The following is a 71471-nucleotide window of genomic DNA, read 5'->3' as shown; positions in this document are numbered from 1 at the left end:
CTCACAGTCACAGAGGAGCATCAGTTCATGTTCAACAAGCAGCTATGCAGGGGGGGGGGGGGCTCCGTGTGGACCCCAGAGGAGTGTCACACACCGGGGTGGAGCAGAGAGCCATCTGGAACATGCTTTGAAACATTCTTTGAAAAATGGGAACCAGGATAATCTCTGAGGCCGCTCAGGTGCCTCTGGGTCTGAGGTGGGTCTGAGGTGGCTCTGAGGTGGGTCTGAGGTGGCTCTGAGGTGGGTCTGAGGTGGCTCTGAGGTGGGTCTGAGGTGGCTCTGAGGCGGCTCTGAGGTGGCTCTGAGGTGGCTCTGAGGTGGCTCTGAGGTGGCTCTGAGGTGGCTCTGAGGTGGCTCTGAGGTGGCTCTGAGGTGGCTCTGAGGTGGCTCTGAGGTGGCTCTGCATCCACATGTCAGGAGGATGTGGGATCAACTTTGGAAATATTGCGTTATCAGCTTGTTTCCATCAGCTGCTCTGGAGTGATTCCATGAGATCCATCCTTTTGCTTAGGGAGGCACCTGCATCTGGTTCAGTTTTGAATGAGGGTAGATTGAACTGGACTGCGTCTTTAAAGCCTCTGGAGATAATGTTGGAGCTGGATTGGCTCTACATAAATAAGCTGAATGAAGTGGTGTGTGTAGTCCGGTCAGCAGGTGGCGCTAAAGCCTGTAAAACCTGGAGCCTCGGTCCCATCAGAGGGAAACACGGGGACACGTCTTCAGGAACTCTTTAACCATCAGAGAATGTCGGCCATGTTTATTCAACCATGTGATCAGTCATGTGTTTTCAACAGAAGAACAGAAAGATGTTTCCAACCCCTTTAACAGGGTCACCTCAGATGTTCCCTCCAGATGTTCCCCTCAGATGTTCCCTCCAGATGTTCTCTCCAGATGTTCCCTCCAGATGTTCCCCTCAGATGTTCCCCTCAGATATTCCCTCCAGATGTTCCCCTCAGATATTCCCCTCAGATGTTCCCTCCAGATGTTCCCCTCAGATGTTCCCCTCAGATGTTCCCTCCAGATGTTCCCCTCAGATGTTCCCTCCAGATGTTCCCCTCAGATGTTCCCTCCAGATGTTCCCCTCAGATGTTCCCTCCAGATGTTCCCTCCAGATGTTCCCTCCAGATGTTCCCTCCAGATGTTACCTGCTTCCTGCTTCCTCTGAACGTCAGACCCCACCAGAGAAAGACCCCTGTCCGGCTGTCAGTGCTCCTTTCTTTGGTGAAAGAAATTAAGTTCTAGGCAGCTTGTGTTGGGGAGCGTTTTAACTGGACCTGCAGACCCGGCTGCTCTCTCCCAGCTGGTTCACCCACTGATCTGGGTCATAAGGGGGGTGCACCTGTGTGTTCAGAAGGATGAACAGGAGGGAGCCTCGGACAGAAGGGTGAACAGAGAGCCACACACAAGTGTTTCACACTTCAAAACTATGCAACGACCTGAGACTGGTGTGGGGGGAGGTGTGTGTGTGTGTGTGGGGGGGGCTGAGAGCAAAGAACAGGACTCACATGGAGAGAAATAGTGCAACAAAGTCAAGTAAAGCAAGAGACCTGGAGTGTGACAGCAGGGGGGGGGGCTTAAAAGACAAGAGGGGTTCAGGAGTGAAGCGGGGGGGGGTGGGGGGGCAGACAGCAAAAAAAAAGAGGAAGAATTGTGAAGAAGGGAGCAGTGATGCTTTCAGGAGTACTGCTGTGGAACTCCATATCCTGGTCTGTAGATGGGCCTCCCTGTGGGGGACTGAGAACTGGAATAGGGGGGCCTGGCAGGGTAGCTGTAGCCCCCATAACTGTAGGAGGCTGAGTAGGGTGCAGGGGCGCTCTGGGAGTGGCTGGGGGTGTACTGGCCAAATGCTGAGCCAGGGTGTGGGGCAGGGAAGGATGGCTGGGTGGGGTAAGGGCAGGTGACCGAGGCGGGCGGCCCAAAGGCCGGCCGGGGCCCAGGGAAGCTCCCTGCTGGGGGGAAGGGGGAGCCTGAGGGTGGGTAAGGGGGGAACTGTGAAGCTGGATTGTTTGGGACTGCTGCCGCTGCAGTGGGGGGGTTGGGAGCGGAGCCGGGGTACTGGCTGTAGGGCAGCACGGCGGCGCCCCCTGCAGTCGGAGAGGCATTCTGGTAGCTGCAGGACTGAGGTCTGGAGTCCGGCTGCTGCTGATTGGTTGTGGTTGCCGTTGTCTGATTCCAGGGGGAGGGCGTGCTGGCAGGGTTGTGGCTGGCGCCTGCTGATGATGTCATGATAGGAGGATCGCCCTCGGTCCTCTGTCGCATCATTTCCTGAAGTTTCTCCATTCGCACCCGTCTTTTAAGAGCCAGCGAGCGCAGGGAGAGGAAGCGCTCCAGGAAGGAGTCCAGCAGCAGGGAGCCTTCCAGAAACTCATCCGCCAGGGCCTACACACACACACACACACACACACACACACACACACACACACACACACACACACACACACACACACACACGTATCAAACTCTCTGTAAATCAGCTCAGTGTGAGCACAGGCAGCTGCTGGGACCATACGAGGCTGTGGAAACACGTCCTCACTGCTCTAATGCCCCTTTTCCACTGAACATTTTTGTACCGGTACGCCTCTACACGGTACGACTCTACCCTGATTGGGAGCTTTTCCACCGCGGGTTGAAGGTGGGACCCGTTACGATTTTTAGCACCGGCTAGTACCTACTTCAGAGGTGGGTCTAGTCGGTACTACCCGATACTAAAACGTCACGTGATCAGTGCTGTCCACTGATTGGTCAGGTGAAATTCCGTCATACACGCGAGAAGCTCGGGGAGCTTTAAAGGTGATAGAGAAAGGTTGAATGGGGCATTAATCCTTGTTCTGTGATGTGATATGTAGCCCAAAAAAAATTGGTTGGGTCTGTAATGGCTCAGAACCTCCCTAAAAGGCTCTCTGAAACAGCTGTTACTATGCTGGGTTTAGAATGCGTCTTTTTCCCTTATTGGCGTCGTTTCAGAGCTTATCTGGCAACCTCATTATGAAATGCAGGTAGGTGTTGGTGCTATTCGGTTACCGTTGCTTGATTGGCTGCCCTTGCTCTCACTGAAAACAGAGCTATAGAGTAATACACTGACTGAAAAGAAAGCTCATCAGAATCAGAATTTGTTTTATTGCCATTGTTAGTGAACAGTGTTCACTAACTAGGAATTTGCTGCGGCATAAGGTGCAAACATGTAACATAGGATATAATAATAAAAAATAAAGAATACAAATATATGAATATAAAATGTACAAGGTGTGTACAACAATACACAGTATCCAATATACAGAGCAACAACAGTGCAGCTTCATTAGTGCAATTTTAATGATGGTAAAGTGACTGGGGCAGGTTATGAGGTGATTATGAAGTGTTCATAAGTCCAACTGCGAGGGGAAAAAACTGTTTTTGTGACGGGAGGTTCTGGTCCGAATGGACCGAAGCCTCCTGCCCGAGAGGAGTGGTGCAAATAGAGAAGGGTCAGCTGTGATCCGACCTGCTCGCCCTATAGTCCTGGAGACGTGCAGCTGATCACCGGAGCGAGACACAGACTGCAGCGAGCGCACAGCTCGTTGTCCCTGTCGGAACTGACCATCTACTCTGCTGCTCGGAATCGTGCAAGCTTTGTGAAACTGTACTCCGTGAAATGCGCAGCGCAAAGGAAAAGTCGGCGGTTGGGGATGCTGTTAAAAATAAATAAAAGCCATTGATCGCGAACATTGCTTTCCGGGGGAACAATATGTAACGATCGTAGTCCGCTTTCACAGCCCTGGAAGGCACACCTGTTCCTGTTTCTCGACGAAGGGGGGTGTCTGAAACGGGGTGGCTGTGGATTTGGGTGTGGGGGGGGGGGCGATTGCTGAAAAAGTGACGTCACTTTTTCACAAAAACGGATTGGGGGATATTCTGGGGGCAATTTTAAAAAGGGGAGTACTTGAAACAGAGGTTCTGACACTTGCTGGCACTTCGTGTGTACTCCCCACAGCGGGGAGACTCAGAACTAACACCAAAAACGGGAAAAAGACGATTTTGATTCTCTATCCCCTTTAAATAATCACCCGCCATGTATGAAAACACACCTGCGAGAGCAACAGAACTACGAATATGGAAGACCAGAGAAGGAAAGCCAACCCATGGACAGTGAGCGTGGTGCAGACCTTTCTGTGTGTGGTGGCCGAGGACCGCATACAGAAGGAACTGGACGGAGCGACACGAAATGAGAAGGTGTTCCAGGATATAGCCAAGCTGATGGCTAACCATGGCTATCACCGGAATTCTCAGCAGTGCCGAGACAAGCTGAAGAGTGATTACCGGCAGGTAAAGGACCACAACAGCCAAAGTGGGTCAAACAGAAAAGACATGGAAGTGGTTCGACCAAATGGACGGCATTTACGGTCACCGCCCGGCGAACCGGGGCAAGGAAAGTGGCGTGGATACGGCGACGTCTTTGTTGGAGGCGATGGAAAATGGTAAGTGTTGTTCTTATCCCCTTGGTGCAACGCTTATATCTTAACAAATGCATGTTTTATATCGTAACAAATACATGTTCAGTCTTTAACTTGTGTAAAAAGTTACACAGGTGTCTCATGTAAATTGTTCTGAGTGAGCTAGCAAACAACGCTGTTTTGGAAGGCTAGCACAGTGTCTCACGTGTATGCGTTTCGTATGTTCACACTTTTTATTTTTTTTCCCCTCAAGACTCGGTTTGTGCAACCGATGAGTGTTCGGTTGCTGAGGCCAGCGAAGCTCCTCCAATCCCGCAGGCTTCAGAACCGACACTGGCATCGCAATCTGCAGCTGAGGCAACAGCTGCTATCTGCATTCCACCGGCACCAACACTGGCGTCACCGCCTGTATCTGAGACAACTCCTGCTGTTTACTTTTGTACTGTCTTTTTTAATAAAGAGCTTGGTTTAACTAAACAATATGAACTGTCAACTGCATTACACATTACACTCCATCGCTGTGTTTACTTTTGACTAACCGCGGCGTGACACTTTGTAATCGCCTGAAACCGACGTCACGTTAGTGGTGACCGGGCCGACTCCGCCCACTTCCAGATCACAGTTTGGGTGGAAAAGGAAATGGTACTGGTGCCGTGCCGTGCCGTGCCATGCCGTGTCGCGCTATATCGAACCGAGTAGAATAGGGCTAGCTTGGCAATGGACAAGGGGCATAAGAAGCAGGCGTCAGTGGGGCTCTAACTGGTGGAAATGAGCTCTAACTGGAGAAGTGTGTGGAAATGACCCTAAACCTCTTCTTCTCTGGCCAATCCTTTGCTGTTGTTCATTCTAAAATACACTGTCAGAAAATGAGAGCTTGAGATGATAAACTGTCCACACACGTGTAATATTTAGTGGAAACTTTTCAGATGGACTTCATCATTTAAATTTTTGCAGTTAAATTGATATTACACATGAATGTGGAATGGGCCACTGACCTCTGACTCGGCCTCAGTCTTGCTGCTCTCTGTCTGTAGTCTGGAGAACAAGGCTTCTGGGGACACCTGACCCACCATCCCATCTGAGGAGGAGAAAAAACAAAAAGGCACTGAGATCAAGAGAGCCACACGGCAGCAGGGCAGATAGAAAAACATCTGGATTACAACTGCTGTTCAGCAGAGTGGAGTCCAGATTCAGAGTGGGCAGACTGATCCAGCTGGCAGTTCCAATCTTTTTCAGTGGCCAGAGGGGGAATTGAACTGCCAACCTTCCGGTTATTGGACGACCGACTCTAACCACTGAGCCGCAGCCGCCTTCTTCTTCCCACTCTCACATAAAACCTTTGGATCTTCCAGTTTCTCTCTGTGAAAATGTCCTAACATTGTGTTTTTATTGTCAACTTGTGCTGCACTAGTAGAACGCGACTGTTCCTCTGCATGCTTCACTCAGGTTACTACTCCACCAGCAGGTCCTCCTACCTCTCAGGGAGCAGTGCTTTCTGTAGGTTTCTCCCACAGCCTCCAGCTGAGAATATCTGGCCACCAACACCTCCTTCTGGGACTCCAAACGAGGCTTCATGTCCAGGTTTTGCTCAGCCAGGCTGCGATTAGATGCCAGCGCCATCTCTCTCTCCAGCTGGATGTTCTGGATCTGCAGCAGACAAAGTGAGAACTATCTCTGTGAGATGATGTTACTTTTCAGCAAAGTACACATCATTCCTGGAGTGAAGCGATGCGTATCAACCAGTGCCGTGCGGTGAGGTTCATGGCTGGTGAGGCACTGACTCCATCACAATCAGATTTACAAATATGTGAATTCAGAGTAGATTATTCACCATTTGAGAGGGGAAATTTATTTTTTGATTTTATTTTATTTTATTTTTTTTAAAAATCACTGCAGAAACCAGGCTGGGCCAGAGGGGAAATTATTTTCTTATGATTTTAAAATCACTGCACTTGACTCGCTAATTGTAACCATGGACTCTAAGATTGTTGCTAGCTCGCTGTCACTTACTCTGCAGCTGCGGAGTAGCAGAAGAACTTCTGGGCTCATGAGTGCCCCCTACCTTGAGGCAAGAGAACTGCCTGCCTCACCTGGTGCCTCTTCACTGCTGTTGTAAGATGGCTGGGCACACGAAACAGGTTGCACACATACATTATACACATCAGCTAAAGTGTAGAAAGTCAGGGGGACATGTATTAAGAGTGACACATTTTATTGGCGACATACAGAGACAGTAACACGCTCTCGTCGCATGGCAGAGCTCAGTTTGGGAGGCTGAGCTTGCTGCTGCCTCACTGTGCGTCTCCTCCCCGTATTTAAACGGAAACGTGAAAATTCAGCGATTTTTGATAAAAAAAAAAACAATCAAAATTGTTGAAGTTAAATGGAACATCAGTTTATTGTTTAAACCATTTGATAAACATAACCATTTCATTTATTTGTTTATTCGATATTTTTCCATGATGGCCTCTCCTGACTGCACGTCACTGGTATCAACATATGTCATACATCTGATGTCTGCCAGAGTTCATAGATTAATTGACCACGCCCACATGCACTCAATGAATGTTACTTCAGATTTTGGTTTATACTCCCCCTGTGCACTAAATCTGGTCACGTTTCTGGTTCAGTTAGTTTTACTTTGGGGGTTTTATTTACAGGGTTTGCCTAGTTTGATTTTCTCTTTTTCTTTTATTAAGCCAAACCAGTATTTAAAGGGACACTGTGTAATTTATTCCCCCATCTAGTGGTGCAATTTTATTTTGCAAAGTCGAATGAATTTGCTCTCTAGTGCCTCGCGTTTTCAAATGTGCGTTGCAACTTGTTGAACTACGGCAGGCAGTATGTGTCAAGATTCTCTTTTTTGCTTTTTTGGCGACGAGGATCCCTTCTCCTGTGGCGTGGCATAACTATGGTCTTCCATTGCCAACAAAAGTGCAGGCCGTTCAGGCTGGTTTATACCAGAGAATGTCTAATGGCGTAGACTGGCTCTGTTTATACCTGCGTGCAAACGTGACGTCAAAATGACGTAATTTCCGCTTGCAGGCCTGGCGTTGGGGAAAATGCGATTCGAAGTGCTTTATGTCCCTCTCGGCACTTCGTCGTTTTTCATAGACCGGAAGGACATGGCAGCCTCCATAGAGCTTGCCCGCTCTATGTAGATACAGACAAGTAATTTTTCACTCAGGAGGATAATTGAGATTGTTGACAGAGATAATTTTACACCAATGAGGACTAATTTATGAATAAATATTTTGATTTGAGCTAATAAATGACTTAATATATTACACAGTGTCCCTTTAAGTTACCCATCATGTGCTGCTGTGTTAGTTCAATGTAAGTTCAGCCATTTAGTTTTTTCAATTAACAATTTGTGAAGTTATCATTATCTAAATATAGTAATATTTAGCTGGACTATTAAATAGACCTGATATTAATGCGGTCTCATTTCTTAACTCTCTCACCCCCATCCTAAAGCAACTTCACTGGCTCCCAGTCAAAGCATGCATCACCTATAAAATCCTTCTCTTGACCTACAAATCTCTCCACTCACTTGCACCTAAGCACAGCTCTGATCTCCACCTCTACTCCCAGTCACGGCTTCTGAGCTCCTCAGACGAGGACCTACTTTCCGTTCCTCGTACCAGACTGAAAACATATGGAGATAGGGCCTTCTGTTCAGCTGCCCCTACCCTATGGAACAATCTGCCACTTCACATCTGTTCTGCCCCCTCTCTAATACAGTTCAAAAAGAATCTAAAAACACATCTCTTAAAGGGGTGGTCTCCAGGATTTATGTGGATATTCAGAAGGTGGCGTCCCCGTCTCTTGATTACATGAAGAGGAAATGGGAGGAAGAGTTAGGGCTGGACATATCAGAGGTTAACTGGGGACGTTCAGTCGAACTAATACACTCGTCTTCTGTATGTGTAAGACACGGTTTGATACAGTTCAAGGTGTTACACAGACTTCATTTTTCAAGGGAGAAACTGGCGAGAATTTATCAGGGGGCTGATCCGACTTGCCCTAGATGTAAACAGGTGCCAGCTAACATATGCCATATGTTCTGGACCTGTCCCAGACTGAAGGACTTCTGGATTGAAATTTTCAGAACTTACTCATCCATTTATGAGAAAAATGTAGAGCCTGACCCTCTGGCAGCCATCTTTGGTGTGGCACCAGGAGAAGCACAACTAACGATCACTCAAGGGAAAGCAGTTGCATTCTCTTCATTGTTGGCCAGGAGATTGATCTTATTTAATTGGATAAAGGCAACACCACCATCCCACAAACACTGGATGGAGGAGGTGATGGCACACCTTAAATTAGAACACCTTAGATATACGCTGCAGGGCAATACAAACAGATTCTCTAAGATCTGGCAGCCTTTTATTTCTCATTTTGAACAGGAGCTCACCTCTGCTCCAACATAATTTGTTTTAAAATTCATGTTTTTATTTTTTATTATTATTGTTGTTATTTTCTATTTGTTTATTTATTTTAGAGTGTCTGGGCCACATGGGTGGTGGTATGTTTGATGTTTTGTATGGGGTGATTTGTCTTGTTGTTGTCTGTCTGTAGTTGCAACAGATATTTGTGTGTTTATGTTGGGTCCTGTTGTTGATGTCTTGTTGTTTGAATGGAAAAATCAATAAAAACACTTTGATTATTATTAAAAACACATCTCTTCTCAATGTCCTACTGTTCTTAAACCCACCCCCCGGCCCTACCCTTCCCTTCCCCCCTTCTTTTCTTTTGTTAAGCGACCTTGGGTACCTTGAAAGTCAAAGTTATTATTATTATTAACTTCACTGGCAGCTTTTCATAAAGCAGCCAACATTTCTTACCTCAGCTGGCTCTGAAGTTGTTCCATCTCTGATGGAAAGGCTGTGATTGGCTGGAAGCTCAAACAACACCTGTGTGTCTGTTCTCTGATAAAGAAACACACACACAGGTGTGGAGGGCTCCACTGCCCACTGCCACACATCACAGCGAACCTAAGGGAAGCCAACACTGAGCTGTTAGCGTCCTTCCAATGACCTGACCTAAACGCTTTCAAATATATGAGGACAGTGCTGAATAGCCAGCAACTTAAAATGCTTGAATAAGTCAACAGGAATATGGCAGAAGCTTGACAAAGGACATTTAACTGACATAAAGGAAAACATGCGCACCTGTGTACCATGTGTATGTGGTCCCATGACAGTCATGTGACAGTCATGTTAGTGATGGATGGATGTAAACACCTGACTTTGTCAAGGAACATCCAAATTCTAGCAGTACAGCTTAGATAAGCAAGCTGGAATATAAATGTCTGCATTAAGGTTGATATAGTCCAGTTAAATAAATGCCTGAGATGAGATGAGCTGTTTAAAGCACAGCTTCCCTTATCTCCAGTGAGAAAAGACAGGTGACATCTCATTTCTAAAGACATTCCCTACCACACCCCTGTGAAAACAAAGCACCAATTTAAAAATTCTATACCGCTGTTTTATAAGATCAGCGAGTCTAAAGAGGAGAGACACAGCTGCCCGGTGAAAACTGAACTCAAGTGGATGAGTCTATATCTTATAACAAAGGGAAATGACTTTGTTGTGGGATTATATTGACCAAAGAAAAAAAATGACAAAGAATAAAAAATAAGAACAGGTCATTGCAGTGGGAGGTAATGACGTCCTGTAACTGTCCTTATGGTTACAGAGCTGAAGAAGCCTCTGACTGAACACACTCTGCTCATGTTCACCTCATTTCTGTCCTCAGTTTCATTTCAGTTCAGTCAATCTCTGCTGCTTCCATTTAACAAGAAATATGAAGAAACAGGTCAAATACTATCAGTGCTGAGCAGTCAGATTACCAGTGCCAAACTGTGAAAACTGACTGAACCCAGGAGGATGCAAGGAGTGGACTTTTTCTTTAGGGAGCAGAGTGAGTTCAGGGTAGTGTTACTTAGAGTACATCATCTTAGGAAGAAACAGAAGGAGAAAGGTCTGAACACTAAAGAGCTACAATCTGAGTTGTTCATCAGGACTCCGTAGTCTGAACAAAAGCAAAAGAGAAAGCATGGTTTTGACACTGACACTCTCAGTATGTCCAGTAGGACGACAGTTTGGAGGGTTCGAGTTATTTTATTATGCCGTCGCCAAGAGTGCTCAGCACACCAACCCTGAGCTTTTAGAACTTTGACTTATACAACCCTATCTCATCAGAAACTCTTGCTTGACCCAAAACCCGTCTCAAAGCAGGAACTACTCCTTTTTACCTCGTCAGATTCCAAAGCCATAGACTCCACCCTCTCCGGGTTGTCCAGGAGCTCCTGAAGCTCTGATTGGCTCAGGTCCTGGAGCTTCTCCATTTGATTTGCCAAGATAGCTGTCCATCATAATAGAACCAGGAAATAAGAGTTAAAATCTGTGCTTGGAAACAGAAAGTGGACACTCACGTCTGTAATTAATATAAATAATGTTGAAGAGTTCATTATAAGTCAGTAACCTCTGTTGACAACTTAAATCACGCTATGTCCCCAAAAGCTATCGACCAGATTCGGTCATTGAGATGTGTCATGAAAAATGTGAACATTTGTTACAAAATTCAAGTAAAGAACATTTCAAATGTGTTTTCCACCATTGCCCAGCAGCTAGCTAATATGTTTACGTCACACCAGTCTCTGAGTGGAAATATGATATGAACGTAAGTAAATGCAGGCCATGAAACAGGCTGTTAGGACGGACAGAGAAGAAGTGGACCGGTACTTACACGATAACAGCAAACCACATTCAGTGTGACACCGACTGCTGCTGACATCTAACACCTCCTATTTCTGTCCACTGACAAATGACGGGGCACGTCTCCGACTTGCCCTAACGGGATCCAGCTGAGCAAAACCGAGCCCAGCCGGGCCCTTTCCGATCGGTAAAATAGCTAGCTAGCTACCCGACCAACGTCGATTCCGCGACGAGCGAGCTGGTGTCAACAGCGGCTGTAATCTCGATGGCCGTAAACCAACGTCAACTTAAAAGGAAGCCCTGCGAGGCTCCGACAAAAACCGTGTCCAGAGTCACGCTGCTGGGTCCGGAAGGAGGTGGTCCACAGTGTCTGGGCTCCGTTACCACCCAGTCTCACAAACAGACCGACTCAATCTGCAGAACACGAGAAACAGTTGAAAAAAACAGAAGGAAAACGATAAAGTTTCACTCCACTCTGGTAGGAACCGCCGCCATTTTGGAATCTTCCACGGCACGCGGGTGGTGTTCAGACACAACACAATTATTAGAAAACAACACTAGTGAGTTTTGAAAACCACGGAATGTCATTTAAATGAACATTTTAAAATGTGTTATTTTGGGCCACATACAGGAGGCTGAATTTGAAATCCATCGGCCGCTTCTGTCTGAGGTCCCCCGCTTCCCGGGGTAATGGTAGGTGCCGTGCTCAGCTGATCCGGAGGAAACCCCTGTGAGACATCATGGTCCATCCGCTGCTTCCCCACCGACTGCAGCGGGGAGACCCCAAACTGTCCGGACACTTTCCAGGCACAGTAGCGCCCCACTCCCAATCTGATCAATTACTTTCAAAACTATCTCAGTTTCAACTGCACAGACAAGCATTTTTATTAAAGTTATGTACAGGTGAGCTACGATCTGTGTGTTCATAACTCATCAGTTCCACTAAACCCCCCTCAGTCTGTATACAGATCAGATGAGCATACAGATGGAACAGTACAGATATACAGGACACTACTTTCACATCAGACTGTGGGGCTTTGCGTCTGTTTTAAAGGCCTTCCTCTCTGTGACAAACAATCCAATCTCTACAATAGGAGATAGCTTTAAAGTGGATGCTATATGCAGTGATTTAGATCTGTAATTTGATCATTTTTTTCTGACTAAACAACCACTCACCTCACAGCCTTCAAGAGCAGAAGAGTCCCATCAATAAGTCTGCGATTCAACCAAAGTGAAGCTTAAGCTTCTATTAAACTCCACGCTGTTAGCTTGTTAACTAACCAGTAAGCTGTTAGATCAGATGACAGCAGGCATGTCCCATTATTCTTCCAGTCTGTGCAGATGTGTGTGATTGCACACCAAACTCTACAGTCCCCAGCCCACAAATGCTTCTGCTGCCTATGACAGCCGGAGGTCCCATTTCCATGCCCACAGCAGTAAGAGCAGATTTTTTTGTAACTCAAAAGATATTTATGGAATATTAGACAGGTGGGTTTAATGTTGCAGCTGCCTTCAGGGTGTACTGAAAACTGACGAGTAGGTGAAGAACAGCAGCAGTACACTGAAAACTGTGGCTGAGATCTCAGAGTTCATCCTGATGGAGAGAGGCTCGCTGTATTACACAGAGAGGTAGGGAGGCGGGTCCAACAACCTCAGTTCTTTGGGTCATAGATTACCCTGCTGCTGGCTGACGGGACTGTGCATCATCACAGTGACAGCACACTCCTGCTGCAGAGCTCCAGTGTTCTCTGGACTCAGGGTGTCAGCCTGCCATCCTCAGCCTCAGCAGCACTGAATGTTGGAGAGGCTGAGCTCAGCCGCCAGCTGGCAGGAGGGACACCAGATGTTTTCTGGAGTTTGCTCTGACATCTCTCATCAATGGGGCCTTTCTTCCTCAGTGAGCCTGCAGGATCACAACTCAGTGAGCCTGCAGGATCACAGCTCCTGCAGGATCACAGCTCAGTGAGTCTGCAGGATCACAGCTCAGTGAGCCTGCAGGATGAGCTGTCTGCAGGATCACAGCTCAGTGAGCCTGCAGGATGAGCTGTCTGCAGATCACAGCTCAGTGAGTCTGGAGGATCACAGCTCAGTGAGCCTGCAGGATGAGCTGTCTGCAGATCACAGCTCAGTGAGTCTGCAGGATCACAGCTCAGTGAGTCTGCAGGATCACAGCTCCTGCAGGATCACAGCTCAGTGAGCCTGCAGGATCACAGCTCCTGCAGGATCACAGCTCAGTGAGTCTGCAGGATCACAGCTCAGTGAGCCTGCAGGATGAGCTGTCTGCAGGATCACAGCTCAGTGAGTCTGCAGGATCACAGCTCAGTGAGCCTGCAGGATGAGCTGTCTGCAGGATCACAGCTCAGTGAGTCTGGAGGATCACAGCTCAGTGAGCCTGCAGGATCACAGCTCAGTGAGTCTGGAGGATCACAGCTCAGTGAGCCTGCAGGATGAGCTGTCTGTAGATCACAGCTCAGTGAGTCTGCAGGATCACAGCTCAGTGAGTCTGGAGGATCACAGCTCAGTGAGTCTGCAGGATCACAGCTCAGTGAGTCTGCAGGATCACAGCTCAGTGAGCCTGCAGGATGAGCTGTCTGCAGGATCACAACTCAGTGAGCCTGCAGGATCACAGCTCCTGCAGGATCACAGCTCAGTGAGTCTGCAGGATCACAGCTCAGTGAGCCTGCAGGATCACAACTCAGTGAGCCTGCAGGATCACAGCTCCTGCAGGATCACAGCTCAGTGAGTCTGCAGGATCACAGCTCAGTGAGCCTGCAGGATGAGCTGTCTGCAGGATCACAGCTCAGTGAGCCTGCAGGATGAGCTGTCTGCAGATCACAGCTCAGTGAGTCTGCAGGATCACACCTCAGTGAGCCTGCAGGGTCACACCTCAGTGAGCCTGCACTGCTGCCACAGGACTGATGGACAGCTTACTGCCTGAATAAGCAGCTTAACAGGTGTTCTTATCAGCATCAGTAAGTGAACATAATTATAACTCACTATGGGACTATTTCAGAATTTATTTTCTGTTGGTATTCTTCATGATGTGAGGACACATTTGTCCTAGAAATCTCCAGCTCATATGAATATCAGTCATTACAGTCATGGCATCTGCTAAAAGCAAAATCTGCAGGAATTCTATCTTTACAAAGGTTTGCATGGATACAGAGGTTATGCATTATATATGTGTGTGTGTGTGTGTGTGTGTGTGTGTGTGTGTGTGTGTGTGTGTGTGTGTGTGTGTGTGTGTGTGTGCGTGTGTGTGTGTGTGCATTAGTCTGTTTTAAGTGTTTTGATGGCAGAGACTGACAGGAGGCAGTGCATGATCACAGCTCCAATGTCATAGAGCAGCAGCAGCAGAACGATACTCCAGTAATAAGCCTGCAACAGACAAGAGAACACACACTGTGGTGATCACACTGTGGGCCACATTACTCATTATTTACTTATGCTGACAGGGAGAAGTGTACACACATTTTTTTTATTAGGACAGGAAAGGGAAGAAGACATTTTATGACACTGACCGTCAGATTCTCCAGGGGACAGGAGTAATTTGAACGGTGGTAGTAGAAATCCTCTGGAGGAGACGGACACAGCACTTCATTGTGTTGGGTGCTGAGAGCGTAGCAGTACAGGCAGAGGGCGAGCAGCGCCCCCAGCAGACCGAGCAGGTTACTGCAGGCACAACCACAGAGCTGTGGACAGTCCACATCCACAGGTCACACACTCTTCTGATTCAGAAACATCTCATGTCTCAGTGGTCTGCTGTTCTCATGCTTTACCCTGACTACAGTTACAGCCCGTGATATTTTCAGATTGTACAGTGGCTTGCAAAATGATTCATTTTCCCATTTCTTTGCGCCAGAACCTGTCATTTAAATGGATTTTATTTGTTGGGGATTTTATGTGAAGAAAATCTTCAAAATAGTATATAAGTTCTATAAAAAAAAAAAAAAGAAGAAAAAACGTAAATTGGTGTGCACATATGTATTCATCCAATTTGCTATGAAGCCTCTATATAATATATTGTGCTGCCAATTACATTCAGAAGTCAAAGTAAAGTAAGGTATTTAGTATATACCATATGCAGAGCTGTTCTGAAAGGCCCCACAGTCTGCAACAGCACTAATCAAGAGGCACCATGAAGACCGCAGAGCTCTCCAAACAGCTCGGGGACAAAGTCCAATTCAGGGTTGGGTTGTAAAAAACAAAAATATCAGAAACTATGAAAATGCCACAGAGCTCCATTTAATCCATCATCACAACATGGAAAGAATTTGGTACAACGAGAAACCTGCCCAGAGAGGACTGTCCCCCCAAAAGTCACAGACCGGGTAAAGAGGGCATTAATCAGGGAGGCAGCCAGAGTTATTACAAATTAGTTATATTTTCAATTGCAATGAAAAAAATAATAATAATCCAAGGTGGGGTGCATACCATTGCGGGCCACTGTAACTATGACTCTTTTCATTTACATGGAATTATGTCTGACCTTCAGAAAAAGACATTCAACGCTGAAAAGTCTTTCACACTACATGTTTGCTGTTCAGAAAATAATGACCTGATGGGTCCACTTTGTTTCAGCTCTCACAGATTCACTTTTCTAACTCACCAGCAGACTGTTTGGATTCCTCTCATTGGCCATTGTAAAGGATCCTCCTGCAATAATCTGCAACAAATAAAAATCATTTAACAATAACAACAAGTTATCATTGTCATTTACTTGGCATATCAGTGGTAAAAAAAATGAGCCTTTCCATCCTATTAACATGGATTTTCTAACCGTATGGATCATGGTAACTCTGTAGACATTCAGGAAAATAAGGAGGCATGATACATAATGCAAAAAGCATCTATCAGAGCTGCCTTGAATTACTTACAAAAATGTGCAGACACTATCAATCAGCTGAAAGTCTGATTTAAATCTGACTGAAAGTCCCATATGGAATTCTGATTCCCAAATGAAAAGAGAACCTCAATAGTTTTCATCATGCTCCTCAAACATATCCTGCCTTGCTCCTTCCTTAATTCTTTATTTAGACTAAAATCAACATTCAGCCATGTAAGCTAAACTGTCTTCCTTAACATCAGATGTGATCAAGATCACTACTGACAAATCTATGAGAAGATTCCGGCTAATACCATTTCCCTCAAACCAGACAGTGCTGTACATAGTCTTCTCTGCCAGTTTTTGTAGTCTCAGATCACACAGCGTAATGCGAAAGAAAGCCTACTGTCATAAAGCCAGTCAGCTAGCAATGCAAATCAACCAGTCAGAGCAGCAGAGAGAAAGCATCAGTCCAGTAAACCATCCCAAAAAGTCCAAAAATCAAAGGTTCAGAACACAATCACAAACAGCAATCAAAATCTAGACTGAATGAAATACAAACTGCTTGAAACATAAAACACCAAGGAGTGAAAACACTGAGGTGAGTGATGATTACCTGAAAACAGCTGTGAGCTAATTAATGAAACACAAATCAAGTGTGAAGCAAACACAAAAAGCACAACTCGCTGAAATGTGTAAGAAGAGCATCTGCTTCCCGTCACCACTGAGGGGCGCTCTATTACAAAAAGCTTCCGCTGGCTGATGAAGAGACAGAGCAACACACACAACTCTCCACATTTCACTTCTCTTATTGGTGTGTTTGGGCTCTGTTTTACCCACACACAGTGTCATGTGTATGAAACCAGCAATCGGACTCCGTAGTTTTCTCTGGACCCCTGCCAAATCTGACCAGTGATGACATGTTTAGCCGCATGTCGTCCTTCAATCGCTGGTTGTCTAGATGGTGTCCAGCAAACAACGTGGGCTACATAGATAATTGGCAATCTTTCTGGAGAAAACCTGGTCTGATGAGGAGAGACGGCATCCATCCCACTTTGGAAGGAGCAGCTCTCATTTCTAGAAATATGGATGAATTTATTTGCCACCCTAAAACATGACAACCCAGGGCTCAGAGCAGGATGCAGAGTTGTAGTCTTACACACTTCTCTGCAGCTTCCCACCTGCTGCTACCCACCCAATCGATTAACACAAAAGGAGCAAATCCTCTTGTGCAAAAAGAAATTATTAAAACAAAAACTTTAACTGAACAAAAACATCAAACTATTAAATGTGGTTTGCTGAATATCAGATCTCTCCCTTCGAAGTCTCTGTAAGTGAATGAGTTGATTTGTGATCATCATATTGATATATTTTGTCTTACAGAATCCTGGCTGCAGCAGGAGGATCATGTTAGCATCATGTTAGCATTAATGAAGCAACTCCCTCTGACTGTTTAAATGTTCACGTTCCTGGAACCACAGGCAGAGGAGGAGGAGTGGCAGCTATCTTCAGATCAGGGTTACTAATCAGTCCCAGACCCAAGATTAGTTTGAGCTCTTTTGAATCTCTGATTCTCAGTTTTTCTCTCGCAAAGTGGAAATCCCAGAAACCTCTTGTGTTTGTTGTTGTGTATCGTCCACCTGGCCCTTATTCTGAGTTTCTGTCTGAATTCTCAGTTTTTATTCCAGTTAGTGCCGCCACATAAGATGTGTCGTGGTGAAGGAGGACCCAGATGCAGATAATTAAAAAATAAAACCTGATTTATTTAAACAATCCAAACAAAAGCGCAGCTGAGCCGGAATACAAAAAAACCCAAAAACAAACATGGACAGAGATTACTGTGACAAGGCATCAATGACACTGACGTAGCATGAGGGACAGTGAGGATCTGGCAATGTGCATGAGAAAACCTGGCAACTAAATACTGAGGAGGGTGATTGGTGATAGAGTGAAAGTTCCCAATGATCTCCTCTTAGCCTCTGATAGCGGACTTGTGTCTGTGCTTGTCCTGTTGGATCTCAGTGCTGCATTTGATACGGTCGATCACAGTATCTTATTACACAGACTTGAACATGTTATTGGGATTAAAGGAACTGCATTAGGCTGGTTTAAGTCATATTTATCTGACAGATTTCAGTTTGTTCTTGTAAATGAAGAATCTTCCTCACACACCAGAGTAAGTCATGGAGTTCCTCAGGGTTCTGTGCTTGGACCGATTATTTTCACTTTATACATGCTTCCATTAGGTAATATCACAGTTGTTATCTTCGGACCTGAGCACTTCAGGGAGAAATTGTCTCGCTACATGGTTCATTTAGATGGTATTTCCTTGGCTTCTAGTTCTACAGTGAGGAACCTTGGAGTTTTTTGACCAGAATTTATCATTTGACCAGGAGAAACTCATCCATGCATTCATCTCCAGCAGACTCCATTACTGTAATGCTCTTTTAACTGGACTTCCCAAAAAGAGCATTAAACATCTGCAGCTCATCCAGAACGCTGCTGCTGGAGTTTTAACCCGGACTAAGAGATCTGAACACATCACAGCAGCTTTAAAATCTTTACTCTGGCTTCCAGTCAGTCACAGAATAGATTTTAAAAGCCTGCTGATGGTTTACAAATCCCAGAACGGTTTAGGCCCAAAATACATCTGTGATATGTTCAGAGAATATAAAGCCAGCAGAGCTCTTAGATCCAAGGACTCAGGTCAGCTGGTCCAGTCCAGAGTCCAGACTAAACATGGAGAAGCAGCATTTAGCTGTTATGCTGCAAACAAGTGGAACAAACTGCCAGTGGAGATTAAACTCTCACCAAATGGAGACATTTTTAAATCCAGGTTAAAAACATTTCTTTTCTCATGTGTCTATGCATGAAATCTGCACGATATCTTTTGACTGTTGCTTGTTTTTAAATTCATTTAAATGATTTTATTTGTTTCTCTTTATATTCTTTTATGTATTTTAATGCTTCTTCCACTCCCTGCTGCAATGCTTTTATTTTATGTAAAGCACTTTGAACTGTTTGTACATGAAATGTGCTATATAAATAAATTTGATTTGATTTGATTTGATTTAATTTGACTCGCATATAAAACAGGTTTCTAGGACTGCCTTCTTTCATCTTCGTAATATTGTTAAAATCAGGAACATCTTGTCTCAGAGTGATGCAGAAAAACTAGTCCATGCATTTGTTCCTTCAGGATTGGACTACTGTAATTCTTTATTATTGGGCTGTCCCACATATTCTCTGAAAAGCCTCCAGCTGATCCAAAATGCTGCAGCCAGAGTTCTGATGAGAACTAACAGCAGAGATCATATTTCTCCAGGTTTAGCTTCTCTTCATTGGCTCCCTGTTAAATTCAGAATAGAATTTAAGATTCTTCTCCTCACATATAAAGCTCTTAATGACCGAGCTCCATCATATCTTAAAGATCTCATTGTAAGATATTTTCCTAACAGAGCACTTCGTTCCCAAACTGCAGGTTTACTTGAGGTTCCCAGAGTTTCTAAAAGTAGAATGGGAGGCAGAGCCTTCAGTTATCAGGCCCCTCTCTGTAGAACCAGCTGCCAGTTTGGGAGGCAGAGCCTTCAGTTATCAGGCCCCTCTCTGTGGAACCAGCTGCCAGTTTGGCTTCAGGAAGCAGACACCCTCTCTACCTGAGAGGTCAGGTATGGCAGAACTGATCGAAGAAAGGTTTTCGTGCAATCTGTTGGTTTCCTTAGCTCGGGTACTTTTAAAGAATATATATTTTGTATGAATTTAACTAATTTGGAATTTATTGGATTATGATAACAGGGGTGTTTTTCGCATAGGGCCACATCAGCATTAAGTTTTCTCTCAAGGAGCAGGTTGTAAATGTAAGACTGTTAAATAACTCTGTATTTACTTATTATTAAAGTTCTAAGCAAATGCTCTGTTATAATGACATAAAAGATACCACATTATTATCGGGGGAGATTTTAATCTTGTACAAGACATTTGTTGTTGGCATTTCACACTATATAAATAAAACTAAATTGAATTGAATTGAATAGTGGCAGGAGTTTGCATGTTCTCCCCGTGTATGCTTGGGTTCTCTCCGGGTACTCCGGCTTCCTCCCACCGCCTAAAAACATGCCTGTTACGCTAACTGGTGACTCTAAATTGTCCTTAGGAGTGAGTGTGAGTGTGTGTGGTTGTTTGTCTCGTTTGTCTCTGTGTGGACCTGTGATGGACTGGTGACCTGTCCAGGGTGTACCCCGCCCTACCTTGCTCCAGCCCCCCCGCGACCCAAGATTAGATTAAGCGGGTATAGAAAATGGATGGATGGATGGATGGATGGATGGATGGATGGATGGATGGATGGATGAATAGTGGCATGAGAGCAGGCAGTCTGCTGGAGCTTGAGCTATTCCACTTTTGTCACCACAGACCCTTTTAAATATTTTTCTTCATAACTGTCACGCCCATGGACTTGTTTTTAGTTTCATGCTTTAGGTCACGTTTTTGAGTTTGAATCCATGTTTAGGTTTTCGGTTCATGTCTTAGTTTGTCCTGCACCCTGTTAATTAGTTCACTCACTGCACCTTTTTATTCCACTCCAGCTGCACCTTGTCCCCAATCACGCTCACTCCCTATTTAAGTTCTCAGTCCTTTTTGTTCCTGGTGAGATTCTTACCCTTACCCATGATACCCCTACCTGACCTGCCTGCCTGCCTGCCTGCCTGCCTGCCTGCCTGCCTGCCTGCCTGCCTGCCTGCCTGCCTGCCTGCCTGCCTGCCTGCCTGCCTGCCTGCCTGCCTGCCTTGCGTCCCATGTTCCACGTTTTTGCCAAGTTAAGTATTTATTTATTTATCTATCTATCCATGCCATGTTTAGTTCCTTATTTTGTCAGTTTGGTTTTTTGAATCCGGCCTTTTGTTGTTACTTTGTTTTTGGAAAATAAATCACCCTTTACCTTTGAAGTCCGCATCCGTGTCCTCCCTTCACCCTCAATCCCAAACCTGACAATAACTTACAAAAGTTTTCTCTCAGCTGTGCAAAGTAAAATAAAAAACGTTTTTTTTTAAAGTTGAATTTGCTGAAACTTGTGATAGAAACATTCTGATAAGGTACATACCAGAATTCCTAAGACCAGTGGCAGTATGAAGAATTTTGGCAGACTTTGTTCAGCATAAGCCAGCGAGGCTGACAGCAGTACCTGGAACAGTCCCAACAGGATGGTAACCACCTGCACAGAAACACAGATGCACCCACAGTCCCTTTATACTAATTCATGGGAGTTAACGGGTTAAATTCAGGTAAAGTTGACAGAATTCAGGCTGAGTGGTCCCCTGATCTTACCGCAGCACTTTCAGGATCAAACCAGGTGGAGAGACGATGTAACCTGGGCTCCACTGCTGCCCCCTCAGAAGCCATGTTCCTGCAAAACAGGAAACCAAAAGGAGATCCCATAGCATTCATTTGTGCACATTTTAGACAAAGACTGCAGCTCAAGGTAAACACAAAGACAGGTAAAATGAAAAACAGAGGCTGGGTTACACTGATAGGATACAAAATAGTACTGATGTGTTTTAGCAGCTGAGTTGGAATCAGCTTATTATTCATGGGTCAAATTTCAAGACAATAGATACCCAGCATCAGCTCAGTGTGTCAAATGATCTGCAGGAAGTCATGGACTGTATAGAAAGTTGGATGTTGTTGAAAGCTATTGAATGTGAAGCCAACATGAGCTGATTTGAATGAAACTTTATAAATCCCCAAAGGGAAAGGATATTGTTGCAGTATAAATGACATAACAATTACATTACTAAATAAAAAACAGTTGACAAACTGATGAATATGTTATTCTGACCAAAATTGTATGAAATGATACTGTGGCTAGGGATCGAATCACGTGTGACTGTAGTTTGCTGTTTCACATTCTGGAGATTTACTGATAGCTGTGATACACTGTAACTGCATACTTCCATGATGAAATTATGATGTTTTAGTGAAATTAAGAATGTTTAGAAAAGTAATGATTAGGGCGGTCTGTGGCGTAGTGGGTACAGCAGACGCCCCATTTACAGAGGCTACAGTCCTCACTGCAGCTGGCCCCGGTTCCAATCCCGCATCGGACGGCCCTTTGCTGCATGTTATTCCCCCTCTCTCTGCTTCCAGTCTCTCTTCACTGTCCTATATAATAAAGGCATAAAAAGCCCAAAAGAAAAGTAATGATGTAAGTCCAACTGATGAAGTCAGACATAATGTTATGGATTAGGTCATGGAAGCTCTTGTTTCTCTGCTCATATCCTCCCATGTGGTTCAAGCTCCAACAGGACCCAGAGGCAAAAAATAAAAACATCACTGTTTTGAACAAAAACGAAAATATTTCTATACTACCAGTCTTTATTGGAAAAGACTAAAATGATGTGTATTTGTATGACATTTTTTTCTATTTTCTGATATCTAATACAGTCAAACAGTGTTGTGACTTTGGGAAACCACACACTGGATGCTTTAGCAGGCAAAGATGATTTACTTCGCTGTCCACCAACTCTCAGGACACCACTTCCATCTGAGGGCAAAGTCTAAAAATATGACTGCAACCTTTCACACTTTTAACTTTTTCTAGTCTGGAAATTTCCTCCACAAACTTCTTTCTTTGGCAGAATCTTATTATGACCAGTTCAGCTTTATTCAGCTCCTCCAATGATAAACATCCATGTTCAAAGTGCCTCTTGAAAGTATTCATATTATCGCTCAGTGCTGATCTTTGATGTTTCATAGTTTTTTGTCGTCCCTCAGGACAACAGGACAAAAACCAAGCCTTATATCTTAAGATCCAGCGACAGACTTTCTCAGTCCAGTCCACGTGGAAAGATAATGAATCATACGATCCACATTCGTCTCTTCTCTGGTCTGTAAAACACTCACAGCAACAACCCCTTTGACCTCTGGATCGTTTGATAAAAGTCTATGAAAATCATCAGAATATTTAGGCCATTCACTCTCAGACTGAAGCAAAAAATGGGGCCCTGATAACCAAACAGCATTCTTAACAGCACCTTTAAACATCTGGAGGTTACATCAGCAGGATTATTTACCGTGTCAACATACCTCCATTGAGAGGGACGTGATGCTTTGAGAATGTCACAGACTTTCTGGCAACAAAGACTTTAAATCTGGAAGTTTCATTTCCTCTGAGAACAGAGGCACTATCAGTCCAAAACACTGAATCCTCAAGATTTAGATGCAGTTCTCTTCTCCACAAGATATCAATGCGACTTGCCATTGAGGCAGCAACAAGCTCCAATCGAGGAATAGTCACAGACTTCACAGCCACTCTCGCCTTTCCCAATATGAAGGCACTGTGTACTTGTGAATGTGCATTTCTCTACACCAGATAAGTTCCTATCCCATAGCCATCCTCACTTGCATCACAAAAATGACGCAACCATGCAGTGGTTACTTTCCAAAGTCCAATGGTTTGACACAGCTTGTGACACTAAAAATGATGAAGTTGTTCCAACCAAGTCATCCATTCCTTGGCAACAGATTCAGGAATGCTGTCATCTCAACCAAGGGCTCTCCTGCTGAGTTTCCCTTAAGATTTTCTTTGCAGATAACACAACAGGACTCAAGATTCCAACAGGATCATAGATGGAGCTTAAAGTTGAAAGAATTCCCCTTCTCGTGAGTGGTCTATTCTTAATGATGATCTTAAACTGAAAGCTGTCAGACTGAATACAACACTCAACACCAACCACTCTACCTGGAAATGATCCTTGTCCATATCCAACCTTTTTGTGTCTTTTGGTCTTATCAACATAGAAACAATGCAGAACAAACCAGGTGACTGGATAGTGCAGTGGAAAGATTGCTGCTCTTCATGTGGGTGACCGGAGTTTGAATCCTGACCTCACCCCCTGCATGAAAGTAAGGGTAGGGGTCCTTAGGCAAGACCCCCTTACGCTACATGCCTACCTGGGATATGACTGTAAGTCACTTTGGATAAAACCGTCTGCCAAATATTGCTTCCTGGCTGTACTGATCTTGACTGTCCTATGTATATTTCCAGATAATGCCACTGTCATTCTGAATTCTTTGAGATCTTCATTTAAATCCCTACCTGGCCACCAAAGAAACCTAAACAAATCTGCATCTTCAGCTGGCACTCTCACATTTTCAGCATGAGGCTTTTCAATAAGATCATTCATGAATGCGACACAATCTTTGTGCAAAGATGGGTTTTTCTGAAGCCATTTCTTCAGCTGTAAGGCACACTGCTCATTAATCTTTCTGTTATTTTGCATGCAAAGCTAATTTTCTCTCTTTGGCAAGCTAATTTGATAATGTCCATCCACTTGTTTTGCTGAGCTTTTGACCACTTGACATTCCCGGCAGTCCACCTTGTGTTGCTGCTGCCAAAGTTCATCCATATTCACAACTGATAGCCTATCGACTTTTAACTCTGGTTGCTCATCATCATCTGGGTTTCTACAGCCTCCTGCCAGTGGTCCATTCACACTCCAGTTGATCGTGCACAATCAACGCTGCTTATAACTTCCAATGGTTCTAAGGCCTGAGGAACATTTGTCCCTATTAACAAATCAATGCTGGCATCTATCTCTGGTAAATGAACACTTTTCAAATGAGGTCATGTCTGTAGATCCTGTTGTCTTGGGATATTGCCTTTATGGACAGGCATGTGCTGTTGTGTGTAAGTCTTGGGCAATCAGAAGAAGTTCTGTTCTTTCCAGCCAGTCACTTCTAAGCCTGATACAATATGGTTACGCACCACTTCCTCTTGCCCCATGGTTCTTCAGAGTATACAAGCTCTCCTCCCTTTAAGGCCATGTTTGTGCATTAAAGACTGATTTATGGTCGCCTATGGATAGCTCTCTCCTTGCGTGCGTCGGCCAAAATTCCTATCTATCTATTTCTACCTATCGAGGCGACGGAGACCGCAACGGTTGTGATTGGTCGGCTAACAACATCATTTCCAGAATCACTTTTCCGGTTTAGCTCCTTCCTCTCAGAACAACAACACCGCCATCTTTGAAAGAGTTTACTGTGTACCGGTCAACATTTGGTCAAAATTATTTGCATTTCAACATCAATAAGCTCCAACTCCAACAACAGTCTTTCTCTCTGGGTCGCCATCGTTCACTGTGAGGAGTGGAACGGAGCCGGAAGCTGAACCATCAACCACTTTCACGATAGACGTCGCCAGATTGGGTCGTCTAACGTAGCGCCGCCTACTGATCGGGAGGTGAACTGCCTTTCGTATCAGACAGCCTGATGGAGAACTTTCGAAAGGACGGAGAGCCTCTCCGTGACTACGGAGAAGCATACTGAGGCCTTAAGCCTTCTGTGCAAAATACTGCAGTAAATCCAAAAAGACATAAGTAGAAACAATCTTGTTACTTTTTCTTGCTTTAACTTGCAAAGGAACTGTAGGAAGATTGCAGTCATGATCTCCAGCCCCTGTTAGACCACTAGACACCAGAGTACTGTCAAATGTTATGTTTGATTTCTCCACTATTTGGCCTCCTTCCCTTTACTTGCATTTCAGGTTTTCTTTTCCACAGGGGATACAGCAGTTGCAATACTCGTTCCATTTAATCCAGAGTAACACTCAGTGGGGTTACATGGACGGATTAAGGGCTAAATTACAATAAGACTGAGTTATTAAGTTCATGTATACACCTTAATCTGACAAAAAATTGGGTCGAATCGAGTTACTCGCGGATTGAGACCCCGAGATAACTGGGTTGAAAGTCACACTAAACCTGCTTGTAGACGCTGAAGCACGTGGTGAATCAGACTTTGCGTTCTGTGTATGCTCCAGATGTTTTCCTGGGGTCGTGACCCGGAAGTCAAAGGAGATGATATTCCTGTTGTTGTTGCCGTCAGAAAGAAAGAAACAACGCGATGGAGAATGCTCCGTTGGGCATCGAGTTTGTGCAACAAGCAGCTCATCACAGACCAAATGTAGAGGGACGTAGCTTCATCTGGCTCTGCGTTCTCCATCTTTCTCCAATGCCTGAGTTTGTTGTTGTTGTTGGTGGTGAAGAGGTAAACAGGAAGTGGCTCTATTAGCAATAGTTGGAAATAGTTGAGGCCCATTGTTCAAACAGGTGAGACCTCGGCATGGAGGTACCTCATTTTGATCATGTTTTACACTGTAAAGTAAATATTAAGTGGCTATTTCACTGTGCAGTTATTTTATCCCCAACATAATGCTGTTTTCACACACATAAATGTCTTCTCATCTAGATCATGTTCTGTTAAATAATTAAGCCTATTTAAACCAACACAGACTTCTACTCAGCCAACAGAAAGAAGGCAGATGCCCGTAAAACGGGTGGTGCCCAGCACCGCCACCTCTGACGGAGGCAGAGGAGCTGGCCCTAAGCAGAATATTGGAGGGCAGTGGCTGAGGGAGTCCCTGGAGGGAGTCCACCCCCAACACACAAGTGCCTTTATAAAATATAATAGGCCTATATATATCTTTTTCAAGCCTATTCATACAAATATTTATTTGTCTTTTATGTCTTTTTTTCTGATGGTGCCGCTCAAAAAGATAATTATCTGTAAATGCTAAAACAACTATGCGCAGTCTCATAACCATCTCCTGATGAATATTTAATTCTCTGCGCAGTAATGCTGCTCCTTCATCCCCGGGATCGTTGTCTAAAGGACATGTTGGTGGAAACAGTCGCCTCCTGCTGTGCCTGATGGACTTCTAGAAGTAGAAGAACTCGCTCTGCTGACTGAATAAATGAGGAAATCAAATGGCTGAAAGAGGGCGGAGACAGAGAGAAACTCCAGGTTTCTCAAGTAAAACCTGGTCCCGACCAAGTTAGGTTCATAGAGTCTGTTACTATGGTAACTGACCGAGAGCTTAAAGGGACAGTTCGCCTCTTTTGACATGAAGCTGTGTAACATCCCATATCAGCAACATCATTTATGAACATCTTCTTACCCCCTGCTGCGTCCTGTGAGCAGAGTTCCAGCCTCGTTTTGGTGTTGATGAAGGTAGTCCGGCTAGTTGGCTGGGGACACAAAAATAAAGCGTTTTGTTTCTCAAAACAATATGCGTTCAAAAGGGTAATACATTTGCATCACAAAATCATTCTCCAGGAAAGAGTCAGACCTCCCAATCGCTTGGTGATGTGTTCATCATCTGGGCCCAGAGCTGTTTTGGATCCATTTATGATACTTATAACGGAGACGATCAGAGGCTTGTTAGAAAGATCTTAAACTGAAGTTTAACCAGCAAGAAACAGCAAGAAACTAACTTTAACCACCGACTATGATGCTGTGAAGACAGGATAGAAACTGGGGGCGCACATACTCAATGCACGTCACGGGGAATAATATTAGGACAATTACACAATAAAGTTACTCACCAAGAAGCCAGCCATCCCGCACAGTGCCACCTTGTAGTCTGTTCCCAACAATGCTGTTACTCAGAATGTATGAATCGTGCGTAGAACCAGGCCACCTCGCCACAACGTTGGTTAATTGCATTTGCGCATCACATATGATCTGTACACCGATCGAATGAAAATGTTTCCTGTTAACATACAAATTCATCATGTGATGGGGCTTTTATAACAATGTGTGATCAGTCGATAGCTCCGGTTACAAAACCGGCTCTCGCTTCAAATTGAGCTTTAATGTTGGCCTGTTCAACTGCATTGTGGGAATTTGATATATACGTGGCTGAGATGCGGATAATTCTGTCCCACACGGCTGGCATGGCTCGGCTCAGGGTAGACTGGCACAGTCCCAATCGGTTGGCCAGCTCCCTCTGGAATGCTCCGGTTGCTATAGGAACCCCAGTGTGCACATCACCTGTGAGCACAGGCAGCGCATGGCTCCTCGCTGTGTTGCGCTCCAACGCCGGCCGCAGCTCTGCGCACAGTTCCAGGAGGATTGTTGAGCCAGTCGCCATCATGTGCCAGCAAATCCTCTCTGTCTCTGAACACACGCTCTCTTCGAATTGCACCATTTGCAAAGTCTTCTAATACTGCTAAAGCAGCCATTTTTTTAATGGTATGCATTGCACCACTTTGCGCACGCTTTTATATCCACTGGTGTAACTGCAGACACATGGGTGTGTTAATTGTTTATCAGTATTAATTGTTCATGTATCTCAAATGTGCACATCACTGTCTGAGGACTAATTGTTTTCACATTTATTTATTATAACAGTTTCCCAACATCACCTTAGGTGTCGCCAAAGAATCAACAGCTGTAGAAACGTGCGTACGCCAGCCCTGAAGTTGGCGTGAGGCACCGCACATTTCCATGGTCTTTTTGCTCTTGATACATCTGATGGTTGACGTGAAAAGGTGTGTACGCCACTATTTTGTGCGTACGCACCCTTTGTACATGAGGCCCCCGGTGTTTAAATGAACCAATACAAACCCATGCCAATATCCACATGACCACCTTATTCCAAATATCCTCATAATCATAATACAGACAAAAAAATACATTCAACAACTAACATCCATTTATGGTGTGCGTGTCACACGATGAGTAGAATCTCAGTGTGGACACAAACAGAACCAGAACCTAACTTGAAGCTCTTGAGCAGTTCATATATCTAATTCAGTGCCTGGTTTACTCTGGTTTCTGTTTGTTTCTTTTACTCAAGAACAGTTTATTCGGTGCACTGCAAGGCAGGACTTCACGTGCACTAAGATGCACACGCATGCATTAACAGTGTTATTCCACCATAACATCTGTAGTAAAGCCTGATCAGTCAGAAAGGCAAGCAGACTGTGTAGGATCCAGAGAACAAAAGAGACAGGCCACATGATCATGTGATGCATAACTGGACATGGCAAAAGCAAGCGGGACGCCAGTAAAATGAAGTTGCGTGTGTGTAATGTTTTTGTGAAAGTGCAGTCATGCGCGTTTCTGCTTTCTGGAAATCTGTTTGAGCAGCAACACAGAAACTGAGGAACAGAGAACACAATGAGGTAGTGAAAGGGAGAGAAAAAAGGAACTGAGAGTGTGTTAGTTCATCAAAAGCACATGTCGCAATCCTCTTAGGAGAGACAGGAATGCTGCAGGATGAGAAGCAGATGTGGTGAGAGGGTGCAGAGAGAAGTAGGAGGGGGGCAGGGAGAAGAAGAAAACAGAGAGACATGCTGGTGATGGAGGAAGGCCCCACAGAGGAACAGGGGACATTTTGTTCTGTACTCATCTACAAACAGCCACCAATCTGTTGCTTTATCATTTTCTATTCACAGCTTTTATGTGGAAGGACATAACAAAAATCAGCTGTTCCTCAGCAGGTGTTAGAAAGAAAGAAATCCAGCCTCCTTTTACTCTGTCGTTATTTACCCAACAAACACTGAGACAAGACACAGAAGCAGTGAGTGAGAAACTAAGTGAACCCCTGATCCAGCAGCTGGTTTCCTGTGGGACATTCTCAGTCTCTCTCATGGTTGAGGAGGAATCTCGGCCCACTCTTCTCTCCAGCGCTGCTTCAGCTCACTGAGGTTTGCAGCTTTGGTTTCTGCACAGCTCTCTGAAGGTCCCACCACAGCATCTCAGTCAGGCTGAGGTCTAGGCTTTGACTGGACCATTGCAACACCTTGATTCTTTTCTTGGACTCAATGGCTGCAAGGTGCCCAGGTCCTGTGGCAGCAGAACCAGCCCAGATCATCAGCCCTCCACCACCGTGCTTGACAGCTGGTGTGAGGTGTTTGTGCTGATGTGCTGAGGTTTCCTCCAAACGTGCTGCTGTGCATTATGAGCAAACATCTCCACTTTGGTCTGCTCAGTCCAAAGGACATTGTTCCAGAAGTCTTGTGCTTTGTACAGATGCAGCTTTGCAAACCTAAGCTGTGCTGCCATGTTCTTTTTAGAGAGAAGAGGCTTTCTCCTGCAGCCCTTCCAAACAAGCCACACTTGTTCAGTCTGTTTCTGACTGTGCTGTCATGACCTTTAACCTTTAACATGCTAACTGAGGCCTGCAGAGTCTGAGATGTAGCTCTTGGGTTTCTGACCTTGGGCTGACCTTTAACCTTTAACATGCTAACTGAGGCCTGCAGAGTCTGAGATGTAGCTCTTGGGTTTCTGACCTTGGGGTGACCTTGCTGGGACGTCCACTCCTGGGCAGATTGACAGCTGTCCTGAATGTTTTCCACCTGTGAATAATCTTTCTCTCTGTAGAACGATGGACTCCAGTTTTGAAATGGCCTTCTAACCCTTCCCAGGTTGATGGGCAGCAGCAGCTGCTTCTCTGAGATCATTGCTGATGTCTTTCCTCCATGGCATGGTGTTAACACACACCTGAATGCTGCAGAGCAGCAAACTGACACAACTTCTGCTTTTATAGAGCTGCTCACACTGACTGATGATCAGTTACTCAGAGCATTAGCCGCTTTCAGACAGACCAGTTATAAGAACGCCGTTCTAAGAACGGTCCTCCTCGAATTCCGTTCTGATAACTGTCCTTCCCCAGGGGAACTGTTTCAGTCTGCATTCCCACATGAGTCGGGACCAGGTCGGGACTGATGCGGCGCAGCCGTCTGCGACAGTGACGTGTTACTTTAGCGCCACATTCAACAACAAAACAGAACAAAACAAAACCCGGTAAAAGTAAGGAGAGAAGAAAAAACACCACCAAGAAGCTAACATGGTGAGCGGGAAGGCCATCGTGTTCATGGTCTGCATGATAGTGATATTAATCATGGAGGATCACATGGGGCGTTTAACATGGAGGCTGGCAGAGCTCACAGAGAGAGTCAGGAGACGCAGGATGGAGCGCAGGCCATACTTCTTGGTTTCATGAATAGAATAGAATAGAAATAGAATAGAATAGAAAAATACTTTATTTATCCCCCAATGGGGGAAATTCAAATTCGTCAAGTAGCTCAACATTTTTTTTAAATATTTACAATGATTGAATTAATAACAATAAAACAACAATAATAATACTACTACTAACTAAATAATAATAAATGACAAAATGGCAAAATAAACAAATAAACAAATAAATAAAAATCAATCAATCAATTTGAGAAGAACTCAGCAGTCACTGTTATAAAGCCTTATGGCTGTGGGAACAAAGGACCTCCTGAAGCTCTCAGTCCTGCAGCGCAGAGAGATGAGCCTCTCACTGCAGCTGCTCCTCTGTCCTGCAGGATGCTGTGGAGAGGATGTTTATTATTCTCCATCACAGAATCTAACTTCCTCCTCATCCGTTTCTCCACCACAGCACCGAGAGGGTCCAGCCTTCTGCCTACAACAGAACCAGCCTTCTTCACCAGTTTGTCCAGGCGCCTACAGTTTGTGTCTGTAGAGCAACTCCCCCTGCAGACAGCAGCATAGAACAGTGCACTCTCAGTGATAGTGTGATAAAACATGCACATCATGTCACTGCAGACACTGAAGGACCTGAGCCATCTCAGGAAGAAGAGACGGCTCTGGCCCCTCCTGTACACTGCGTCTTTGTTGGCAGACCACTCCAGTTTATTATCCAGCACCACCCCCAGGTATCTGCAGGTCTGAACAGTCTCTATCTCCCCTCCATCGATGCAGACTGACTGGTATGGGGTTTTAGATCTCCTGAAGTCCACCACCAGCTCTTTGGTTTTGGTGGTGTTCAGGAGCAAACAGTTCTTTTTGCTCCAGTCAGTAAAGGCCTCCACAAGGTCCCTGTACTCCTTCTCCTGTCGACCGTGCACACATGCCACAACAGCCGTATCATCAGAATACTTCTGTATGTGGCAGGACTCTGAGTTGTACCTGAAGTCCGATGTGTACAGGGTGAAAAGAAAAGGAGCCAAAACAGTACCCTGCGGAGCCCCAGTACTGCAATCCAGTGTTCCAGAAACACATTTCCCCAAACTGACATACTGTGGTCTGGCAGACAAATAGTCTATAATCCATGATGTCAGGGAGGGGGCCACACCCATACCGAGCAGCTTGTCTTTCAGTATGGGAGGCCGTATGGTGTTGAAGGCACTGGAGAAGTCAAAGAACATGACTCTCACATATGAACCAGGCACATCCAGATAAGCATATGCCCGATGCAACATGTACAGAATCGCGTCTTCCACTCCTATGTGTTTCTGGTAGGCAAACTGGAGGGGGTCAAGAGCCTCAGCAACCTGCAATCTCATGCGACGAACAAGAAGTCTCTCCAAATTCTTCATGATATGAGATGTCAAAGCCACCGGTCTGTAGTCATTCAGCTCCACCGGTTGCCCTAATTTGGGCACCGGTATGAGACAAGAAGGTTTCCACAGTACCGGGACTTTTTCCATGTGAATGCTCATATTAAAGAGCCTCTGAAGAGGGACTGCTAGTTGACCAGCACAGTCCCTCAGAAGCCTTGGACAGACTCCATCTGGGCCTGCAGCCCTCCCTGACTTAAGTCTCCTGAGCTCAGCTCCAACCTCCTCTATAGTTAGACACAGAGGTTGTAGCGGAGGGATGGGGACAGGAGTGATGTTGCTATCAACCATAGAGATGACGGTGGGGGTGCAGCTGGACCGAGGAGGGCAGGCGGTGGAAGCTGCCGCAGAGGTGGAGGTACAGCTGGACAGAAGAAGCTTGTTGGTGACAGCAGAGGTAGAGGTGCATTCAGGCGGAGGAGGAGGCTTGGCGATGCGAGTTGCCATTGAGGTGGAAGTACAGCAGGGCAGTGGAAGCTGTATAGAGGAAGCAGCTGTAGTGGTGGGGGTTGAGGCAGCAGCAGCAGAGGAGGGAAAAGCCACACTGTCAAACCTGTTGTAATAATGGTTGAAAGTATTGGCTCTGTCCACATCACCTTCTACAGACTGAGAGTTCTTCAGTCTGTATCCAGTGATGGTCCTCATGCCCCTCCACACCTTCTTGGTGTTATTGTTCTCCAGCTGTCTCTCCACCTTTTTCTTGTACTCCACCTTAGCTCGACGTAATGTCTTTTTAAGCTCCTGCTGTACACTCCTCCGCCTTTCTCTATCCCCATTCTGGAACGCCCTCTTTTTCTGCTTCAGGAGGTCTTTGATGTCACTGGTGATCCATGGTTTGTTATTTGGATAGCACCTTACAGTCCTGACTGGAATCACAGTGTCCCTACAGAAGTTAATGTAGTCTGTGATGGTGCTGACCCTCCTGTCCATGTCAATGTCCATTTCATCTTCCTCCAGCAGTACAGCCCAGTCTGTGACATCAAAGCAGTCTCTCAATGCATCACTCGCCTCTGGTGACCACTTCCTGAAAGATCTGGTACTAACAGGAAGTCTTTGTACACACGGTCTGCATGTGGGTTGTAGATAGACCATGCTGTGATCAGATCTACCCAGCGGTGGAAGAGACACTGTCCTGTAAGCCTCCTTCACGTTAGCATAGAACAGATCTAATGTCCTTTCTCCACGTGTTGGACAGTCCACATGCTGTACAAAGCCAGTCAGGCAGGAGGATAGAGAGACGTGGTTGAAATCCCCTGTGATTGCAATGAATGCCTCAGGATGCTGGGTCTGTATCCTAGCAACGGCGTCATGGATGACGTCACACGCCGTTGTAGGTGCCGCCCTCGGTGGAATGTAAACAACGATGACGATTGTGTATGGGAACTCTCTTGGCGCATAGAATGCACGGAAACCAACTGACAGCAGTTCGATGTCTGGACAACAAACCCTCTCCTTAACGGTCACATTGCGGGGGTTTACCCATCTCTGATTAAAGAACAGTATAACACCCCTGCCTTTCCGCTTACCGCCGCTCGTACTCAGGTCTCGATCCGCTCGTACGGCTGTGAAGCCGGGTATGTCCACACATGAGTCTGGTGTGTTGTGGTTCAGCCAGGACTCAGACAGACAGATCAAACTGCTCTCCTTATACAGCCGTTGGTTCCGCCTCTAACTCATCACACTTGTTTGGCAGTGAGTTAGCGTTTCCCATGATCACCGAGGGCAGAAAAGGTTTGTACCTCCACCTCCTGTTGTGCCTCTTTGCCTTTAGTTTTGCTCCAGCTCTGCATCCACGGTACAGCTTTTTAAGCTCGGTCGGAATTGGATGTTTAATTCCGCGTCCAATCCTTGACAGTGCCAACAGTTCTTCTCTTGTGTTCACTGCTTTAGTAGTAGTGCACATTGTCAAAAAAAAATAATTAAAACAAAAAAGCAGATCAATAAAAATAACTAAAAATGTTTAGATAGAAACTAAAAAATTAAAAATTACAAATAATCATATAAACGATGAGAAAAATTGAGAGCTACACAGACTTGCTGCCAATAAGGTCGGCACATAGCAACGCAAAGAAGGAAGGAGAGCAGAGCGCCGCAGACAAAGGAGACCACGTGGAGGTTTAACTTATTAAACACGCCAAGGTTGTGTCCGTGTCATATGAGGAAACATTTCAGCCTTACAACATGACAAGGGGCGGAGCTACCGACCACCAAGGGGCGGAGCTACCGACCACCAAACACCTACATCAGATGTGTTCTATAGAACCCAGAACAGAGCCAGCTGAGGTGAAGGAGCTGAAATGGTTCCAGGAACTGAGGGCCGTGGTCCCGAGTTCCTGTATGTGCGAATGCGGGAAAAAACGGCCCCGTTCCTGAAAAGGTTATAGGAACTGCCAAAGGTTCCTACAGTGGGAAAGCGGCTATTGATCAGCAGCTCCTGGCTGCTACTGACCCTCTTCGTTCCTGTGGAAGCAGGAAGGGTTCACTTAGTTTTTCCACACACTTCTTCTGTGTTTCGTCTCAGTTTTTGTTCATTAAAGACTAACACAGTGTAATGTGTCATGTTGTTAATCTGAGGTCAAAATGACTTCATTTTAACTGTTAAAATCTTCTAAGATGTAAAACTTTGAAATTGAAAGAAGGAGGACTTTCAACCAGACTGAATGCTGGTTTACATTCATTTACTCACTGAATTGTGGTTGAGCTGAAACCACTAACATTATCAACAGTATCCTCTGAAGAGACAGTAAACACATACACATGAAGATTGGCTGATTTGTTCCGTGTCAAATCTGAGGATGTGTGATGATCATATTTTCTGTATGTGTCCTATCAAAATATGAATATAGCAACTGATCGCATTTTGGCGCTCAGTCAGGAACACCAACTTACATTTTTTTAAAGGACTGGCTTCCCCTTTGACATCATTATTCTACATGCAGTATGGTGATCTCAATCACAGCATGCAAAATTCAACAGAGGGAGGTAGTTCCACTGCTGAAATACATCCTTTTTACAATGTGACTGTCACCTTCAAGGATACCATTTTACACTTTACAAGTAGCCACTCTCATGACCACTAGGTTGGGTATTTATCATTTTAGTTAGCTTCTGGCCAAATAAACAAAAGACCCATGGGGTCGTATTTAGGAGTGAGACAGTCTCATAAAACACCATTAATCAAACAGAGAGTCCTTTAAGATAGAGGCTACAGAAGCTATGTACTGCCAATAAAAAGCTTCCAGGACAGCAAATGCTCACCTGAGCAGTTATTTACATCAGTGTAAAATAAGAAGTTTCCCTTACAGCTGTAACAGGCATCTACAAGTACATAGAAGTTAATTAAATCATCCAGAGGCAGGACATGCTCTCTGCACTTGCACTATCAACAATAATACTCTGCACTGCAGCACTGCAGCACTGCATCATCAATTAGCTAGTTGGCTGCAGGGGCTAATGTGGGTTAGAAACCTTAATACAAACAGACTGCAGTTGAGATATGTAATTTCTTCCTGTAAATCTGGGTAAAACCACACTGCAGTTACAAAATCAAGACAACAGCAGTGCAGAGTAGTGGGCTGAAAAATGGAGTGTGGCCTGGTTAACTTGTAAATTTCATTTTTTTATTTTGTTCCTGTTCTGTAGTCTGAAAAGAGAAGCTGACAAATAAAAATGAGGACAGAATTTGGGGAATTTGACTGGAATACAGTATATATCTATTCTTACACTTGAAAACCAGAAAAGGCAATGTCAGGACAATGAATCAGGATTTTCACTGCAATTTCCTGGTCAAAGATGTGTTTTACAGTAGGGTCCTACATTCTCAAACCCAAAAAAACATATTACAGTCCTTGAGCAGATAGTTTTATCCAAAGTGACAAATAAGTTTGACAATTTGATATTCAGTATTTTGGAACTAGGGACTGGAGAAGTTTAGGCTCTGACCGGCAACCTTTTAATTGTTTAAGGACAGCTGCTCTGCCCGAGCTTCAGTCGTGTCCTCTGAGAGCACATATGGACAAATGTGCACTATGGACAAAGTAAAGGCACGAGTGTAAATCAGCAACTGTTATCAGCCTATAATGTTTGAGCAATATATAATTACACAGTGTGTCCGGTTCATATGAATATTGTTTAAGGTTAGAATGAGCTTTGTTTTTACGATAATGGCGAAAGCCAGGCGCCTTAGAGAGATTGGGTTTGAGCCACGTACACATTATATGATACAGAGCAGTATAAAAGGCTGTCACAAACTGAGGTCAAAGGGAATTTCCGGGCATTCTGAAATGTACATGTCTCTGTGACAGTCCGATCAATAAATTCCCCATAAGAGGCTGACCACGGCGCTTCCGACTCCTTTTTCTCCACAACACACTGTGGGGATGCTGTTCTTGGGGGGATGAGAGGTGTTGGGTTTGCACCAGACATTGAGTTTTCTTTGATGGACAAAAAGTTCAGTTTTGGTCTCATCTGACCAGAGGACCATCTTCCATTTCTTTGGGGAGTCTACCACATGACCTTTGGTGAACTTTTCTAAAAGCCATGTGGCTTTTTTCTACCCACTCTTGCATAAAGCCCAGGGGCCTCATGTACAAAGCGCACCTTTTCACGTCAACGATCAGATGTATCAAGAACGAAAAGACCGTGGAAATGTGAGGTGCCTCACGGCAGCTTCAGGGCTGGCGTACGCACATTTCTGCAGCTGTTGATTTTTTGGCGACACCTAAACTGATGTTGGGAAACTGTTATAATAAATAAATGTGAAAACAATTAGTCCTCAGACAGTGATGTGCACATCTGAGACACATGAACAATTAATACTGATAAACAATTAACACACCCATGTGTCTCCATTTACACCAGTGGATATAAAAGCAGCGCAAAGTGGTGCAATGCATTAAAAACAATGGCTGCTTTAAAAGTATTAGAAGACTTTGCAAATGGTGCAATTCGAAGAGAGCGTGTGTTCACTACAACAGAGAGGATTAGCTGGCATATGATGGTGACTCATTAGCCGTTTTGAGGGAAATCCTCCTGGAACTGTGCGCAGAGCTGCGGCCGGCGTTGGAGCGCAACACAGCGAGGAGCCATGCGCTGCCTGTGCTCACAGGTGATGTGCACACTGGGGTTCCCATAGCAACCGGGGCATTCCAGAGGGAGCTGGCCAACCAATTGGGACTGTGCCAGTCTACCCTGAGCCGAGCCATGCCAGCCGCGTGGGACAGAATTATCTGCACAGGCCAACATTAAAGCTCAATTTGAAGTGAGAGCCGGTTTTGTAATCGGAGCTATCGACTGCGCACACATTGCTATAAAAGCGCCATCACATGATGAATTTGTATGTTAACAGGAAACATTTTCATTCGATCGGTGTACAGATCATATGTGATGCGTAAATGCAATTAACCAACATTGTGGCGAGGTGGCCTGGTTCAACACACGATTCATATATTCTGAGTAACAGCATCGCTGGGAACAGACTACAAGCTGGCACTGTGCGGGATGGCTGGCTTCTTGGTGAGTAACTTCATTCTTGTAATTGTCCTAATATTATTTTCCGTGACGCGCATTGAGTATGTGCGCCCCCAGTTTCTATCCCATCTTCACAGCATCATTATTATATCATATATATTAGTCGGTGGTTAAAGTTAGTTTCTTGCTGTTTTTTGCTGGTTAAACTTCAGCTTCAGATCTTTCTAACAAGCCCCTGGTCGTCTCTGTGGGCAAATGTTAATAACCCCGTGCCTAAAGTGTGAAATGTCTTAATAAACTGAGGTATATACTGAGGTATAAACTGAGGTATAAACTGAGGTATAAACTGAGGTATAAACTGAGGTATATACTGAGGTATAAACTGAGGTATAAACTGAGGTATAAACTGAGGTATATACTGAGGTATAAACTGAGGTATAAACTGAGGTATAAACTGAGGTATATACTGAGGTATATACTGAGGTATATACTGATGTATATACTGAGGTATAAACTGAGGTATAAACTGAGGTATATACTGAGGTATAAACTGAGGTTTAAACTGAGGTATATACTGAGGTATATACTGAGGTATATACTGATGTATATACTGAGGTATAAACTGAGGTATATACTGATGTATAAACTGAGGTATAAACTGAGGTATAAACTGAGGTATATACTGAGGTATATACTGAGGTATAAACTGAGGTATAAACTGAGGTATATACTGAGGTATATACTGAGGTATAAACTGAGGTATAAACTGAGGTATATACTGAGGTATATACTGAGGTATATACTGATGTATATACTGAGGTATAAACTGAGGTATAAACTGAGGTATAAACTGAGGTATATACTGAGGTATAAACTGAGGTATAAACTGAGGTATAAACTGAGGTATATACTGAGGTATAAACTGAGGTATAAACTGAGGTATAAACTGAGGTATATACTGATGTATAAACTGAGGTATAAACTGAGGTATGTACTGAGGTAGTGCTGGGCGGTATGACCAAAAATACATATCACGGTATTTTTTCACGGTATCACGGTTTCACGGTATATCACGATATTTTTTTCATGCATAATTAGGTGTTCACAGCATTTTCTACAGATTGAGAACAGAATTGAAAATAAAAATAAAAATTCTTCAAAATAATTCCTTCGTTAATAATTGGTCACACAGAACTTTATTGTATTAATCAGTGTTTCCCGCAGGAAATTGCTTAGTCAAGGTGGTGAGTCGTCGGCCGGGACCAGGGGTTTTGCGCAGATAGCGTTCCGTCGGGTGGCGGGGGGGTACTTAGAATGGGACGGGGGCTGTTAGAGCAATAACAAGCTGTTTAAGAGCTGTAACTTTATTTACATTATTAACTATTTACATTAACAACCAGTAGGTGTCGCAATTCAATGTTATCAATGCTGTCTTTTAATGTCTGAGCCTGGCAAAGCATTATTACTTCGGTTTACAAAAAAAAAAACAAAAAAAAAAAAAAACTTTTCTTTTTTTTTTGGGAACGTTGGCAAGGCGGCAGTGCGAGTTTGCTAAGGCGGGCGGCCGCCTTAACTATAATGCGCTGCGGGAAACACTGATTAATATTGACATGTTCATTGTAAACAAATGAATAACATAGCTAATTACACTGTTCAGCTGTTTCAGACTGATACCTCCGGTTCAGGCTGGTCCTCATCCTCAACACGTCTCTTTTCGCGGAAAATATTTTTCAATACTCATCTGGATTGAAGCAGCAAACATTCAGTGTAAGAGTTTAAAAAACCTACTTTATTTGATTCACAGCTGCTAGTGTTTAGACCTCGACAACCCAACTACATTATTATTATTTTTTTTTACGACAAACTTGCGACAAGTTAACTTTATAAAGAAGGCGTAATCGCTTGTTTGCTATGGGTCGGGACGGGACGGGACAACATTGTATTAAAAATATAAAATATTTTCATAGGACTTTTTAATGTGTGATTTTATAAAGTTGCACGTGATACCAACCTTTTGTGAATTTCGCCAGCCGTCTTCTTTCGGTTGAGCTAATCTAACGCGACGCTGAAGCTAGCAAGCTTCCACGCTTCCAGGGATGATCTCGCTGATGGAGACACACGCGGTGTGCACGGAGGGGAGGGGCTGTGTGTGAGTGAGTGTGTAGGCTATGTGAGAGAGACGCATGACTGACAGAGACGGAGGGAGAGCAGGGAAAGGAAAAACAGCTTAACGAATACGAGTATTTTTTAAATAGCATTAACAATAATAATAATAATAACGAAACGCAATATGTGGCGGCCGGTGTTGAATCTGTGGCACACCGCCACGAATTAGCCTATTGCCCCTTTTCCACCGAACATTTTCGTACCGGTACGGCTCTACACGGTACCACTCTATCCTGATTGGGAGCTTTTCCACCGCGGGATGAAGGTGGGACCCGTTACGATTTTTAGCACCGGCTAGTACCTGCTTCAGAGGTGGGTCTAGTCGGTACTTGTCGGTGCTAAAACGTCACGTGATCAGTGCTGTCCACTGATTGGTCAGTGCTGTCCACTGATTGGTCAGGTGAAATTCCGTCATACACGCGAGAAGCTCGGGGAGCTTTAAATAATCACCCGCCGTATGAAAACACACCTGCGAGAGCAACAGAGAATAAACAGAATTGCGAAGATGGAAGACCAGAGAAGGAAAGCCAACCCATGGACAGTGAGCGTGGTGCAGACCTTTCTGTGTGTGGTGGCCGAGGACCGCATACAGAAGGAACTGGACGGAGCGACACGAAATGAGAAGGTGTTCCAGGATATAGCCAAGCTGATGGCTAACCATGGCTATCACCGGAATTCTCAGCAGTGCCGAGACAAGCTGAAGAAGCTGAAGAGTGATTACCGGCAGGTAAAGGACCACAACAGCCAAAGTGGGTCAAACAGAAAAGACATGGAAGTGGTTCGACCAAATGGACGGCATTTACGGGCACCGCCCGGCGAACCGGGGCAAGGAAAGTGGCGTGGATACGGCGACGTCTTTGTTGGAGGCGATGGAAAATGGTAAGTGTTGTTCTTATCCCCTTGGTGCAACGCTTATATCTTAACAAATGCATGTTTTATATCGTAACAAATACATGTTCAGTCTTTAACTTGTGTAAAAAGTTACACAGGTGTCTCATGTAAGTTGTTCTGAGTGAGCTAGCAAACAACGCTGTTTTGGAAGGCTAGCACAGTGTCTCACGTGTATGCGTTTCGTATGTTCACTTTTAATTTTTTTCCCCCTCAAGACTCGGTTTGTGCAACTGATGAGTGTTCGGTTGCTGAGGCCAGCGAAGCTCCTCCAATCCCGCAGGCTTCAGAACCGACACTGGCATCGCAATCTGCAGCTGAGGCAACAGCTGCTATCTGCATTCCACCGGCACCAACACTGGCGTCACCGCCTGTATCTGAGACAACTCCTGCTGTTTACTTTTGTACTGTCTTTTTTAATAAAGAGCTTGGTTTAACTAAACAATATGAACTGTCAACTGCATTACACATTACACTCCATCGTTGTGTTTACTTTTGACTAACCGCGGCGTGACACTTTGTAATCGCCTGAAACCGACGTCACGTTAGTGGTGAACGGGCCGACTCCGCCCACTTCCAGGTCACAGTTTGGGTGGAAAAGGAAATGGTACTGGTGCCGTGTCGTGTAGTGTAGTGTCGGGCTATATCGAACCGAGTAGAGTAGGGCTAGCTTGGCGGTGGAAAAGGGGCATATGTGTGGGAAACACTGCTATCCACCTTCACCTTCACGTAACGTAAGTGCTTATTACCACCTCGCACCCATAGACAGTAAACATGCGTGTTTAGAAGCGCAACACTGAAAAGGGTCCCGTCTCAAACAATGTTGCGCGACGCAGCGTTCCCCCCGTTGTGTAATCAAATACACCCCCCCTTTCTGTCTTCTCAAACCCCAGCTGGTGGAGGCGGATGGCCACCCTTCCTGAGTCTGGTTCTGCCAGAGGTTTCTTCCTGTTAAAAGGGAGTCGTTTCTCTCCACAGTCGCCTCAGGCACGCTCAGGATGGGAGATTGGACCGAAAAACAAAAAGTTTTCAGTGCAATCTGTTGGTTTTCTTAGCTAGGAAATTGTTTTTGAATTGGCTCTATATGAACGAATTGGATTATTTTATGAATAAATATGATTACAATGAATTGAATTCCAATTGGCTTGAATTGGACTTTATTATCTAAGTGCCTTGAGATGACATTTGTTGTATTTGGCGCTATATAAATAAAAATTAATTGAATTGAATTGAATTATGTCTGTGATAAAGTCTCATAACTCATTTCATCATCAGACTGGATCCATATCAGATATTATCTGATCCGATCCGACTGAGACATGTACAGACTTGGACATGGTCTGGTTCTGACGTTTGCTGAATTATGCTGCAGCTGTCTTTATCTTTTCCTTTGAGAGTTCAGGAGAGGAAGGCTCCACACAGAAAAGAAGAGGGAGCCACATGCACTGTGCCAGGATGACGTGTAACTGATCTTTCATGGTGATATGTATCACGCTGCAGCCTCAGAGGCCCAGGTGGACACTGCTTGTTAGTTACTGTTGAGATGAAATGATGGACTGGTGAAGATTTGATAAAACCACATCATTAGACTGGAACTCTCCTGGATGGGTAGTAGCAGAGATAATTCCTCTAAGCTCATGCAGCTGTCAAAGAGGCCCTCTACAACATGACCCTCTTCTCTTCAGCCAATAGAATGTGTCCATTATTAAACCTTTTAATCTCAAGAAGCAGACTCATGTGGCATCATCTTTTCAGCATTTGTCCAGGATCACCCCATGAACAGTAATTACAACATTATTTAGTCTGGAGGATACTTTCTGCTTGCAGCCAGGAAGCTGCTGGAGGCTAAGCTTGACTAACACTGTGTATGACTTTCAGCTGACACAGTGCACGTGACTCTTTTCTCTGCTGCAGTGAGAGGCATCCCCGTCTTGAACCCTTAGAGTAAAAGAAAAGGTCAAGAAAGCTGCTGGGTCGTTCACATACCAGCTGAAGCACCAAGTTCAGTCTGGGGAATGTCACCTTACCCCATGTGCATACGCCTAACATTAGGTAAGTGGTAAGATTGCCATTGAGTGTAGGTGATCTGGGTTGAAATCCCCTGAATGAAAGGTACTATCTCTAGTAGGGGTCCTTAGCCAAGACCCCCTTACCCTACCTGTAAGTCACAGAAGCATCTGCCAAAAGCATAAACACAAACATTATGAGACTAACATATCAGCAGCACACCGTTAAACTTTAAGTTCCTCATATTTAAATGATCATGTTGTGTAAAAGAAGTCAGGATCTGTAAGTTGTTCTTGGCTTTCCACTGACACCATATTCTTTGAGTTTAGCTACAGCAACTCAGTTAGCAGCATCATTTGTTCAGAGGCATCTCTGATGTGACAGGAAGCGTCACACAGTGAATAGTGTCTGTGTACTGTGGCTGTGATGATTACTTATCCAGTAACACATGGATGAGTACAACCTTCATGCAGCTCAACAGTCACAAAACAGATATCATGCAAATTGGCACCCCACACCAACTACACACATATCCCATAACCAGCATCACTTTCTCTGGACAGGACATTCCACTTTCACAAGTTGTCACAAACCTCGGAGTAAAAATGGACCCTCAGCTAAACTTCGAAGCCCACATCAACCACATTTACAAAACCTCCTTCTTCCACCTCAGAAATATCTCGAAACTCCGCCCCTCACTCACCATTGCTGACTCTGAAAAACTCGTCCACGCCTTTGTCTCCTCCAGGCTGGACTACTGCAACGCACTTCTCATCAGGATCCCTGGCAAGAGCCTCAAAAAGCTCCAATACATCCAAAACAGCGCCGCCAGGATCCTGATGAGAACACATCACACCCATACTCAAATCACTCCACTGGCTTCCCATCGTATCCCGGACCGAATACAAGATTTCCCTGCTAACCCATCAGTGCATCCATGGCAACGCCCCCTCCTGCCTCAAGGAACTAATCTCCCTTCAACCATCAACACGCAACCTCCGCTCTTCAAACACCAACCTCCTCAAACCTGTCAGGGCTAAGCTACGAACTGTGGGCGACCGGGCCTTTTGCTCGGTTGCCCCTGAGCTGTGGAATGCTCTTCCTGCACACCTCAGAGCACCACAGTCAATTGACACTTTTAAAAGAGGACTTAAGACCTACCTTTTTAGTAAAGCCTTTCCATGATTGCTTTGGTTTTACTTGTCCTCACGTTTTAATAATTTCTTGATTTCTATTTCCTTAGTTGATATTTGTTTTCTTGCTTTTTTTTTGTTTTTTTTTGTTTTTCATATTCTGTAGCACTTTGAGGTTCGGAAGAATGTAAAGTGCATGATAAATAAAATCCATTATTATTATTATTACATCTTTAATACTACTTTGTAGGAGTCATCCAGATTTAACACTGAGGAAATGAGCTGAAAAATAACAGAGAACTCATGAAGCTTCATTTTACCCCACCATTCCGACAAGGCTTTCCATATAAGGAAATGTGTGTTACTCACCAGGTGAGTCCCTTCTTTCTGTTCATGCATTTTACATGTTTTAAGACATGTGTACAGGTGTGATTCAGTCTTTAAAAGCGTAATTAAAGCCTCTCCTCTCTCTGCCTCTTATTCTTCAAAACTTGTGATGTTTGAATGATATTAAATTGATACTGAATGATGAATTAAGGGTGAAATCTACAGTCAGAGGGGAGGATCAGGTGGATGTGGGCTTATTTCAGATTGTAAAAATAAAAATAAAAGATGATGGCCCTCAGGATCCATCCATAAGGGCTGTGTTGTTACTATTCCCTATAAATCTGGTGTGTGTGTGTAACAGCTGCCATGTATGTGTGTCGGATACCGTCAGATCCTGATAATGTCATGAGTCCGTGGTCATTTTCAAAACGCACTCCAAAAGCAAATTAATGATATTCAAATAGTTTATTACACAAAAAGGAGCCACAAACACTGTTCACTTATTGATTTAAAACTAATAATAATAACAATAGGTTTTGGGTAGCCTAATATATGAAATTGGTTTTATTTGCAGCACCGGGGCGGCCGACACAGGTGAGCTGTCATTGCTGTCTGTAACTGTAATTATTAATGTTGCATATGATGCCAGCGTGCAGAAGACGCTCTGTGGAGAGCTGCTCCAGCTGGCTGCTGTGACAGGTCACTGACGCTGTGTTTCTGCTTCATCCAACAGGTTTCACACTCGCACCATTTACATTCATACATGTATTTTCATATGTGAAATTTCAGGGGATTTTGATAATAATTTATTGTAGTTGGTTTGCGAGGTAAGGCTTGAATAGGCTATTAAAGGAATTATCAGGATGTTGGGATGTTTATAAAAAATAAAACTTACCACCATAGGAGGTAAAAAGTGTCGGAATGACGGGACGTTCGATCAAAAATTAAGTGTCGCCATTCCGACACTTGGAGGTCCATGTCGGACTGGTGGGATGTAACCGTGGTCTTCAGTGCATACAGTTCCTGATTATTTCCTTATCAAGTCAATAACACGAAGCTGATTAAACTAAGAACAGCAGCAACAGGTCCTTTACCTTAAAGGGTGAGAGGTGTCAGGAAGGCTGGAGTCCCAGGAAGACGTCCTTCTGCCCAAAAGTTCCCGGTGAAAGATCCCCACACCGGATTGATGCGAGGAATGCTCCAAACCAGCAGAGGAAGTGAAGGAGGAGCTCCGCTGGATTTCCTCCAGAGATCCCAAACTCTGTGATAAACACGTCCCCTCGCGCAGCCGCCAGGACAGCAGGGAGGCCCGGGACGCTCCAAGCACTCTTATTTTCATCCAGACCAAAGGTAAGAACGAGACATTTTGTACAATGTTGCTCCATGTGTGCCTAACTGGATGATTGCTGCCGCAGACTGCCTGGACAAACCTGCGCAATGGGCCCTGATCACTTTGGACGTAACGACTGCGTAATCGATCATGCAGACAGATCGTGCTTCATGTCGCTGAGTTTAACCTTCAGTCATTCCTGCAGAGCCCCGCCAGACTGGAGCTCACAGATAAGGAAACTATACCTTTGTCCCACCAGGAGAGTTTTTTGTTTGCTCACTTTTTAGAATCAGCCCGCAGTGTGGAGGCAGCCCGTTACCCAGCCCGTTACCGTTACTCAGCCCGTTAGTCAGCCCGTTACTCAGCCCGTTACTCAGCCCGTTACTCAGGCAGAACCAGCCAGGGGCCCCTCACACATCAGTGTGTTTCTGCTCTGCATCTCCATGTCAGCTGGAGTCTGTCTCATCTTTCTGCTGCTTGCTGTCAGGGAAATATTCACTTCTTTGGATGCACTTTTCCAGCAGACTCACTCACTTCACTGTTTAATGCAAAACTTTGAACATGAAGTCCAGGGCCGTGCACAGACCTTTGGAGGGCCAGGTGCTCAAAGTCAAAAGGGGGCACATGGAGCAGGAATGTGAAACTCTCTTTTTGTTTTTGTTTTAAGGTCCTCTCCTTATGAGGCATCTCTGCAGAATGAAATATGATCGATAAACTATAATCTGATGCACATAAAACACACACACAGTGACATTTCATACTTTTTTCCAGACATATACTGTATAGCTACGGATTTGCTCCATGGTGCTGATTCATAATCAAAACAAAATTCATAACACAATTTATTATTCGTAGTGCTGATAATAAAGTAAAAAATAATGAAATTATATAGAAATCATGTATTTAAATGTACTTGGGCTTGACTATCCACGTTGCGCAAGACAGCAAGGTTATAAAAGTTATATATTTCTGCATATTATATTTAATTTGTGTGCTTACAAATGTTATAAACAAGTACTGATTTGTTTAAATGAGAGGTTGAGAAAATCACAATTCAAATTCTTCAAATTATTATTGTCATTGTTGTTGTATTTGTACTAAGATAGTCCAAAACTATTGCATTATTATTGCATTTTATTATTGCATAAAACATTTAGTGAAATAACCTATGCCTCATTGCCTCTAAAACCATACATGTAGGAAAAACACTGCAACTCACTGACAGTAAAATTATACATCTCTCTAATGCACTTTGCCTATGAGAAAAAAAGAAACCTAGAGAAACAAAAAGAAGCCATAATGCAGGCATACAGACGTACACCCCCCCCCCCCCCCCCCAGCGCGCTGTGTGGTTAAATGGCGGCTGTAACTTCTGAGAGTGTGTGCAGAGTCAGACGCAGAGATGCCAAGAAAGCCGTATAATCTGAGCTGCTGTTTGGTGCATACGCACAAACCACAGTCAGAACCTTCCCTCCTGCAACTTGCTGCCGCAGCAGCGAGGTGACCCTTGTTCAGTGGGGACAACTCTAATATTGAAGCCCTCAGCCAGGGGCTTGTGATTTTCATTTTTAGCTTGGACAAAGATATAACTAGAAAAGAGAAAACTTTGTGTCACCTCCTCATGAAAACAAGGATCAGTTCTTTATGTTTAGATCTATTATATTGGGTCCCACTGAACTGCAGTACACATCTTTAGTTTGATTTGATATTACCATGACATGGAGAAGCGATGTACAGGAATAAGTTTAAAAGTTTAATATTCAGATCTGAGTAAAGCAGTTGTGTAAATACTAACCCTCAGGACTGTGTAGAGTGCTGCTGATGGTTACTTTAACACTTGGGAGAGAGACTAAAACCAATTTACATGTATGATAAGGGAAAGCTCTTGGAATTAAGTGTTGGATGATTTATAAGATGAGTGCAGTGTATAGTGAGCTCTGCTGTCCTCAACAGGTGATGGCAGTGTCAATCTCCAGGGATCTGACAGTCCAGGTGCTGGAAGATGTGAATGTTGTGAAGCTGACTGACAGACAGCAGGAACTGCGGGCTGCCATACAGAGGGGAGAGCCCAAGTGTCTGGGGGTGAGTAACACTCTGTCTCTTTGCAGTGACATATAAAGAAAGATGGGATTCATTCTCAACAGTCTGGCCTGTACTCCTTGGTGTTTACCTTTCATATTGGCCCCATTAGCCGCATTCGGACAGAGCCGTTCTAAGAACGGTCCTCCTCGCATTCCGTTCTGATAACTGTCCTTCCCCAGGGGAACTGTTTCAGTCTGCATTCCCACATGAGTCGGACCAGGTTGGGACTGATGCGGCGCAGCCGTCTGCGACAGCGACGTGTTACTTTAGCGCCACATTCAACAACAAAACAGAACAAAACAAAAGCCGGTAAAAGTAAGGAGAGAAGAAAAAACACCACCAAGAAGCTAACATGGAGAGCGGGGAGGCCACCGTGTTCATGGTCTGCATGATGGTGATATTAATCATGGAGGATCACATGGGGCGTCTAACATGGAGGCTGGAAGAGCTCACAGAGAGAGTCAGGAGACGCAGGATGGAGCGCAGGCCATACTTCTTGGTTTCATGAAGGAAGGAGAGCAGAGCGCCGCAGACAAAGGAGACCACGTGGAGGTTTAACTTATTAAACACGCCAAGGTTGTGTCCGTGTCGTATGAGGAAACATTTCAGCCTTACAACATGACAAGGGGCGGAGCTACCAACCACCAAACACCTACATCAGATGTGTTCCTATGGAAACCAGAACAGACCCAGCTGAGGAGAAGGAGCTGAAATGGTTCCAGGAACTGAGGACCGTGGTCCCGAGTTCCTGTATGTGCGAATGCGGGAAAAAACGGCCCCGTTCCTGAAAAGGTTATAGGAACTGCCAAAGGTTCCTACAGTGGGAAAGTGGCTAATGTTGTAGGCTTTCCCTTTGCAATTGTCAAATGGAATTTTCTGATCAGTCAGCTTGTCCAAGATGACTGTAGACAGACTAAAGCCAGTTGTAGCCTCAACATTCCCAAAGCAGAGGAAGTGCTCCTTTATCTCTGGCTGTCCCTTTAAAGCCACGCTTCTGAGGATAATGGACATCTGCTCCTGGTGACTAAAGTCAGGTGTACAGTCCAAGATAATGGAGAAGTATTTTGAGTCTCTCACTTGAGTCACAATCAGCTCATTCTGTATGTCCTTACTAAGGTAATGAGCATGTGTCTCCCCGTCTTTAATTCTGCTGACATGATTTTACAAAACGTTCAATTTAGCTAATGATTAAACCTCTTTCAGAAAGTTTCCATTCCCTGGTTGGAAGAGCTTATCTGATGAGCCTCTGAATGCTCGGTTTCTTTCAGCTAGAAACTGTGTGATACTTGTGAGGCGTGTAAGGACATCTCTTTCTTTCAGCCTCCAAAGCTGTCATTTCTATGTGCTCAAGTGTTTTTCCACGACTTAATCATATTGCCTGTGTGTTCAGGACTACCCTCGTGCTGCTTCAGAATGGCGTTGATATTTCACCAGTCAGTCATTAACACCTTCTCCTATTATTTGGTTTTTTTTTTGGTGGAAAAGAGTTTACAGCAAAAACAATACACAGCCTTGTTTTTCACTGAGTATTAAAGCCAGCTCCTGGTAATCTTTTCACCATTTGACAGCCGTGTCTGTAATAATACTGGATGGAGTCCTCTTCTGAACGGCAGGGTCTGAGCTGCTTCTGATGCTTGCTGTGCACACGGACTTAACGTGGCTGTACTGGACCTGTGCTGCTGCTGGTTGAAGGTGGCTCATCTGTGCCTGTCTTATCTGGTCTGTCCCTCCACTGGCTGACTGACTGGACTCTGTGCTGCTTGTTAGGAACTTAAGCAGAGCACCTGTAAAATATAGATCAGGCTACCATTAATTCAGCTCCATCAAATTGACTGCATTTGATTTACATTCATATACTTAAAATGTAGGTGATTTAGATGATTATTTAGCCTATTTAGCACCATTGTCATAATATTTCAGGAGTTTTATTTATTCACTAATATATCTGCATCTATATTTCCCTGTGGGCTATCCAAGCAAACAAAATGAGTAAATAGTTATCCATTACTTTGTTGTAACTACACTCAGAGCGATTGATGTGACACTTAAATTACAGAAGCTAGCAAGACGCACACAGAGACGGTCTGGGGTCCTGGGCCCGTTATGTAGGTCAAACACGAACTAGCCCCGCCCCTCCCACCCGGAGAGGAGAGCTACCTGACTGCTGTCCCGCTGTTCATTTTAATTTTCATGCTGTTGATGCACATGCATGCGCTGGCAATCTGACGTGCCTCTATGAGTTTGTGGGGCCCTTTTCCACACTATGTGCGTATTGGGTAAACCGGTGCTGAGTTGATGTCACACACAGTAGACAACATGCACTGTTTCGCACTGAACGTTAATTTATTGGCTGTTTGGGTTATTCGCATTTATTTAGAGAGAAAGAAAGAAAAATAAATGTTTGGCCTTGGAGACTTCTTGATTTTTAGCCTGTTTCACAATGATTTGGGATGTGGTTTGGAACTTGTTTGTACATTCCGTGGCGCACACTCTGGGTGATTGATTCAAGTGACTCGAAAACCCGATTCACTTTAGTGAGTGACTCGTACAAACTGGAGTCAGGAAAAGGAATGGAGTTTCCCATCACTACAGCCGAAACAGTTTCCCTGTAATATTATTGTGATTGTAAAGGACTACATTTAAACTGACGCTTTTGCTGCTGCAGCGGTGTTGCACTTCTTTCTAAAAACATGTTGAAACTCGTCGTATGAGCACATTAAGATTTCCAATTCCAGGTTGGTGAAAAACGAAGTCGTCCTCCTCCCCGTTGCCATGGTGACTCGTCGAATCGGGGCTCCATTGATGCTGGCTTTTTAAAGTTGTGGTGCACACACAAAACTCAAGGTGAAACTACTCAGAGTTGACTAAACTCACTCAAATCAGCGTTTCTGGAACCGAAAACTCAGAGTTTTCTATCTCAGAGTAGATCAACTCAGAGTTCAGGAACAGACTCAGAGTTTGCTGAACCTGCTTTGTGCAACGGACCCCAGGAGAGATAGAAACAATGTAGCAATGTACTCATGCTTCTCCAAAACTCATCCTTCATATTCACAAATTGACTATTTTCTCATTTCAGCCAGTTTAACAGGTAAACTGTAATTATGACAGCATTCTAATTTCAGACCTTGCCACAAATAACCTCATATATGTGGATCCAGGATGGCGATGTGATCCCCCCAAATGGACATTTCAACATAAATTGCTCCAGGACCCAGATCTAATAACTTTTCTTGGAAAACAAATAGATGAATACTTCATGATTAATACTTACGAGACATCAGCATGGGAGGCCTTTAAAGCCTTCCTCAGAGACCAGATAATTAATTTTACTAGTTCTAAATCTAAAAAAGCCAAACAAAAACTCTGTTATTAGAGGCAAAAATTTCAATTATGGAGGACATTTACTTTAAAAACCTCTGTTCTAAGATTCATCAAGACATTCTAATATTGAAAGCACAGTACAACGAAATTTCAACCTTAAAAAACCTTAAATTAACCTTTTAAAACTCTACTCAAAGTTTCTTTGATCAAGGAGAAAAAGCAGGCGAGATTTTAGCTTGGCGCTTAAAACAACTTCAAGTTGAAAGATCTATTACCAATCTTAAGAATGAAAAGGGGGAATTCATCACAGACCTGCTGGCCATAAATGATAAATTTAGGGACTTTTATGAAAGACTCTACAGCTCTGAAGTAATTGGAGGGCATGTAGGCCAGAGCTCATTGTCACTTAGATAATCTCAATTTTCCCAAACTAGAGGAGGGTGAGGGGTCAGCGTTTGGACATGCGTGACAGTAGAGGAAATCCAGCAGGCCCAGATGGTCTGCCCATAGATATCTACAAAAAAGTTTAATCAAAAATTAGAAGTCCCCTCTTGGAAATGTTGTTAGAATCCTTTCAAAAATCTCCCTCTGCTGCCTCCTCCAGACTTTTTCCCCAGAATGAAAATAATGTTCAATAACTTCCTATGGAACAATAAACGCCCTAGGCTTCGCCTGTCTTTGTTATACCTTCCGTACGACAGAGGAGGGTTACAGTGCCCTAATTTGCGGTGGTACTTTTGGGCAGTTCAGCTAAGAATGTTTATGTTCTACTTCACCACAGATGGACCAGACATGGAGGGATATTGAATCGAACTCCCTAAATCTCCCATTCCCCAGTTATCTATACTTAGATGAACCTAAAAAATTCTAAATATCATTTTCTAATCCTATAGTGAAAGACATGATTGGAGTCTGGCAAGAAGTCAGTAAGTACTTAAAAGACAACCCCCCCCCCACCCCCCCCCACCCCCAGCTCCTTCAGACCAGGGAGAGCTGATGCAGGTTTCAAACTGTGGGCAGATAGGGGTAAAACAAGTAAAAGATATTTATGGTAACGATGGGAATATTTTAACCTTTGAGGAGTTCATTAGAAAATATAACATTAAAGATCTTCAGCTAAGGTGCTTTATCAAAACAAACCATACCCATTATATGTCTTGCCCTCCATTAACCATTCTGGAGAAATCTTTTACAAAAAATCCTTTTGGAAAGGGCATAATCTCTGAATTTTATAACGTACTGAGGGACTCTTCCCCTGATTCTGCTGATTGTAAATGTAATGCATGGAAATCAGATCTACAGGGGGAACTATCACCGGAACAATGGTGTAGCGCATATAAAGCCGCCCACACAGGGACGTGTAATACTCCATCCATCCATCCATCCATCCATCCATCCATCATCTTCCACTTCTCCAGGGCTCGGGTCGCGGGGGCAGCAGCTTGAGCAGAGAAACCCAGACGTCCCTGTCCCCGGCCACTTCCTCCAGCTCTTCTGGGGGGACCCCGAGGCGTTCCCAGGCCAGCCGAGAGACATAGTCTCTCCAACGTGTCCTGGGTCTTCCCCGGGGCCTCCTCCCAGTGGGACGGGCCCAGAACACCTCACCAGGGAGGCGTCCAGGAGGCATCCTAACCAGATGCCCGAGCCACCTCATCTGACTCCTCTGGATGCGGAGGAGCAGCGGTTCTACTCTGAGCCCCTCCCGGATGACCGAGCTTCTCACCCTATCTCTAAGGGAGAGCCCAGACACCCTGCGGAGGAAACTCATTTCGGCCGCTTGTATTCGCGATCTCATTCTTTCGGTCACTACCCACAGCTCGTGACCATAGGTGAGGGTAGGAACATAGATCGAGAGCTTGGCCTTCTGGCTCAGCTCCTTCTTCACCACGACGGGCCGGTGCAGAGCCCGCATCACTGCAGACGCCGCACCGATCCGTCTGTCAATCTCCTGTTCCATTCGTCCCTCACTCGTGAACAAGACCCCGAGATACTTGAACTCCTCCACTTGGGGAAGGATCTCATTCCCGACCCGGAGAGGGCATTCCACCCTTTTCCTAACGCCTAAGACTCCTACAATATAATTAGCTAGTGAGGATGTATACTACTCCAGAAAAACTAAACAAATTTAATTTGAATATTCCAGACACCTGCAATAGATGTGGGGTAGATAAGGGAACTTTATTTCATTGCATCTGGCAATGTCCAAGAGTGGGGGAGTTTTGGGAGGAGGTGAGACTGTCTGTATAACAGATTCTCTCAATTAGACTGGACCTGGAACCTAGGCTCTTTCTGCTGGGTCTTTACCCAGAGGGTCATAGGATTAAGCGTCATGAAAAAATGTTTATAGACATGTGTTCTCTACAAGCAAAAAGGACAGTAGCCTTATCATGGAAAAACTTTGGTAAACCCGCTATCGCTGTGTGGTTGAGGGAACTAACTTCTTGTTTACTTCTGGAAAAAATCTCTTACACTCTCAAAGACAGACAGGAGGTATTTCATAATGTTCAGGGTCGCTTCATCGATTATATGAAGGACAATGACTCGTCACGTCTGATGGACGGGCCTGGAACGGTATAGCAACTTCTGCACGACCCGCAGTTCTTTCTTCCCCTGCCCCCCTGGACTATACAATATGATAATATATCTTCTGGACTCATGATTATGTGCCTCCATAGAGGAAGCCCTCTGGCCGCCATGTTTGTGTTTCATTCTGTTGGTACTGTTGTACGGACCAAGTGTGTACTGCATGAAAAACTGGACCTGACCATGTATGTTGGTACACTTCTGCATCATTTTGCACACTTGTCCGTTGTTTTTTGTTCTTGTCTTTTTATACAGAGAAAATTCAATAAACATATTGTAAAACAAAAAAAAAAAACAGCAGAAAGAATGAAACTAAAACCCCATGCTGTAACAGAAAAAGTTTCACTCAAAAGTGGAAAACTCCAACACAAAATATTAAATCTGCTCTAATCACTCCTCTGCCTGAAGGTCTAAGTCATTCATTCACTTGATGAGGATCCAAAATCTAACCTGCTGTTATTTGGCCTTGGCTCGACTTTCACAATTCTCAGAAATATACATGTGTTTGTGAGACGCTTACTGCAAAATAACAGACGGAGCTGGGTAAAAATCAGCTTTGCTTCAGTTCTTACAACCAAAAATTCAGCAGCTGTTGTGCTGGTGCAAGACGGATGAATTTGTTAAAAAAAACGGCAGTTTGCATGTGCTTCTACCATAAGATGCACGACCTTCTCTGGATAATAATGGAATGTGTGTGTGTGTGTGTGTGTGTGTGTGTGTGTGTGTGTGTGTGTGTGTGTGTGTGTGTGTGTGTGTGTGTGCGTGTGTCAGGTGAGTCAGGTGATGCTGGGGCTGATGGTCATGTCTTACTCCATCCCTCTGCATTTCACTGAGCTCACTGAGGTGGTCGCCCTGGGTGTTCCTTGGTGGAGTGGCCTTATGGTGAGTCTTTGCTTTTCTTTTTTTTGTATACTGTATATATGATTTCTATAGTTTAGGGCTCCTGAAGAATTAATATTTAATCACATTTTATCTCTGCAGTTCATCTCGATTAATAACACAAAGTTCATTTTATTTTGAAATCTATTAATGTTACCCAAATGAAATATTTCTCAATGCAAACATGTTTTTACAGATGTTCCATTCTTATGGCTCCCTTTAAGAAGGCGGTCTTGTGGGTAACATGGCCGTGATAATACTGACAGACATAATTGAATTATTCACATTCAGCCATTCTGAGTGCAGATGGGCCCGGTTCCAGGATAACTGTTGCCCAAGTATTGGTCACTGTGTTCAGGGTCTCAGAGGGGAAAATAAAGAACCAGCTGATGCAAACTCACTGCATTGTCTCTCAGTTCCTCTTCATCACTGGACAATCAAAGCCAGTTATCAGCCAGGAGCCAGAGCACAGGATAGCTGCAGTGATGTGTTGGAGCTGATGTTTCCACTGAGCAGTCTGTTGTACATCACCAGGAAAAGCCCTGTTCATGTGTGTGTATGATGCGTGCTCAGTTTGCAGGTGTGGGATACATTTGTACCGCCCCTGGTAATTAACACTATGGTTCAGCGATCAACATCTAACTTTATAGACAACAAAGGGAGACTGGAACATGTTAGAAATGTGTTGACTTAGAGAGCCGTAATTGAAAAGTAATGAGTTACAATGCTTTGGTCAGCTGAGCAGAGGGGACTTAATGCTTCTTATCTTGTTGATGTGTGTGTTCTTAGTTCGTCACAGCAGGAGTGGTCGCTGTCATCTTGGACAAACACTGCACCATGAAGTTTGTGAGTCTACTCCAAACATGCACATCCACAACTAACTGTGCTGTAGCTTCTCACCTCATCCCTTTTAATGATGTTTTGTGTTGGAAATTGTAACGTACAAAATGACACAGGTAGACTGGAAATCCAGATTCAAAGCACTGAGAGCGGTCAGGCCGTTTTATTGGCTGCAGGATGTATAGAATCAGCAGGGAGCGAGTGATCCGAGGGCCAGGGCCAGGGCCAGGGCCAGGGCCAGGGCCAGGGCCAGGGCCAGGGCCAGGGCCAGGGCCAGGGCCAGGGCCAGGGCCAGGGCCAGGGCCAGGGCCAGGGCCAGGGCCAGGGCCAGGGCCAGGGCCAGGGCCAGGGCCAGGGCCAGGGCCAGGGCCAGGGCCAGGGCCAGGGCCAGGGCCAGGGCCAGGGCCAGGGCCACGGCAGGAGTGCAGGGTATCACAACCCAAAAGCAGTATTCAGTTGGTTTTCTGTAACAGTTAAATTCATGAAAAAACTATTTTCAGAGTATGAATACAGCGGCACTGAGACAACAAACAGTTACCATAAAAAGATTTTAAAAAAGCAAATTAAGAAGCAGTTAGTTCAGAATTTAAACTCTCTACAAATAAAGGGAGACAGAACCTGTGTAAATACATCACAGCTAACATGTAAAAAGATGAAATGTGTTTGTTCAGCTGCAGGTGTGTTTTGTGGTGAGCGTGGCCTCTGTGGTGCTGTCAGTGGTGGCTGTCATCATCTACTCTGTGGACATGGACAAGAATCCAGAGGTGTCCTGCTGTGACAACAAGCACTATGCCACAGTGGGTGTCCGCCATGTTATCTTGTAACTTTTTTGTCAATTTTTGTTTGTTGTTGTGCTTGTTTTATGTAATTTGGTTGTTCTATGTCTGTATGTTGTCATGCTTTGTCTTTTTAATTTAATTCAATTCAAGTACAGCTGTAACAGTAATCTCAGGACATTTAACAGAAAAAAAATAATAATTTAGAGGTGGAGCTGAGAGCTTCTTGAAGGATTTCATATCATCAGGGGCTTCTTCTCTGGTGACCAGCAGTTGGTTCTCTGGAGTCTACGTCAAGTTGCAATTCCTCCATCATATCTCCATAAACACTTGGCTTTGGGGTGTTTCTTCTTTTTTTGTTTTTTTATAGATTAATAAATAGTCAAATCAGAAAGCATATTGCTTGAGGAAAGAAACGCCTCCTAAGGTTCTTCTCCATTTCATAATGTTACCTGTAGTTGCATGTGAGACTGTTGTGATCAGAGCGAATTAATGAAGGAACACATTCTGTGCCTCTCCTGTCACCACAACAGAGGCTGAGCAGGGGAATCAAGTCATCCCTCCTTCTCTTCACATTGGCTGAGACTGCAATCTCTGCCATCATCTGCTTTCTTCTCTTCAGACAGAGGCGCAGCTTTGGACCATATGATGTAAGCCTTCAGTTCTTTGTTGGTCTGGTCCTCCTCTCTTAAGGAGGTTCCTTGTTGCACTCAGCTGATACATGTGTTGTTTTAAGCCTGATTCTTACTCGGCGCAACCGCGCAACTGTTCTGGCTCGAGAACCATTAATGACGTCATCGAAAGCGCCAGCCCCTTCACAGTTCCTTCAGCTCATAAGCGCAGTTTGCGCCGAGAATGCGTCACATTTGCAGTTCTCTCCAGACCAGCGAGCGTCACTGTTGAGGAAACAAGCTGAAGAACCGGACAAAGAAAGCATACACAATGCCACCTGTGGTGTCACGTCAGCAGAGGCTGACACATCTGATCCGGAATGAATTTACTGTGGGTGTAGAACTGTATATGTATCTCAGAGCTAAGCAGCTGCGGCAAAAACAGAAGAGAAGGTGGAATGTTCGTCCTTTGCAACAAGACGAACTTTGTCAAACGTTGTCCCAGTGTAACTTCATAGACGTGTCGTACAGATGTTTGTAGAGGCGCATCCTCTCGGTCACCGCGGTCTCTGCAGTGTTCATGTTTCCTTTCTCTTGGTCAGCTGTTTCCGGTTGAGCTCACGCGAAGTCAGAAAAAAAGTTGTGTGCACGACCTTGCGCCGCGCGAGGATTTTTTAGCTTGCGACGGGGGGCGTGGCGGAATTTTGGGTCACGTGACCGTTTGCGCCATTTGCGACCAGCTAGTAAGAATGGGTCAAAGCGAGTTTGCGCCAAGTAAGAATCAGGCTTTAGTCATATCTGTATGGGGTCACTTGACAAATATTCCTGCTGTTGCTTCTAAGAAAGCATTTTCAAAAAGACTATCCAATAAATGCTGGTGCAACTGGCCCAAACATATTTTTTTGTCACATTAAAGGATGTCATTAGTTTTAGTCAGTGCTAACTTCCACAACAAACACAAACCATCACATTTAACCATTTACACAAAACGTCACACTTTACATTGGTGACCCTGAACAGTTGTGTTGAAAAGCTCATTCAAAACCTCTGGGAGACCAGCATGTTCAGGATGTGTAGTGTATGTACTGTATGTGAAGCTCTCAGCTGGTAACACATCCACAACAGTCAATTCATACTGAATGCACCAGAGAAGGTACTGGATGTCACTGTCTTGTGGCTGTTGCTATGGTGATGTAGTAAACAATAGCTGATTTGAAACTAATCTTCAAGATCATTTAATTCAATTAATTTTTATTTATATAGCGCCAAATACAACAAATGTCATCTAGAGGCACTTGGATAATAAAGTCCAATTCAAGCCAATTGGAATTCAATTAATTGTAATCATAATTATTATTCATAAAATAATCCAATTCGTTCATATAGAGCCAATTCAAAAACAATTTCCTAGCTAAGGAAACCAACAGATTGCACTGAAACTTTTTTTTTCGGTCCAATCTCCTGTCCAAATTTAGTGTTTGACTTTTTGTATAATCAGAAATAACTCAGCAAAAGTATAGTTTGCAGGTAATCAGTCTGAGGATTAATCATAACCACAGTGAGCTAGCTCATTCTGAACTCTGATTAAACCTTTTTGAGGAGAATATTGTAAATAGACCATATTAGAGTATAGATATTAGAGATATTAGAGTATAAATAGAGGTTAGTGCTGGAAAAAAGTTGACCTGCTTAACAAGCAGCAGCTTCTGCTACTTTAAAACAAACAGAAGTATAAAATAATACAATAGAAAATATTGGCAGCAAGGTAAAAATTTGAATACTGAGTCAAATTTGTGGGTGAATGTAGGTGCCACAACCGTGTAAAATAAAAATCAAAGTGGTGTGCAGTGTGAGTTGGGCTGCAGGCGAAGGTGGGGGCCTTGGAAGGACAATTCCTGGGGTTACAAAGTAGTTCTGGGGATGTTGAACGTCACTTTGCTGGCAGGGAAACAGCCTGAGCTGGTGAGGTTGAGTGCTATCAACAGGATATAGTTTGGTTCACCTCCACACACAGCGTGTTCTCTGGAACCAACTCCCAGAAAGGGGCTGGACTCACACTCTGAAGTTGAGCGGGGGTGATGGTATTGGGCAGATGTAGGGATACTCACAAACCCACAGCTGGGTTCACCAAGGTGGGCGAGAGGGTCACCTCTCTGCCGCTAAAATTTGCAGGTGTGAAGGCTCTGACTGTGGTTCGTGCTTATGTACCGAACAGGAGTTCAGTACCCAGCCTTTTGGGAGTGTCTGGATGGTTTCCTGAGGGGATACCAACTGAGGATTCAATTGTTCTTTTGGGGGACTTCATTGCCCATTAAGGCAATGATGGAGTTATCTGGAGGAATGGCCTCCCTGATCTGAACCTGAGTAGTATTTAGCTTATCGTGAACCGTTCATTTTGAAAACCATGTTCGATGCCTGTTGTGGTGATAACCAGAGGACCTGCTGATAGACACTGACTGTGAGGGAAGCTATCAAGCTGAAGAAGTAGGTCTTTCAAATCAGGTTGTCCCTGGGCTCACCTGAAGCAGCTAACAGGTACTGAGTGGCCAAAACAGCTGAGAGTCATGGAAGCTGAAACTTAGGTGTATAAAATATTAGGGGAGGCCATGGAGAAGGACTTTTGGTTGGCCTAAAGTACAGACAGAACTGCAGCCTCTAGTAAAAGCAGAGGCGGAGAGCTCGCGCTTTACATCCACAACTCCTGGTGTACAGCCACACACATCATCGGAACGCACTGCACACCTGACCTGGAATACCTGGCTGTGAAGTGCAGGCCATTCAAGACAGTGAGAGAGTTCTGCTCCCTCCTCATCATAGCTGTTTACATTCCACCGCGGGCTAATGCTAAGCTAGCACTAGAGGAGCTCTACTGTCTGGTCAGCAGGCAGATGAACTCCAACCCAGAGGCAGGTGTGATTGTGGCGGGAGAATTCAATCACGTGGAACTCAAAGCAGTGCTTCCAAAATTCAAGAAGTTCATTCACTTTTCTACCAGAGACAATAACATATTAGATCAAGTTTACTGCAACATCCCAGGAGCATACAAGGCTGCAGCAGCTCCTCACCTGGGCATGTCGGATCACATCTCTGTGGAGCTGACTCCAGCATATAAACCTCTGATCTGCAGGACAAAACCATCCACCAAAACAGTTCAGGTATGGACTGAGGAGGCTTCTTCAGCCATACTTGTCATTTTAAAGGCTGTGTCCTTATGGTCTCATCTTCTGTGCTTTCAGTCTAGAGTTGAGAAACTTTAATAATAACTACAAATAACTACAAAAGTATTTACTATCTACACATCTTATAGCCCATTCCTTACAAGTGACATGATGAGCTTGATGGACAGATGCCACAAAGGAATGTAATATTGGAGGGGAAAAAGGAGCTATAGTGCCTGGAAATGCAAAATTAAAAAATGAATACTCCTCAGATACATTTGAAGGTATTCAACATCAATTTTATTTGAATAGTGACCGTGTATCACTCAGATCCTATACCATTCTGTTTGAATGAACAGACGTGTCTGCTTCTTCCATTAACAACTTAAGACTAAAATACCATTTGTGACCTGTCAAAGAGTCGCTTGTTCTCCCTGCTTACCACAGAAGAAGGACAAAGTTTGGCACTTTTGAATTATTTTGCAGTGAAATTTGAGTCAAAGCTGTTGTGTAGAAACTGTCCTTAAAGAGTGGATAAACTCAGAAAGCCTCACAGTCCTGAACTTACAGTGCTCACATTTTGCTTACTGTTTCAAAAAGCACATTGGTCATTTCCTTATTTACTCGTCCTTGGCATTTGCCTGTAGCTGCTATTTCAACACAACTGTACACTGTCAACTCCATTATGCAAATATGTTGTTTTAAACATGTCCCAACCCCACCCCCATGTATGACCCTGTAGGTGAGTCTCCCTCAGCCAATGGAAATATGTCTCAGCCCCCCCCAGCCTTAGGTCCATGTCTCAGCACTGAATGAAGTAGATCAGAATGTGCAGACGTGACTCCTACACTTTAATGTGTTTTAAAATGACCAACTTTCTGACATAACATACTCTCTCTCTTTCTTACACAGTCTCTCACTGACGCTGCTCCACCCAGCCCCACAACTGTCATACCCTCTGACCTGAACTGACCAATCATTGTAACAAGAGTCACAGAGATCTCTGCCTTCTTGTATGTATGATTTATTTACTGTGCTAGCTGACACTTTGACACCAGCGATCTGTCCGCCAGCCAAAGGACCCAAACTGAAGAACGAGAGCTGTAAAACAGGAGGAGAGGAAGCAAGTCAGTGGCAGAAATCACAACTCTTTAGCATTGACATAGCAGTTCAAGTATGCTTCACTGATGTGCAATGAGTCCTAGGAAACATGCATTCTGATAATAATTGTGTGTAAAGGCTTCAGAGGTCAACTACAGGTTGAATTCTTAATCAGTACCCTCCTCTTTTATAACACACAGTGATGACAAGCAGCTGAGGTCAGCTGCTTGTCATCACTGTGTGTCAGGTGGTTCCAGATAAAACAAGCCAGGGAGCCGGCCTCCAGACAAAAACTTTGTCCAGTAGCTAACATGCTGTCACGGCATGAGCAGCTTTTAAAACATCTGGATCTAAAGGTGTAGAAATTAAACTGTAAACATCAAAACTTGGAGGCCCTTTCATAGCGATGATCAAAACTCAGAGTAAAGATATGAAAGTTGATTCTGTAAACATGAGAAAAAGTGTTTTTCAGTAACATTTGAGTGCATGAAGAAGTGTCGGGACATGAAGTTTCAGCACTGGGTGTGCCCACACAGACTCGGACTGCATGACCTGTCTGCTGATTCTTGATTTAAACATGTTTATCGTGGCAGACTTTCTGAGTGTAGAATCTATAACACAGCACTGAACTTTTTCTGGTGGCATTTACTGACTTACTACCTATGATATTCATCCATTTTGTACAAACCCTCATATTCTTGTCAATTTTCTACGAAATAAAATCATAATCGATGAATAAAAGTTGTGGACTGGACTTTGTGAGAAGACATAATGACTGTTAAAGACAGCTGAATGAGAGGACTGTTGGAATATCAATAATTACGTTCACACAATATTGCGGCGTATAAGCTTAAAAACCAATACAAACGCCGCGGCCGGCTAAGCCATGGGGTTTTACTACTGAAGACGCGTCACGCAGAACTATTGCACGAATGGTGTTGTTTATTGCTCCATCTCACAAGCTTGTACATAAAAGGACACTTACTTCATTTGATGCATTTCACAAGCCGTGCAAGGATGCCTCTGACAGTGCTAGTTATTATTATGCTTACGTTTACATTTACGTTTACGGTCAACAAAAAGTTTTTCCTCAAGCTCACCCAGCCGCCATGATCCAAGCTCATCACTCACAGCTGAGCTCACCTGCTCATTTAAAGGAAAAAACACACCCAAAGTGCCACCCACAGACACCGGCGACAGCCTCCGCTGACGTCATGCACGTGCACACAAAATAAGAATAATACAAAGTAAAACAACTCATAATCAATGTATGGCTCCTACATTCCGGCCCCAAATTATTGCAAGGTAATAATTCACCACCATCACCATAACCTTGTAGGAGACACCAAAATGCTGAGTGAACATACAAATCAAGTCATAAAGTCCAAAGGTTCAAAAAAGAGGTCCATGACTGAATGTCCAAAAAAGGTTGAAAAAAGCCAAAAGTTCAAAAAGGTTTATATCCAAATAATCCAAAAAAGGTCTTCACTGCTCTTCTGCTTGCTGGTGATCTCAGCTCTCACCTTCTGCAGCAGAGCGAAGTCCAGACCTTTCACCAAGTGAGTGTGCTCCATGTCCCCTCCCAGAAACTTGGACTCCTGGATCAGCTGCCACCGTTTCTCTGCCGCCGACTTGTCTGTCTCAGCAGTGGGTCCGGTGGCTCAGTAGCTTTCAATTCTGCTCTGACGAACCATAAGTCATAATCCTGAGGGATAGTAGTGAGAACTGTGTCGGTTACTGATCCATTTATTGAGCTTAAATCCACCTTCAGCTTGCACCTTGACCTGATGAACTCTGGCCTCAACATCTGCCATGAGTGCCACAGGTTCTTTGCGGAATTTCGCAAGGACTCCCACCAGCAAACTTGTGAGGTCTGGTCCTTGCAGAAGTTGAGAGTTCAAAGATGTCCCTTGAAATGTGGCACCGCAATCAAAAACCACCCGCAGTTTTTTCTTTGTTGGGTGATACACCCCATGGTGCGGTATGTACCACAACCTTCCGTCACAACGGGCCAACTGCTCAGTAGGAACTCTCTCCACAAAGCCATTAGCCAGCATCCCCGACATACAGTGCACAGTGAAAATGAGTACACCCCTGTTGAAAAGTAACATTTTGAACAATATTTTAATACACACACAAGTTATTCCCAAAACGTGCATAGAGTAAGTTTAATACAACATCTGTTGAGCTTACAACAGAAAAGAAAGGTCAATAATATAACTTAAATGACATATTTGTCCATTTTTGTGAAATTATGCTGGTGCAAAAGTGAGTACACCCCTATGTTAAACTCCCTGAGAATGGGCCGTGTTGGCCCGAAATGTCATGAAATGAAAAGGCATTAAAAGGGAGGTCATCGTTGTGCGTTTCATCCTTGCCTTACATTGAAATTTTACATTTTGAGTCTGCACCAGGCTAAAAGAGACGTGTGTGAGATTTGACTGAAATCCTATGGAGAGTATCATGATCTGCTTCAGTAGTCACAGTACATGTTGACAAGCATGTTTCTTTTGGTGAAATTCAGCTTCCTACTGTTGATGGCATCCATACAGCCCCAAACCATGTCACTCCCACTACTATGCTTGACTTTAAGCATGGGGCACTTTTCTTTGTACAAATCACTTTTTACCACCACACAGGCTTGACACCATCGAAAGCAAATTTGTTTATCATTGTCTCATCAGAGACAAACAAACTAAGGATATGGATTGCTGGAACCATGTCCTGTGATCTGATGACACCAAGATGAACAAATTTGCTTTCGATGGTGTCAAGCCTGTGTGGTGGTAAAAAGTGATTTGTACAAAGAAAAGTGCCCCATGCTTAAAGTCAAGCATAGTAGTGGGAGTGACATGGTTTGGGGCTGTATGGATGCCATCAACAGTAGGAGGCTGAATTTCACCAAAAGAAACATGCTTGTCAACATGTACTGTGACTACTGAAGCAGATCATGATACTCTCCATAGGATTTCAGTCAAATCTCACACACGTCTCTTTTAGCCTGGTGCAGACTCAAAATGTAAAATTTCAATGTAAGGCAAGGATGAAACGCACAACGATGACCTCCCTTTTAATGCCTTTTCATTTCATGACATTTCGGGCCAACACGGCCCATTCTCAGGGAGTTTAACATAGGGGTGTACTCACTTTTGCACCAGCATAATTTCACAAAAATGGACAAATAGGTCATTTAAGTTATATTATTGATCTTTCTTTTCTGTTGTAAGCTCAACAGATGTTGTATTAAACTTACTCTATGCACGTTTTGGGAATAACTTGTGTGTGTATTAAAATATTGTTCAAAATGTTACTTTTCAACAGGGGTGTACTCATTTTCACTGTGCACTGTAAATGTGGTGTAGTCAGAGAAAAAGGATGGATCTTTATTTAAACGTCTTTTAAGGCCCAATGCATGCTGTACTGCAACTGTCTTATTGTTTGGCAATTTGAGGCATCTTTGTCTTAATGGCAAACCAATGCTGTAATGACCATCAGTGAGCTTGGCAGACTCCAAGACGAACTCCATGAAGCGCTGATCTTCCCTTGACAGACCAGACTGCTCATTCTGCAGGGTCTCGGGGAAATCCACTTTCAGCTGCTTCTCCCAAAGCTCATCAAGCCTCGCCACAGAGATTCTATTGACTGTGATATCTGGCTGAAAACACTGTTCACTGATCTGGCAGTCTCCTCGAAGCGGGCCAGTCACAGACCAACCCAGGATGGTCTTAGTAGCATAGGGGCCTCCATCCACTGCACGAATCACCTCCCACGGTTCCAGAGCTTGAGGTACATTAGTGCCGATCAGAAGGTCTACATCTGCGTCAATCTCTGGGATTCTTATATGTCTCAGGTGTGGCCATCTTTGAAGGTCTTTTGAGTGTGGTATGTTCCCTCGATTTACAGGCATGCTCCTTTGTGTGAACATCTCGGGCAAGCCACAAAAGGTGTCAGAATCCAACCCAGCCACTTCCAGATCAGTCAACATGTAGCTGTCCACCACCTTTTCTTGTCCCATAGTTCTGAGGAGTATTCCCAGCTTCTTACCAGTCAGATTCAGCCGGTTCATTAAGCGTTCTGTGCAAAATGAGGCAGTACTCCCCGGATCCAAGAATGCATGTGTAATGACAGTCTCCTGTCCCCTTTTGGACTTCACCTGGACAGGCAGAATAGAGAGAGCACAGTCCTGTTTACCGGCCCCAGTCAAGCCACTGGACTGCACAGAAACCACTACACCTTCTCTGGCCACTTCCAATCCATCATTTGCCTGAGTTGAGCTCTTTTGTTTTGCGTTGGAGTGGATATGCAACAATGTGGGGTGCTTAAGATTGCATACTCTACACAACAAATGTTTTCTGCAATCTTTACTCATGTGCCCAATGCACAGACACCCAAAACACATCTTATTTTCCTTCAAAAAAGACATCTTCTCATTTTGTGTCCTTTTGTCCAAGAGAAGGCAAATGTCCAAACCATGTCCAGCTCCACAAAACGGGCACACTTTACCATGTGAGCTCTCCTTATTGTTTCCAGTATCAAATTTCTTGGCAGGTGCTCCAGTCGTGGCAAAACTACTGCCTCTAGCAATTAAGCTAGCCTGAGGTTTTACCAGTCTTGTGTCTTTTCTTCCAGTCACAGGTGTATCTTGTATGTTTCCAAAAATCGGGTCACTTGCAATTTTGACTTGCCTCTCCACAAAATTCACAATGTCAGGAAATGTTGCTCGATGATGGAACTTCACCTGAATATCACAGGCCACACTCCTCCACCGATCCCGCAGCTTATATGGCAGCTTTTTCATGATGGTTTGCATATTTGTAGGCACGTTCAAGTCACTTGCAGTGGCTCCCATCGAGTTACAACATTCACGCAGCAGCAGACTGTAGGCCTGTAAAGCCTTGATGTCCTCAGCCTTAACGATTGGCCATAAAAGCACTTTATCCATGTAGGCGGCAGCTACTTTGAATGGGTCACCAAAATGCTCCAGAAGTAGTGACTTTGCCTTGGTGTATCCATGGGAAGATGGCAGATATTGGCAGCTTCTGACCAAATCCTTGGGCTGACCTCTAGTATATTGCTCGAGGTAATACAGACGGCCCTTGTGACTCTGTGTTCTTCCTTCAATGTTGTGCTCAAATCCTCGTATGAAAGTTTGGTACTGCAGTGGATCTCCGTCAAAAACCTGCAGGTCTCGCTTAGGTAAGAGGAAAAGTGACTGTTGTTCAACCAATAAAGATGTTATTTGATTTTGCCTCTCCAAAACAGTGAGAAAACGCTGCTCTGAATTATTCTCCATTGCAGATGCCGCTGGGTCCAGCTGAAGGTGAGGCAGTGATGGATGTAATGTACCTTCAGGAAATGCATGCAGACCAGCTCCAATCCTAGCAGTGGGCAGAGTGGGCAGAGCAGTCACAGCAGTGGGCAGAGTGGGCAGAGCAGTCACAGCAGTGGGCAGAGTGGGCAGACCAGTAACAGCAGTGGGCAGAGTGGGCAGACCAGTCACAGCAGTGGGCAGAGTGGGCAGACCAGTAACAGCAGCATAACTTGAGGGCAAAACAAGATCTTCAGCCCTCATGGTCGATGGCTGTGTGGTGAGCTCGGGCACAAACGCTGCAGCATCAACATTTAACTGCATTCTCTTGCTTTCCTTCAAATAGGAGTTCATCCCATCCGACCTAGCAGACCTGCGTGACACACGAGACCCTTCTGAAGCCTTTAACACGCTCATCTTAGCCATGGAAGCTGCCAGCTCTATGTCTAAATCCAGCTCCTCCTTCTTTCTTCTCAAGAGTTCCTGCTGCTCCTCCATTTTTCTCCTTTGTTGTTCCTGCTGCTCCTCCATTTTCCTCCTCAGTTGTTCCTGTTGTTCCTCCATTTTTCTCCTCAGTTGTTCCTGTTGTTCCTCCATTTTTCTCCTCAGTTGTTCCTGTTGTTCCTCCATAGCATGCTTCTCCCTCAGCAGCTTCTGACGAGCCATAAGAGCAGCTGTTTCAGCCTCAGCCCTCCACCTGGCTGACGATGTAGAGGACAAAGATTTGCTCACCCCTGTACTGCATTTCTTTGATCTCCCGGACACATTAGATACACTGTCAATTGGTCTAATGTCATCTTCAACTGTGTTATCCATATTTTCATTGTTATTTGAAACAGACCCCAAACATGGTGCAACAGCATCCTCTGCTAGTGCATCTGGGACATCTTGCATTTCAAACAGCCATTTATTTGCTTCCTCCACAAACGCAGTCTTATGTTCTCCAACACTGTGAAACCATGTGTTTTGGATTTCTTGTTCTTCCGGCGGGAGCATAGGAATCACAACACTATGAAGATGAGTTGCTTCTAAGAACAAACTTGAAATATTTCCAAGATATGATTTTACCCTTTCAGCATTGTCAGCACTTTGCATTAGGCAATTAATTTCTTTTATTACACCTTTGATCTTTCTTACTTTTGCTTGGCGCTCTTCTTGGAGCTTTTCCAATTTAAGTTCAAAAGCCTTGGGTGTAAGTTTTGTTTGTCTCTTCTCACTCATTTCATTTCCAACACTTGACTCCATTTTTATTTTTTTTATATAAATCACAAAATTAATTCAAAAAACACATCACAAAAATAGCTGCTTTACTGACCACACAGCGCCTGTGTTTCCACGTGAAAATGTACAATGCGTTGTCATTCCCTCTAACTTTCCAGTGGAGCTAAGCTAACTCAACCCTAGTCTTCTGTGCATACTAGCAGTGGGTATTTATGTACCTAAATACCGATAGTCTCGAACCAGACTGACCGTCTGAACCAGAACTACGGCGGTACTCCCAAGCACAAAGCTTCACCCGCTTGACACACGAAAGAAAAACTGCAAAAGTCCCAAACAAATAAACCAGCACATCACCTTATGTGAATATACCGCTTAGCCTAGCAGGGAATACATTCATGCATTGACAACAAATCTAATCCAAAATGTTTACTGTAACTTTCAACGGAGGCGAGTATGACGACAAATGAGTGTAGTAGCAGCAGTATTGTGAATGAATGGGCTTAGAGTCCAGCGCGCATTCACGTCTATGTTTGTAACTGTGAAAGCGATCTCAAACATCCAGCGTGTCCCGACATTACACTTAAATCTGCGCTTAAACAAAACGTTTTTGTTGACAAAATATTGCCGCGCAAAGTAAAACAACTCATAATCAATGTATGGCTCCTACACACAATATACTACATCTAAGGACACACGTGAGCGTTTCAGTTGGAGGACTTTTTTTCCATATCAGATGTATTACTCAGTGGGGATAATCAGGTTGGTGGTGATGAACCGGGTTTGAGTTTAGGGCTGTGCCTCCTTTGAACTGTAACCCAGCAGGTCTGCTGTCCCAGCTGCTCAGGAACCCAGAGAACACATGGCTACAAAGACTAAACAGCTGGAGCGCTGAACTCCACAGAGGGCTGCCACAATGAGCCAGAGGAATAAAAAGTTAAGAGAGACTTTGTCTGGTATGGGAGCTGGTGGCGGTGTAAAATGTGGAGTTAAAAATAACTGCATTCACTCAGAAGCAGTCTACCAGCATGAGTTAACTCCTTACAGCAGCTGATGTCTCAGGAGTACCTGCTGAACACCGAAGACTTCAAATAAAAATCAGTCCAAATCTGAGCCAATCAGAACAGAGCTGTCATCACAGAAGATGTTCACCAACAGAGCAGCTGCTGCTCCTTTCCTGTCCCGACTGCAGCCACCCTGCAGCCACCCGACAGACACCCTACAGACACCCTGCAGCCACCCTGCAGCAGACACCCTGCAGCCACCCTGCAGACACCCTGCAGACACCCTGCAGCAGACACCCTGGAGATACCCTGCAGATACCCTGCAGACACCCTGCAGATGCCCTGCAGACACCCTGCAGCAGACACCCTGCAGCAGACACCCTGCAGCAGACACCCAGCAGCAGACACCCTGCAGCAGACACCCTGCAGCAACCCTGCAGCAGACACCCTGCAGCAGACACCCTACAGCCACCCTAAAGACACCCTGCAGACACCCTGCAGACAGCCTAAAGACACCCTGCAGACACCCTGCAGACAGCCTAAAGACACCCTGCAGACACCCTGCAGCAGACACCCTGCAGCAGACACCCTGCAGCAGACACCCTGCAGACACACTGCAGCAGACACCCTGCAGCAGACACCCTGCAGCCACCCTGCAGCAGACACCCTGAAGCAGACACCCTGCAGACACCCTGCAGCCACCCTGCAGCCACCCTGCAGCCACACTGCAGCCACACTGCAGCAGACACCCTGCAGCAGACACCCTGCAGCCACCCTGCAGCAGAAACCCTGCAGTAGACACCCTGCAGACACCCTGCAGATACCCTGCAGACACCCTGCAGACACCCTGCAGCCACCCTGCAGACACCCTGCAGCAGACACCCTGCAGACACCCTGCAGATACCCTGCAGCAACCCTACAGACACCCTGCAGATACCCTGCAGACACCCTGCAGACACCCTGCAGACATCCTGCAGCCACCCTGCAGCAGACACCCTGCAGCAGACACCCTGCAGACACCCAGCAGCAGACACCCTGCAGACACCCTGCAGATACCCTGCAGCAACCCTACAGACACCCTGCAGATACCCTGCAGACACCCTGCAGACACCCTGCAGACACCCTGCAGCCACCCTGCAGCAGACACCCTGCAGCAGACACCCTGCAGCAGACACCCTGCAGCCACCCTGCAGACATCCAGCAGCCACCCTGCAGCCACCCTGCAGCCACCCTGCAGAAATCCTGCAGCAGACACCCTGCAGCAGACACCCTGCAGCCACCCTGCAGCAGACACCCTGAAGCAGACACCCTGCAGCCACCCTACAGACACCCTGCAGCCACCTTGCAGCCACCCTGCAGACATCCTGCAGCAGACACCCTGCAGCAGACACCCTGCAGCCACCCTGCAGCCACCCTGCAGCAGACACCCTGCAGACACCCTGCAGCCACCCTGCAGCAGACACCCTGCAGCCACCCTGCAGCAGACACCCTGGAGATACCCTGCAGATACCCTGCAGACACCCTGCAGCAGACACCCAGCAGCCACCCTGCAGACACCCTGCAGCAGACACCCTGCAGCAGACACCCAGCAGCAGACACCCTGCAGCAGACACCCTGCAGCCACCCTGCAGACACCCTGCAGCAGACACCCTGCAGCAGACACCCTGCAGCAGACACCCTGCAGCCACCCTGCAGACACCCTGCAGACACCCTGCAGCCACCCTGCAGACACACTGCAGCAGACACCCTGCAGACACACTGCAGCAGACACCCTGCAGCAGACACCCTGCAGACACCCTGCAGATACCCTGCAGACACCCTGCAGCCACCCTGCAGACACCCTACAGACACCCTGCGGCAGCCACCCTGCAGACACCCTGCAGACACCCTGCAGATACCCTGCAGCCACCCTACAGACACCCTGCAGATACCCTGCAGACACCCTGCAGACATCCAGCAGCAGACACCCTGCAGACACCCTGCAGATACCCTGCAGACACACTGCAGCCACCCTGCAGACACCCTGCAGATACCCTGCAGACACCCTGCAGACACACTGCAGCCACCCTGCAGACACCCTGCAGCCACCCTACAGACACCCTGCAGATACCCTGCAGACACCCTGCAGACACACTGCAGCCACCCTGCAGACACCCTGCAGACACCCTACAGACACCCTGCAGCAGACACCCTGCAGACACCCTACAGACACCCTGCAGCAGACACCCTGCAGACACCCTGCAGACACCCTACAGACACCCTGCAGCAGACACCCTGCAGACACCCTGCAGCAGACACCCTGCAGACACCCTGCAGCATACACCCTGCAGCCACCCCGCAGCCACCCTGCAGCCACCCTGCAGCAGACACCCTGCAGCAGACACCCTGCAGACACCCTGCAGATACCCTGCAGACACCCTACAGCCACCCTGCAGACACCCTGCAGCAGACACCCTGCAGACACCCTGCAGACACCCTGCAGACACCCTGCAGATACCCTGCAGATACCCTGCAGACACCCTGCAGACACCCTGCAGACACCCTGCAGCAGACGCCCTGCAGCCACCCTACATCCACCCTGCAGCAAACACCCTGCAGCCACCCTGCAGCAGACACCCTGCAGCAGACACCCTACAGACACCCTGCAGCCACCCTGCAGCCATCCTGCAGCCACCCTGCAGCCACCCTGCAGCCACCCTGCAGCAGACACCCTGCAGCCACCCTGCAGCAGACACCCTGAAGCAGACATGATGCAGCCACCCTGCAGCAGACACCCTGCAGCCACCCTACAGACACCCTGCAGCCACCTTGCAGCCACCCTGCAGCAGACACCCTGCAGCCACCCTGCAAACACCCTGCAGTAGACACCCTGCAGCAACCCTGCAGCCACCCTGCAGACACCCTGCAGCAGACACCCTACAGCCACCCTAAAGACACCCTGCAGACACCCTGCAGACACCCTAAAGACACCCTAAAGACACCCTGCAGACACACTGCAGACACCCTGCAGCAGATACCCTGCAGACACCCTTCAGACACACTGCAGCCACCCTGCAGACACCCTGCAGCAGACACCCTGCAGCAGACACCCTGCAGCCACCCTGCAGACACCCTAAAGACA

General features: G+C 45.2%; 3 protein-coding genes across 7 annotated transcripts in view; 1 reads left to right on the top strand and 2 right to left on the bottom strand.

Annotated features, from left to right (window-relative positions):
* The window catches only part of vps37c (VPS37C subunit of ESCRT-I), a 13665-nt gene extending 1748 nt beyond the window's left edge, over window positions 1–11917 (bottom strand). Inside the window, exons 1-5 of the mRNA XM_075464251.1 lie at window positions 11184–11917; window positions 10690–10799; window positions 5906–6077; window positions 5426–5508; window positions 1–2379 (exon numbers count right to left, since the gene is read on the bottom strand). The exon at window positions 1–2379 is cut by the window's left edge and continues 1748 nt beyond it. Coding sequence (XP_075320366.1) covers window positions 1675–2379; window positions 5426–5508; window positions 5906–6077; window positions 10690–10782 — 1053 coding nt within the window. The 5' untranslated portion in view covers window positions 10783–10799; window positions 11184–11917 and the 3' untranslated portion in view covers window positions 1–1674. The remainder of the gene's footprint in view (window positions 2380–5425; window positions 5509–5905; window positions 6078–10689; window positions 10800–11183) is intronic.
* Window positions 11918–14312: 2395 nt separating this feature from the next.
* On the bottom strand, window positions 14313–45493 carry LOC142379120 (uncharacterized). 4 transcript variants are annotated; one of them, XM_075464254.1, is made up of 8 exons: window positions 45234–45314; window positions 27356–27494; window positions 26929–26998; window positions 21300–21378; window positions 21076–21186; window positions 15762–15818; window positions 14674–14844; window positions 14313–14530 (listed from the first exon to the last, which is right to left on the bottom strand). In XM_075464254.1, the coding sequence occupies exons 4-8, from the start codon at window positions 21372–21374 to the stop codon at window positions 14423–14425; spliced, it is 522 nt and encodes a 173-aa protein (XP_075320369.1). In that variant the 5' UTR covers window positions 21375–21378; window positions 26929–26998; window positions 27356–27494; window positions 45234–45314; the 3' UTR covers window positions 14313–14422. The 4 variants fall into 4 exon arrangements, with proteins under 4 accessions (XP_075320369.1, XP_075320370.1, XP_075320368.1 ...); XM_075464255.1 differs by lacking the exon at window positions 27356–27494 and adding an exon at window positions 43383–43515 and having other exon boundaries at window positions 45234–45274; XM_075464253.1 differs by lacking the exon at window positions 27356–27494 and having other exon boundaries at window positions 45234–45322.
* Window positions 44992–61551, top strand: tmem176 (transmembrane protein 176). 2 transcript variants are annotated; one of them, XM_075464257.1, is made up of 7 exons: window positions 44992–45489; window positions 47423–47551; window positions 54227–54337; window positions 55124–55180; window positions 55852–55971; window positions 56484–56600; window positions 60632–61551. In XM_075464257.1, the coding sequence occupies exons 2-7, from the start codon at window positions 47426–47428 to the stop codon at window positions 60689–60691; spliced, it is 591 nt and encodes a 196-aa protein (XP_075320372.1). In that variant the 5' UTR covers window positions 44992–45489; window positions 47423–47425; the 3' UTR covers window positions 60692–61551. The 2 variants fall into 2 exon arrangements, with proteins under 2 accessions (XP_075320372.1, XP_075320371.1); XM_075464256.1 differs by having other exon boundaries at window positions 44998–45489; window positions 55846–55971.
* The last annotated feature ends 9920 nt before the right edge of the window (window positions 61552–71471 follow it).

The sequence above is a fragment of the Odontesthes bonariensis genome, chromosome 4 (assembly GCF_027942865.1).
Source record: "Odontesthes bonariensis isolate fOdoBon6 chromosome 4, fOdoBon6.hap1, whole genome shotgun sequence".
Lineage (NCBI taxonomy): Eukaryota > Metazoa > Chordata > Actinopteri > Atheriniformes > Atherinopsidae > Odontesthes > Odontesthes bonariensis.
The sequence above is the reverse complement of the archived record's forward strand: the minus strand, read 5'-3'. Positions and strand labels throughout refer to the sequence as shown.

Excerpts from the sequence above, each read along its gene's own strand:
- LOC142379120 (XM_075464252.1), bottom strand. The coding sequence starts at position 45,478 with ATGAAAATAAGAGTGCTTGGAGCGTCCCGGGCCTCCCTGCTGTCCTGG. Across the intron at positions 21,187-21,299 it reads TTGATCCTGAAAGTGCTGCG|GTGGTTACCATCCTGTTGGG; the intron begins GTAAGATCAGGG and ends GTTTCTGTGCAG. Across the intron at positions 15,819-21,075 it reads CACTGGTCTTAGGAATTCTG|ATTATTGCAGGAGGATCCTT; the intron begins GTATGTACCTTA and ends TATTTGTTGCAG.
- tmem176 (XM_075464256.1), top strand. The coding sequence starts at position 47,426 with ATGGCAGTGTCAATCTCCAGGGATCTGACAGTCCAGGTGCTGGAAGAT. Across the intron at positions 54,338-55,123 it reads CTTGGTGGAGTGGCCTTATG|TTCGTCACAGCAGGAGTGGT; the intron begins GTGAGTCTTTGC and ends GTGTGTTCTTAG. Across the intron at positions 55,972-56,483 it reads ACAACAAGCACTATGCCACA|AGGCTGAGCAGGGGAATCAA; the intron begins GTGGGTGTCCGC and ends TCACCACAACAG.